This window comes from Carex rostrata, chromosome 22 (genome assembly GCF_964058835.1).
Source record: "Carex rostrata chromosome 22, lpCarRost1.2, whole genome shotgun sequence".
In the NCBI taxonomy this organism is placed as follows: domain Eukaryota; kingdom Viridiplantae; phylum Streptophyta; class Magnoliopsida; order Poales; family Cyperaceae; genus Carex; species Carex rostrata.
Window position 1 is genome coordinate 596530 of NC_135939.1, and position 72089 is coordinate 668618.

Below are 72089 nucleotides of genomic sequence, written 5' to 3' on the forward strand. Positions count from 1 at the left end.
AAAATCCAACTTATAAAAGCAACACCGAATCCCTTCTAAAGAAATTGACTCAACAAAAATGTGAATATCTGAATATATCTATTAATAAGTCACAATCTTTTCCAGTTTATATTAACTCAGATTGGTATAATTGTCGTTTGGGCATTTAGTCTGATTGCTTCGGGTTTGAACATCTTTTGAATAATGGATCATTTGGGTTTAGATTTTTTTTTATGTTCGAATATTCAATATTTGTAGATTTATTTAGGTTTGGATATTTTTTAATTTGATTAATAAAGAGTTTGGATCATTCGATTTTTTAAAAAAAATTGTAGGTCTGAATCAGATTGGAATGTTTATTTCATCAAGAGATCAGTTATTCTATTAGTTTAAATTTTATCAAGGATACATATGAAGTTCTATTCTCTTACTTCTTTTTCATAATCAATTAGGTGCATAAAAATGTGAAAACTTTAAAATACTACAACAATTGTAATCAATGCACAATCCACCATACAATACAAAAGTGTTCGCTTAATGCTCTTATTCCTTGCTTGCATTGAGACAAAAAATTGATTGTTTCTTGTTTTATCTTTTTTTCTTTATTTCACATCCTTCATTTAGAAAAGAATAAAAAGGGAAAAGAGGACATTCTAAAATGATTCCAAATGTAGTGTCTGACAAGACAAGCTGATTGATATTTTCAAAATTAAAAGACTTTCAATACAAACCAAATTTAACATCTAGTCTTCAAAAGTTGCATCCCTCAAAATGTGTTTTATACTTTTATTGTCATGGCACTAATTAAGTTGATTACTGTTCAGGTGAAAAGTTTAGTATATTTGAATTCAACAACTGCTTTAAAATTATTTACACCATATATATACTGATATGGAGAACTCTGTTATTGCAGGGATGGACTGTTACATTAAAATTTGAAGGAAAATGTTACTGTAGCGTCAAAATACTATCTCTGTGCAACTGTGCTCCCGGCTGTTTAACGGACATCATGCTCTCGGAGCTTTGCGGTTGCGGACCCGGTTATCCAACCCGGGCTCTAATTGGGATCTGCTAACCCAACCTATGGATCAGAAGTCCAGCATGATAGATTCAAATTACTGTCAATGCAAGTTCTTACGGTGGATATCAAACTTAAAATTGAATTTTCAGTGTAACGAGAACTCAAATTTAAGTTCTTTGAAATTGAATAAAAAAAAAATAGTAAAGGAACCAAAATGTACCTTGTATATTTTTTGTCCGGCATGTTTTCCATTCTTGCTAAGTACTCAGCAGTGTTGTAATCGTTTGGCAGTACCATATTTGTCCGACGAACACATAACGTTATTTACAACATTGATACTCAGTACTCTGACCCACCAATTATTATTATTTTTTTAAATATATATATATATATATATATATATATATATATATCTATAGCGGGCCCATATGGCCTTCCTTGTTCGAGACTGAAATGCAGACAAACTTTCAGGTGCAGATCTACAGCCAAGCCATGGTGCTTTATCTCCATACTTTTTGAAAAGTTAATCATATATATTAACATTTAATTGAATTTTCTTTTTTCAGTCCTCTTACAATATACTACATGCGTACTGATAACTTAGTAATTAGAGTTTCATTTTGTTATTGTAGTGACTTGAATTTAAATTTTAACTGTCGCGTATTATATATTTTATGTTTCAATCTGAATTTTCTAATTCCATCTCAGCAAATTAACTTGGAAGTGCAGATCTTCCACTTGCAGTGGAACCGAGACAGCTAGCACTGCGCTGGGTATGTAAATGTCTGAACCTACCCAAGAAAACTTGTTATAATTTTGGCAAAATACAAAGCGTGATTTGTATTATGTTGTGCAACTTTTTGTTTTCTTTATGACCATGAACACTAATTATTAATATAGTTTGCAAACTGCTCAAACATCGGCCATTTTTATTAATATCCCTAAAACAAATATAAATTTTAAATATGCCTCTGCCCCCAATTTTTTTTAAACATGCCCTGACCGCCTGGGCTTCGGGCGGCCCAAGATACCCTGTGAGGCGCCAGCCCCTGGGGCGGCCCATAAGGCTAGTGAGGCACCAACTCCTGGGGCGCCCCATTAGGCCTGTGAGGCGCCACCCCCCCAGGCACCCCATATGTAGTATGATTTAAACCCATTCGTTTTCTGCCTCTGCACTTTCCGATTTGAGAACTTCTCTCGAGGCGAGAAGCTGAGTGAATAGGTATTTTTTAAATAATAATAATTAGTCATTACTTTTTAATTATAATAATTAGTCATTACTGTTGCAAGTACTGTAGCGTACTGTAGAAATTTACTGTTGCAAGTATTGTAGCGTACCGTACATTTACTGTTGCACGCACTGTAACGTACCGTACATTTACTGTAGCAATTGCTGTACACCTATTGTAGAAAAATTGTAATTTTTTATAACTTTTTTTTAAATATTTTTCAATTAGTCATTTATTACTGTACCCATTATTATGTCATGTAATACTTGTAAAATTTTTTTTTAAATGTAGTTTGTTAAAGAAAAGATGTTAGTTGCACTGTATGTCGGCGGCAAGCTAGAAAGGGATGAAGATGGCGTGCATTACACGAAAGAAGTCGCATTTGGCTTCGAGATTAATGAAAATACCACATTTGAGGAACTGAAGCAGCTAATATATGAAAAGACATCTGTAAACCCCAATAGGTATGAAATAGAATTGGCTACACAGATTGACAACTCACGTGGGGGGGGGGGGGTAGACCTTACTTTGTTAAGTTTCCAATAACAGATGCCAATTTGTGGAGAGTTGTGTATACTCAATTTGTAGCTTGTGGGGTCCCGGTAATGGACATATATTCGAAGAGGGTTCCCCGAACGAGGGCTGGACCTTCAAGTTCGGCTGGGGCTGGACCTTCAGGTTATGACAATTCGGGTTATGACAACCAGGGGTACCACCAGCACTCCCCTTGTGACAACCAGGGGTACCATCAACACTCCCCTTATGACAACCAAGGGTACCACCAGCACTCCCCTTATGACCACCAGGAGTACCACCAGCAATCCCCTTATGACAACCAGGGATATCACCAGCACTCCCCTTATGACAGCCAGAGGTACCACAGCCCCTGTTATGACAACCAGGGGTACCACAACTCCCCAGAAAATAATGAAGAGTTACCACCACCACCCAGACAGACACCCATAATCCCTAGATTTCCAACTATGCCAGAGTCAGGACCGGTACCCGTTAATCGAAATGATATTGATATTGATGTTGATGCTATTGATGCCATACCAGAAAGGGAAATGGAAACGGGGGATGAATACCAAGGGGTTTGGGAAGCTGATGACTTATCAGATGGTGATGCAAATGTACCAGGTTTATCCAGGGCAGAAAAATTCCCGATTACAGGTCGGGGAAGTAAGCATCCAGTCGCCACATTCAACGACACCACAGCTTTCGAAGAGGCAGACATTAGTTTCTTCGGTCCTCGTGTTGAATACAATAAAGAACTTGCCGCAGGGCAAGTTTATACCAACATAGACGAACTTGTAAAGAAAATAAATGAGACTCATGTTCGCGGCAACTGAGAATGTATAATACACAAAAGGGACCGAACAAGGTTAGTTGTGCTGTGTAAAACTCACCCGCACTGCGAGTTCCGCCTTTTTACAACCTCTGCGGGTTCAGGGGAAGCATGGATGATTAAGAAGTGTGAATCACCTCATACATGCAAGTCTGCGTCCACAAGGAGAGACCATGCGCAGCTGACTACATCATTAATTGCCGATGCAATTGAGGAGGACATTAAGTTGGATCCAACGATGAGCATCAAGGCGGTGGCTATGACCGTCAGACACAAATACAAATATGTAATCCCAAAATACAACAGGCGATGGAGAGGTCGTGAACTTGCCATCTGCAGGATATTCGGTAGTTGGAAGGATTCATATGGCTATCTGGCACCATTGCTCCAGGCCATGGCAAGTACAAATGCCGGCACCGTATATGAGCGATGGCATGGCCCTTTTTTTGATAAAGACGGAGTACTAATAGAGGGAGCTAAACAATTCAAGGGCATAGCATGGGCTTTTGGTGCTTGTATCCAAGCTGTGCCATACATCAGACCCGTTATCAGCATTGATGCATGCTTCATGTCTGGCCGTTACGAGGGGAGGCTACTCATAACATGCGCATATGATGCTGATAACCAGCTGTTGCCTTTGGCGTTTGCAATTGTTCATAAAGAGGACAGCGAGAACTGGGGATTCTTTATGCAGTTTTTAAGAAGACGGGTGATTGGGGAAGGGAAGTTTTTCTGTGTGATATCAGACCAGCACAAAGGAATAAAATATATTTTTGATCGTGAAGATTACGGTTGGTCAACCCGTACTGGCCAGTGTGTGCACAGGTTGTGTATGCAACACATTGCGGAGAACCTTTCCAAGGCAACCGGGGGTGACAAGTGGGTTACTGATACATTTAGATGGAATTGCAGAAAGAAAAAGCCGAGAAGGGTGGTAGAGATGACTAGCAGTTTTGCAAAGGTACATGTATTTCAATTGTTTACATATATTATTGTACTTTAAGAAAACAAATTTTTTTAGTACAATTGTTTACTTACATTATTCTATTTCCTTATTCTTTATGTAGTACATGCCAAAGGCAAATCTCTACTTAATGAAGGTGGGTAAAAATAATCCCCGAGATGTCAACGAAGATCCAGCATACGAGAAAATATATCAATCCCGTGATGGAGGTTGGCGTTGGGGAATTATGACCACCAACGGATCCGAGTCGCTGAATGCAGTATTCAAGCAGAGTCGGATGTTGCCTGTGGCTGCAGTTGTAGAGGACACATTCTACAAGTTAAATGCCTGGTTTGAGGAACGGCGTGCTAAGGCCGCATAATTAATAAGGATGAACCAGTCATTTTCAACAAGGGTGGAGGAGAAACTAAGACGACACAGGGACAAAGGTGCAACTATGACCGTGATCCCGATGGGTAATGATGGAACAAAATTCGAAGTGCAAAATCCAAATGAGTACGTTCCTACCAGCCGTAAACCAGATGGCACTATGGCGTTTGTCAAGAGGGCTTGCAAGTACGTGGTTAAATTCGGAGATGCCAGGGCGGTAACCTATACATGCCAAGGACCCCAACTAAGTTACATACCCTGCAGTCACGTGATGGCAGTATGCCGAGTGAGTTCCGTGAGGATCACTATGTTGCTGACATGTACCGTACCGATTACCTTGCTTCCACTTGGGGTGGATCTTTCCATTCTTATCTCGATCAGCATGAGTGGCCTGCATATGTCGGTGATAGAATACTCCCTTCAGAATGATGGATAAGAAAGGGCAGGAGGAGACACAAACGTATTGTAATGACCATGGACGAGATGGGTGGTAGGCGACCGTCGGAAAATCGGGCTCGCTGTTCTGTTTCCGATAGGCGCAAGGCAGGTTCGTAGAATTGTACAAAATTTATTTATGCTTTAATTATATTAATTACTAACTGAATTGCATTGTTATATTCAGATGCAATAAACGAACACAACGAAAGAGAAAATGCCAGAGTTGTTGCTGAAGCAACCGGTAGAACACAACCCCCTCCTCCTGTAAGCCAATCATCTAGTAGCCAAGCCTCTACAAGTAATGCCGCACCTGCCACTGGTACCAGAAGAACTAGTCGTTTGTTAGGTTTATTCAGACGTGGTGGCAGATAAACTTGCTATTTTGCTTATGCAAATTGATTTATTTGGTATATGTATATGTGTATGTGTATGTGTGTATGTATATGTATATGTATATGTATGTGTATATGTGTATGTGAGTTTTTTGTATGTGTATGTGTATATATGTATGTGTATGTATATGTGTATATGTATATATTATACATATAGTTCACCAAAAAAATAAAAATATAAAAAATCAAAGTTATAAAAATTTACGACATCACTCTGTAAATATATCAAATATTTTATTTTTTGGCATACGCATATTATGTACACATAATATTTTATTTTTGCACATACACATATACATAAACCCTAAACCCTAAACTTTTTTTTCACAAAATTATTCAAATCAAATACTAAGATTTCTCTCAAAAAAAAAAAAAAAAAAAAAAAAAACACATGGGGCGCCCGGGGGGCTGGCGCCTCACTGGCCTTATGGGCCGCCCCAGGGGCTGGCGCCTCACAGGATATCTTGGGCCGCCCGAAGCCCAAGCGGTCAGGGCATGTTTAAAAAAAAATTGGGGGCAAGGGCATATTTAAAATTTATATTTGTTTTAGGGATATTAATAAAAATGGCCGCTCTTTATTGGGCGGATTTAAAAAACGATGTTTATGAGGATAAACTTGAAGCAATGTTTGGTTTGATCAAATTAGAGCATAATTATAACCTTCCTTTTTTTTATTTTTTGAGGGAATAATTATAACCTTCCTACCCTTCCATGAGTGTGGTCTTTTTCGTGTGGTATTATATATTGAATCTAATAATTAGTAAGTATCATTCACAATACGAAAAGTAACCAAGTTCGAGACACAGACATGTTCCGTAAGATTTTTGAAATGACAAAATGTGTTTGACATTTTTCGCCAAGGCTTTTTAACTTGTATAAATTACAAAGTGTTATAGCAATTTATTATTTCTGTATTTTAAACTATAACATTTCTGCGTATGTCAATTGGAGCTACGTTTTTTAGGATTCTCGTATCATTTTGCAACAAAATGAATCTGATATTGGATATATGCTGCGGCCATTTTGATATTGTCTTTCGTGTTTTCTTTTATTTTTTGCAAATTGGACTCCAAAAAGATATAGAATTGTATTTAATATTTGATCATATATTCATATGATGATGAGAATTTGAATAATTGATGTTGACTGTACATTGATATTGATCTGACCCAGAATAAATAATGTATATCATACAATGTTTTCACAAACTATAATTATATAGTAAAATAGGTCTGTGTTTGCTTGGTACAAAAGAAAATGTCCATGTATGTTTTTTTACTTCTATGATTTTGGTTTAATATACTTCCTCATGTTTTTAAAATGAGATAAAAATTTAATCAGATGTGACTTTTTATTTTATCAAAAGTGGGTATGTCTATCGATTTCATTAGAAATCAGAAGAGAACTGTACCTAACTTATTTAACACTAATCAAACAATCTAGAGAGAGCAAACAATTATAAGACTTCTTACTTATTATTTATGTAAATATTTTTATGAGATATTTGATATTAATCACATAATATAAAATGAATAAGTTGTCGTGTACGTTTTTTTTTTTTTTTACTAATTTTAAGTTTTTTAGAAGAAATTTTTTATATTTCTAGCTATTTAAATATTAGCAGATCAATTTAGAAAAAGTTAATATATTTTTATTATGCAAAAAAATGTGCTTCTATTTTTGTCAACTACGTATCAGAATATTGCTTGATATCATTTATTTTATTTCACAAATTTTTATCGTACTAATATTGATTAATAAATCTATAATAATGTCTTTATTAAATTAATTAAGATTCTTGTTTATTATGTATAAGACTACAAACATCTTAACTTTTTTAATTATATAATGATTGAGGCTATGGTAATATATACGTATATCGCAAAATAATACGATACACACGCATTAGGTGTTTGTTATTAAGCTTATCAAGTTCAAATTATTGGATTTAATTAATACTGTTAAAATCGATCTATTTTATTAGAGATGTGTTTCCATATAAAATTTATAAATTTCTAAATAAGTTGTATAAAGTGAATCAGTCACAAAATAATTAAAATAAATGCATTAAAATTATAAATGTTATTTTCAAATTGTCCTAAATCTTAGAATCAAGTGATTTTTTTTTTAATTTGAAAATTTTGTAAAATTATTGTCTACGGTCATACAAATACATTTTTATATAAATATTACATTGAGCAACTTGAATCGACTGTTTAAACTGTTTAAACTTGTCTACGATCATACCAATAATATGTATATTACCACAATCTTGCTCTTATATTAATATATTTAAATATAATTAATATAATGGAGATGGCATAATGTACATTGTAAATTAAAAGAGGTGGTTTTATTCACATCAATATTTTTTATTTCAAGAAAATTATCGACCCGAACTGTTCAACTTTATTTCTATATTAAAATGTAGTTAGATATCAAATTTTATATTTTTAAAAGAAATTTACTATTTATTTAAGTATGTACAAAATTACTATTTTTTAATATAAAATAGTACAGACCATTATATACGCGCTATGCATAGTAGCATAGCCTCGCTCTAAGAATAAAATTGTTATCACTTATCACCAACTTAATGCTTTTAAATGGCTGCTACCGGATTTTCAAGAAATGTGCCGATTAATCAAGATTTGGGCCCTTTGCCACTCCTGGACCCTAGCGGGCCTCTCAATTCCTTCCTTTCTGAGCTCCTCCGTTTAATTTCGACCTTATCCATCTCCATTCTACCATCCAACGGCCATCCTTCCTCTTCCCACACTCAATCTCCCGTCTTGTCAAACCTGCCAGCGCCGCTCACCATTCTACCTTTTGCTCAAGCCCCGATTCCCTCCCTGAACCCTTTACCTCCTCTCCCTAGATCATCTGTGGCATCCAGCAATGTTCCTCCCCCATCATTTACCGATATTGTTCGATCTTCAATCCTTTCCCAACCCGCTATCAAAAAACCCCCTTTCCGACAGCCTACCCGATCTGGTCCGCCTCCTTCAACATCAGCTCAAGCAGGGCTTGACTCGAGGCCCCCTGTCAATCCATTGTTTCAAAGATTGGCTAAGATGCGCGATCTTACCAAGAAAGGTGTTCTTGTATGCTATAAATGTGGAGACCAAGGCCACTCTACCTCGTCTTGCCGTAATGCCCTCATTTGTTTCCGTTGCAACAAAGCTGGTCATAAATCACCTAATTGCCCCTCTTCTAAACCTCCCATTTCTACCTCTCTTCCTCCTCCTCCAACTTCACCACCTCCAATTTCCAACCCGCTTCCAATGTTGCCTTCTCTCCCTCAAGAAGCTCATCTCCTGCCTGTTATCCGATACTTTGAGACGCCTGCCACTGCACAATTCCGTCATTCTTTATCTCAAGGTTTGGTTCTGACGGATATTCGTCGTAAGGGAGCTACCTACATCCAGGATCTTCTTACATACCTTTTTCCTGTTCCAAAATGGACCTGGATAGCCCGAGAATTAGGCGATGATCAATTTCTTGTAGCTCCTCCTGATTTGGAGTGGCGAGATCAAGTCCTGGCAGCTAAATCCTTGAACTTAGGGGGTATTCCTTTTCCAATGAAACCTTATGACTTTCATCATTTCAATGGAGGCCGTCGCCTTCAGGAATTCTGGATTCAGGTCTATAACTTCCCCCATGACCTTTGGCGTGATATTGAGCTTCGACAGCTAGCTCGAGAGCTCGGTGGTGTTCTACTTGACTCTGATCCTCGTTCTTTCACTCATCACACAATGCGTGTTCTTCGCCTTAAGATTGGAGTTCCTGACAAGGAAGTTATTCCTTCTTGTCGTCACCTCCTCTTCACTTATACAAATGGCAAACACGACAACTACTTTCTTCAGATACTAGTGGAAGATCCAATTCCCTCTACACCTTGGGGTCATTTACGGGGCCAGATCTTCCAAACCAGAAAGCGTGCTCGATCATCTTCTCCTCCTCAGCATCGCTCTGACATTGTTGGCCCTTCACAGCCACCTTTCCCAAATCTGCCAATACACACCCTCCCAGTGATGATCCCTCCATATACTTCTTTTATTCCGCCTCTAGCCCCCTTACCACCTCTACCTGCCCCCACTTCTTCGATTGCACAGGTGCTTCCACCTGTTCCAAGACCTATTTCTACATTTCCTACTCCAATTGCTTCATCTCCCACTTCCTCTCCTACAAACTTTTCCCAACCTATTTCTCAAGGCTCTCAACCGTCTACTGTTACTCCTATTGTCTCTGAAATCCCTATCATTACTTCTCTACCACTACCCATACCAGACCAGTCAGCTCCTTTCCTACCTACTCTTTCACCACCTCCAGCTTCTATTCCCCCTTCTCTTTCACCACCTCCAGTGGAGCCAACAGCATCAGTGCCAGTTTCAGCCGTGCCAGCTCCAACTGTGTCAGTCCCGGCAGTATCAGTGCCAGTTTCAACCATGCCAGTCCCAGTCTCAGCCGTGCCAGCTCCAATAATCTCAGTCCCGACCATGTCAGTGCCAGCAGCCGTGCCACTCCCAGCCATGTCAGTGCCAGCCGTATCAATAACACCCGTGCCAGTCTCAGCCGAACCAATTCATGCCATACCAGTTTCAACTGCACCAGCTTCATCTATTCCAATTTCTGACGTGCCTGCTTCTGCCGTGTTAGTGCCAGCTCCAGCTCCAGCCGTGTCGGGACAGGATTCAGCTTTGGCTAATGTCTCTAGGCCACCAGCTACCAAAGGCAAGGGAAAATCAAAGGTGCTTCCTACCACATCAGATGAGGCTCGCTATAGTCTTCGCCTAAAGATGAAAGAGGGGACGAGCAAGAACCATGATGGTAAAGGAGCCAATTCTGGTAATGCTATTCATTCTCAATTTCCTTATATTTACTTGACTGATTCAGAAATCATTGATTTGTTTGCTATTAGTGGCCTTAACCTAGGTTCTTCTGATGTGGAGAAATTATCTAATGTAAGTAAGCTTAGGTCTATGTCCAAATCTAGGTTTTTAAATACTTTCCCTGATTCTCTCTTTTCAAAATCTTCAGCTCCTGTTTCCTCTCCAATAGATATTAGTTCCTTTCTCTTAGACTCTACTCAGGATGACACACTAGTTCTTCATGATTAACATCTTTTGTTGGAATGCTAGAGGTTTGGGTTCTCCCAACAAAAGAAGATTTCTCAAAAACTCTCTTTCTGTTAAGCAAATAGACATTGTCTGTATTCAAGAGACCAAAAAAGAATCTTTCACTCCTCGACTGCTCAATTCTCTCAGTAATTCAATTAGTAATTGGACTATTAAAAGTTCCATTGGATCTTCCGGAGGTTTACTCTTAGGAATTAATGATTCAAAATTTGCATTAATCAATTTTTGGATTCATCAATTTTCCATTACATTACATCTCAAGAATAAGAGTAATAATTCTGAATGGTTATTCACAACTGTATACGGTCCAGTATTATCTCATCTTAGGAATGATTTTCTAAATGAAATTAGATCAATTCCTTCCTTAGGACCCTCTGCTTGGTTACTTTGTGGTGACTTTAATTTAATTAGAGCTAGAACAGAAAAACAAGGCCCATCATATAACTATATCTTAAGTAATAGATTCAATTCTCTTATCTCTTCACTAGAATTGATAGAACTACCTCTCCTTGATAGAAAATATACTTGGTCGAGATCTCTCTCATCTCCTTCTAAAGCTTTATTAGACAGATTTTTATGTACCTCTGATTGGTTAGCCCTTTATCCTGCTGCCATTGTTCACTCCTTACCTAGATGCTACTCTGATCATAATCCCTTAATTCTAAATACTACCTCAGTTCAGTTCTCTCTTAGGACTAGTATCAAGTTTGACAAATCATGGTTATCTAAAGATGGCTTTCCTGAATTGGTTGTCACATGGTGGACCTCTTTCCAGTTGGGTCCAGATATTGGTAATTCCTGGAAATATAAACTCCAATTTTTTAGGAAAAAATTACGTGGTTGGTATTCTAATATCCAAGGTGAAGTTAGAAGACAAAAACAATCTCTCTTAGCTGATATTGCTTCTTTTGAATCTCTTCATGAGACTAATTCTTTAACCCCAACTGCATTCACCCGTTGGAACAATTGCCAAACATCCTTATATAAAATATATCACGAGGAAGAACTTTATTGGCAACAGAGAGCCAAGCTTAAATGGTTTTTAGAAGGTGATCTAAATACAAAATTTTTTCATGTTACAGCCTCAGCCAAAAGAAAACGAAATACTATTTTATCTTTAGAAATTGATGGTTCCTTAGTATTTGACCCCATTTTACTTCAGCAGCATATCACCGCTTACTACAAGACTCTCTTAGGTTCTTCCTCACATAGATTTTTGACCCTACTCCCACACCTTTGGTCTGAATCTGAAATGCTTACTGTTTCCCAAGTTACTCTTTTAGAATTGCCTTTTACCTTAGATGAAATCAGATCTACCCTTTTTTCTTGCAACCCTTCAAAGGCTCCAGGACCTGACGGTCTCTCTTTTCAATTTTATCAATCATTTTGGGATTTAGTTCATATGGATCTCTTTAGTCTCTTTCAATCCTTTTATCATAGGACATTGGATATTTCTAAATTAAACTTAGCATCCATTTGCTTAATCCCAAAAAAAACAGATGCTTCCATTATTCAAAATTATAGACCTATAAGTTTGATTAACTGTAGCTTTAAGTTGATTACTAAAGTCCTTACCAATAGACTAGCTCTAGTTATGGATCCCCTTATTGATGACTCACAGGCAGCTTTTATTAAAGGTAGGCTTATAGGTGATAATATTATTTGTGCCACTGAAGTTCTTCACCAAGTTAGGTTATCCAAACAGCAAGGTATTCTACTTAAGTTAGATTTCGAGAAAGCCTTTGACAAGGTGAATTGGGATTTTCTTTTTGAAGTTCTTACTGCTAGGGGTTTTGGTCCTCTCTTTATTTCTTGGATTAGGGACATTTTGTATGGTGGCAGATCATGTGTCTCCTTTAATGGAGAATTAGGTCCTTATTTCCCTTGTAAACAAGGTCTTAGGCAGGGTGACCCCATGTCCCCTTTTCTTTTTGATCTTGTAGCAGATTCTTTAAATAAAATTCTTAGTCGGGCTCAAGCAGCCGGTTATATTTCTGGTTTAGGTACCTTTTCTCATGTACAGGGCGTGCTCAATCTGCATTTTGCAGATGATACCCTCCTATTTTTGAAAGCAGACCCTAAGATGCTAGAATATCTGAAGTTTTTACTTCTAGGTTTTGAACTATTGTCTGGCCTTAAAATTAACTTTGATAAAAGTGTCATGGTTCCTCTTAATATACCCAATGTTTTAGCTACTTCCTTGGCTAGTCAATTAAATTGTACTTTATCTAATCTCCCAATAACTTATCTTGGAGTCCCTTTACATTGGAAAAAACTAGGCCCATCAGATTGGTCTCCTTTGATTGCTAAGTTTGAAAAAAAATTGCAATCTTGGAAAGGTTCTCTACTCTCTCTAGGAGGTAGAGTCACATTACTTAATTCTGTCCTTACCTCTATACCTCTTTACTGGTTATCAATTTACAAACTTCCGGTGGGTATTAGACTCACTATAGATAGAATACGACGAAAATTTCTTTGGGCTGGTAATTCTTCAGAAAGGAGAAAATATCATCTCATTTCATGGGAAGTTATTTGTTCCCCTAAAGATCAAGGGGGTCTTGGTGTTCTCAATTTGAAATTCATGAATATTGCGTTACTTGCCAAATGGTGGTATAGGTTTAAAGATCCCACTGTTGTGGGAAAATGGAAATTAATTCTTTCCTCCAAATATAGCTCTTCCGGGTTATCCTGTTCTAGATGTTCTTCGTTTTGGTCCGGTGTTCTCTCTTTCAGATTTATTTTTGACTTAGGAATTAATAGAAGTATAGGTACTGGTAAGGATACTTATTTTTGGCTTGATAGATGGTTTGGTGATTGTGCACTGTATTGTTCTTTTCCTCAATTATTTAGTATAGTTTCTTATCCTTCTATCTCTGTTTTTGATGCATTTCATAACTCTACTCTAACCCTATCATTTAATAGGCAATTAACTGGTGTTTATCTTAATGAATGGCTGTCTTTATATTCTACCATTACTTATGATAAAGTTTTTTCTGATCTGTCCAAACCTGACTATATCTCTTGGAGATGGGGTCCTTGTGGAAAATTTACAGTCCACTCTCTATATTTGTGGATAGTGAATAGGGGTATCCCTAATAAAATCTATGATACACTTTGGAACTCCAATATTCCTCTCAAAATTAAGGTGTTTATGTGGTTGGTTATGCAAGATAAAATTTTAACTAAGGAAAATTTGCTTAATAAAGGTTGGCAGGGTGACATTTCTTGCCCTTTCTGTGGTGCATTTGAAACCATTGATCACCTTTTTGTAACCTGCCCTATAGCTAATTCTCTTTGGATATGGATTGCATCACATAATTCCTTTTCCTTTAATTGTTCTTCAGTTTCTGATTTATGGCAACTAGATGCATGTATTCCCTTGAAAGACAGATTACTCATTGAAATGATTAGAGCTGCAACTATTTGGGTAATTTGGTTAGCTAGAAATAAAGTTTGCTTCCAACACACTGTAGTTCCATCTAGTTCTTCATTAGGCCTTCAAATTATTGCCTTAACATCTTTTTGGTGTAAAGTTAAATTAGATGATACTTTTTTTAAATTAACTTTAATTTTACCTATGGATGTCTCATTCTTGAACCAGGCAGGTCTCATGATAATCAGCTCGGATTCAAGTATTCAGAACAGCCCATTGAATTCAGAAAACACAGATCCTGGTCGTGGTTTAGAAGGGTCTGATCTTTCTGATTACCTTAGGACCCGAGCTGAAATGGATGACATTGATACCGCTTTTGAATCCATCGGTAACCAAGGTGTTTTGGTACAGCTCTCTTCTACTTCTGAATCTGCAGCTACTACTAGTTCATCGTCTTCTATCGACAGCTCACTTGACCTTGCTTAGTTTTTATGCTTTTCGCTTAAATTTTTCTACTCTAGTTTCTGGCATTTGTTGTACTAGTTATGCCTATGCCATTTTGTTATGTTGCTTCTTTTTTTACTTTTCATGCTGAACTATGTCTAATTTGATGTAAGGACCTATATGTTTCTACTGAAACAGGTGGTAATCCACTTTTTTTTTTAAAAAAAAATATATAAAATAGTAAAAAATATAAAATTTGTTCTCCAAGCATCATATTGAAATATTCGGATTTACTGTTTGAATATAGAAATCATAAAATATGAAAACAAGTTAAAAGAAGGATTTTTTATTGGCCTATTGCAAATTTGCAATAGCCAAACTCGAAATGAATGCGTCATAAAGAAGGCTTCCCTCCGAAGTAATATCGTACCGTCGAAGTTGCTTCGTGCCTCTTCTGAAATCTTTACGATCTCCCACCGAGGCGTGCGTTCATATGTCAGATACTCGCCGCAGGAATGATAATAATCTCATAACCTCATATAATATTTGCGGTGACGGGGCTTCCACTCTTGACTTTTGAGTCTAGAGTCGGTCAATATATTGACAGAGTAGTTCTTACTTCATGCAGTGCATTAGTCATATGAATCGCTATTTTGACTATCGTCTGTGCACTGCAAGAAGCAAACACATGCTTTGTAAAAATCTTTACTCGTCTTGACTCTCGGTAAATAAAAATTTGGAAATTTCACGGTAAATATTTTAACAGAGTAATTTTTACTTTATGCAGCGCACAAATCATATATAGGACTGTTTGATTCTCAGTCCGTGCGTTGCATAAAGCCAAAACTACTCTGTTAGAATCTTTGCCCCAATTCCATACCCACTTTGTAATTTCCCCTTGCATCGATTCCTTTCCATCTCGCCCCGTCATTTCCCATCTCTGGTTTCTCTTTCTCTCGTCTCTCATGGCAAGTATGTTCAACTTCCAGCGAATGGAGAAGCAGACGGACATAGAGTCCGGACAGCCCGAGGCGTTGTACCCGGGCATGGTGGAGAGCCCCGAGTTGCGCTGGGCCTTCATTCGCAAGATCTACGCCATCTTGACCGTCCAACTGTTGCTCACCGCCGTCGTCGCGGCTGTTGTGGTCACGGTCAAGCCGATCTCTCACTTCTTCGTCTCCTCCAACAGTGGCCTGGCGCTCTATATCGTTCTCCTCATTCTTCCCTTCATCAGTTCTGTATTTCTCCTCTTCTTTTTTAATTGGATACAGAAAAATTGGGTTCAAATTGTCACCAACCATCAAAAATAAAAAAAAATTGGGTTCTTTTACTTAATGGGTCCAGTATAGAATATCTAGTTCGTCATTGCAAAGTACTTGTTTCGAATTTCAAGAATTGGAATTGGATATGTTTGCGCTGGAAATTAAGAAGGTGAAATTACTGATTCCTACTTATTCATGAGGAAATTGGCTGTTTTCTTCATTTTGATACTACCAAGGAGGGACTTAGGTTAACTCTGATCATTATCCCACATAATTTATTGGGTTTAACATCATTTAATGAAAAGGAATAGTTACAGTATGGGTTCAATTAGAAAGTGCCCGGTTATGAGAAATTAAGCAGAAACGGAAAAAAAAATGAAACCACCAATTTTTTATAGCCATTGATGCAGTGGTTAAATTTCTGAATGGGAATTCCAGGTCAATTCTGATCTCAGTCCTTCCTAATTTCTTGATTAAACATCCTTTTAGGAATAGGAGTTAGTTACTGGACATAGGGGGTTCATGAATCACTGGTGCTATACTAAAATTTTGATTTTAAGGGGAACAATTCCCAAAATCAATTAGAAATTGCCTAATAGAAAAAATTAAGCGAAAATGAGAAAATTAATCCACCAAATTTTAATAGCCATTCACATAAAGGCTATATTTTTCTGAATTGGAACCATGCCAATGAATTTAAATGGTGATGATTTTTTTCTGAGTTAATTCCTTTTCCAATTGATTTCTTGTTATAATATCTTAATTGTTTTTTGTGCAGTACTATGCCCATTGTATTACTACCACCAGAAGCATCCTATTAATTTTGTATTGCTAGGACTTTTTACCGCCTCCATCAGCTTTGCTGTGGGAATGTCTTGTGCATTCACTAGCGGTTAGTACACAATTCTTCATTTACTATTTATTGTATTTTCTTAGTTTAGTTATCAACTTATCATTACTTATGGGATATTACTATCTCTCAACTGATATATTAACTAACTAAACTTTAAGTAGCTGATCATAATAACTTGGTCGGTAATTATGATTTGGATTTAGCCAACCGAGAGATTGTTAGATGGTTGATTGTATAGATGATTGGAATATTAGTACGATTATATATTGCATAGAAATACAAGCCCCCCCCCCCCCCCCCCCCGTTGCCGCCCCCGCCCCAGGGGGGAAAAAAAAACCCTAAAGCTATGTCATTGACTTTGAAAAGGTCAAGATAGAAAATGACTTGGAACACCGTGTCAAGTTTTGGATTGTCATAATACATAATTTGATGAGCTGTGGTCAGCATAATAAATTAGCATGGTTTGACTTTTATAGAATACATGGTTCCATATTTCATTAATGAACCTAATTATACACAAAACCAGAAAAAGAAAAGAGATGAAAATTTCAAACCCAACTCTGAAATATGTTGAATTCTATTATTATAATTTAAAATGCTACAAAGTGTGCGTTCGTACAAATTGTTGAAAGTTATTTTAGTTATGCATCTGAACCACACAATTTATCCTCACCAGGATAACCAAGTTTCATCACCAAAAGTATTATTACTCCTTTTGTATAATGTTAAAAGAAAAGAGTGAGGCTATGGTACTATGCATAGCGCATAATGGTTTGTTTTATGGATCAATATATCTATTTCTAAGTCCAAACAATCGATCTGAACTGTTCAACATGTTCATCATATAAAAATGAACTTGTGGATCAAATTTTATATTTCTTAGATTTTTTTTACTATTCTTTTAGATAAGTAGAAAATCACTTGATCTAAAAATTCTAGACCATTCAAAAGTAGTTATTTTTTACCTTTCTAAAAAATTAGTAAAAAAATTCTCAAAAAAAGTAAAATTTAGTCTGCTAGTACAGTTTCATACGGATATCACATTGAACGGTTCAGATTGACTATTTGGACTTCAAAAACAAAAATATTAATCTGTAGTACGGACCAATTTGTGCTATGCATAGAGTACCTTAGAAAAGAAAATGTTCATACAGTGAATCCTTCATTTTGTGAATTTTTGGATTGATTAATGTAGGCAAGATAATTTTAGAAGCAGCAATCCTGACATCAGCAGTGGTGGTGGGCCTTACGCTTTACACATTCTGGGCTGCTAAACGAGGCTATGACTTCAACTTTCTCGGCCCCTTCCTTTTTTCTGCTGTCATAGTTCTATTGGTTTTCAGCTTCATCCAGGTAAACCAAAAATAATGCACTTATTTTGCCACTTGCCCCGGTAATTCTAATTCTAAAATTCATGATTTTGTGTATATGCTACATTTTTATTTTATTTTACTATATATAGGGTAAAATGGGTAATTTATAAATTTAAATTAAATTTTTATAGAAAAGACAATAAAATAAGTAAATTTGTAAGTTTTTGAAATATAGAAGGGTAAATATGATAGTATGAATTTTCTAGGGGAATATGTAATTTCAAAGTTTTTTGAGGGTTATACATGAAATTCCCCCAATGCTCAGGGGAATTTAAATGGATCACCTCAGTTCATGATTTCTTTACTCCGGTAGGTAGGATACCGGTCAATCCAATTATCAAGGTGGGTTGTATGACGCATGCTTGTTTTCAATTTGTATTCGTGATACCATCTTTCTTTTCTTTTTTGCTCATATAGATAATATTCCCCCTGGGCAAGATCTCTGTCATGATATATGGCGGTCTAGGCGCACTAGTTTTCTCTGGCTACATAATTTATGATACCGACAACATCATCAAGCGCCACACGTACGACGAATACATCTGGGCTGCAGTGTCACTCTATCTCGACATTATAAATCTATTCCTTCAGCTTCTCTCACTGCTCAGGGCGGCTGATAGTTGAAAACATGCATGAATTTAGAGACGAGTTTGAATTGAAAGCACGTTTAATTCTTTGGAATGATTACCTTTTTTTTTTTTTCCCAAAAGATGTGTAAATATGTTATTGTACTATATGGTAGTTGCTTGATTTGAGAATATCTAAGTTGTTATGAAGTATTATTGGAGATGAATAACTATCAACATCTGAACTTTGCTTAAAACTTGGGAAGGTATTCTCCAAATTGTTGAAAATGTCTAAATTGACCCCAGGATATGCAAGGAAGTATAGAGAGACTTTCCATCAATGCTGATCGTATGTATAGGTTTGAAAACTATTGTATTAAACTATGTACAAATGTATGATAATTCCCAGCAATTAAAATTATTAACTTCTATTATGCGAATTCATATCATCCATTGTATAACGGATATAAAAGTTTTACAAAACTGTCGACATTTTGATAGCTTATGGCAGCATCCAATCACATGTCATATATAGTTTTGGAATCCTTGTTAATAATTATTAAGATTTCTAGATTGTTTTTTTAATTTGATATTTGGATTTCTCTTTAAAAGGTGTGATTGAGAGAGTAAAAAAAATCCCAAATACTACCGGTAATTCATTGTTGCTATACTTGGCAAATCGTACATGTTGAAATGTATTTTAGTCAAAACACTTTCAGATTCAGATAGATGATTGGAGTTGTTTCCGATCAATTGATTTCGAAATAGGTATACTTTCAAGTTATAGAACTCGGATCATGCAAGTTTAGAGTTTTCTGAGTTTATAATTCTGTATCATTGGAACTATATGCAAATACTATATATATAGTGTATATTTTGAGCTCTATGTCAAATTTTCTTCGCAAATGCATTCTTATTTAATACAAAAAAAAAAAATCATTATCCAATTTTCAGTGAGATCAACATGACATCCCTATATAAAAAAAAATGGATATATTTAATTAATTACACAAATAAATTACTACGGAATGTTCTTACGTGATATTTATTTAGGTGTCAACCAACAAAAATATAAAAAAATTAAGCTTAACACCTATGCAAAGGCCTCCACCACCTAAACATGATTATGAAATGTATTTTATATTGGATTCAGTCGGTTCAGCATAATTCATATTCTGATCATTATCAGCTTGAGTCATGTAATTTGGAGTCGCTTCAAATTCGAATTTTTTTTCAGGTAATGGGTCACTTAGATTCTCCAAGTTCATATTTAGATGCTTATTAAAGATTTGGAAGTTTATTCAGGTTCATTTTTTTTTTAATTTCCGTTAACTAATGCTTCAGATTAATATTATTTTTTTTTTCAATTTTAGTACTGTCTGTCTGATTTATCGGGTCAAATTTCTGCACAAATTTTGGATTAAAGAATTGACTTCACACAGCACACGAGTCCTATATTTTATATGCGCTGCATGAAATAAAAACAGCACCGTCAATATAATTACTCGATTTTTCGGATGATTTACATGGCTAGAGTTACAACGCCCGTGGTTCTTACACTGCTTTGACATCAAAATTGACCAAAACCAAGCTATAAATAGCAATCCAACTCAAACATTAAAGAAAAAAGATCATTTTGGTCACCAATAGAAAACCCGCTATCTCCACCACCTCACCACCTTGCACACTTTCTCTCTCTAGAATTCCCTTACTGAATCACCCGGGTTCCCTTGATCCCTCAGGGAAAATGGGCAAGTCGTCAAACCATTATGGCAATGACATTGAATCAGGCGGAGGTAATTCGGGCGGCGGGTTGTACCCGAACATGGTAGAAGACCCGCAACTGCGGTGGGCCTTCATTCGCAAAGTGTATTCCATCCTGACATTTCAACTCCTTATCACTGTTATAGTTGCAGCTGTGTTTGTTTTCGTGCCCGCTATCCAGGCTTACTTTCGTGCAAATCGAATGGCCACTATGGGTTTTTTGATTGGAGCTTGTGTTGCGGAATTTATCGGTAAAGTTCTCCTTCTATCAACTAAAAGTTCTTGTGCGGTTGTACTTTAGGATGTATATGAATTAGATATTAAATTGACAAAATAGTTAATTGATGGAATTTCATGGATTGTATGATTATCCTTGAAATTTATAGTTACAAAAAGATGCATATAGCAGATGGATTGATTGAAAAGCCTGGTTAAATGGTGGAAAACGACTTCATGATGAACTTTTTTTTTTTTGTGCTATGAAAAAATATTGCACTGGATACAGAAAATATTTACAAATCTCCATAATTGTGGATACTAATTTGTTTGCTTCTTATGCTGATCATTTGTTAATTGTGCAGTTTTACTGGCAATGTATTTCCTCAAAGATCGACACCCGTTAAATATTTTTCTGCTGCTGCTGTTCACTATCTGCACCAGCATTATGATTGGTCTAGTATGCATGTTTGCTAGTGGTTAGTTTATTGAGTAGAAATTTAATTTGATAATCTTAACATATATCATGAAGGTGAGTGCAAACCTGTAAACCTACCATGTCGGAATATGGTATAGATGCATATTATTTAATGATATTTGGAAATATGTTGTTGATAAATAATAATTAACAAAATCAACAGTCATATTAAAATCTTTTAATGATCTATAAAATGGCAGTTCAGATTGAACCTAGTAGGATTTGATTTTATATATGTTGTTTATTTTTAGTTTTAAGAGACAAAATAAAGATATTTATATGACAGGGAGGCTGGTATTGCAAGCAGCTGGGGTGACAGTGGTGGTATTTCTGTCACTTACTATGTACACATTCTGGGCAGCTAAGAAAGGCAAAGATTTCAATTTCCTCGGTCCTTTCCTCTTTGCAGCAATCATTACTTTGTCGATATTTAGCATTATTCAGGTAAACACATGTTTTGCATTAGAGTTTTGTTTTCAGTTGCTAGTAATTTTCTTAACAAATTTTTGCATCCAAAACTTGGATATATGCCATCTTAAATAACAAGCTCAATTATAGAGAGATTTTGCACCTGATAAATTTAAACTAAAATGAAGGAATTTATGGTATTTTCCTGCTTTTGGTGCAGTTGTTCTTTCCATTGGGGAAAACAGTCACAACACTTATAGCTGGCATTGCGGTACTTATATTCTGTGCCTTCATCATTTATGACACTGATAACATTATAAAGAGGTTTGACTATGATGATTACGTCATTGCCTCTGTCGACTTATATCTAGACATCATTAATCTTTTCTTGTATCTCCTCCAAATATTTAGCAATCTTGAATGAAGAGGTAATTACCTCCATGTAGCACCTTTGTTCACGAGTAAAATTTGTTTTCAAGTACAACTCAATGCAAGCTCCTGCTAGATATTTTGGTTTGTCAGTGTTTATATGTACCTAATATGCAAGTTATTATATTATTTTGTTCGGACTATTTTGCTTTGATCTTATGCTATCAAATTTTAGACTTGTAAGTTTTATGTTTATTCTTCAATTTCCATGTTGAAATAAAAGGCCACAACAATAACCGAAGGAAAAGAAATTAATTATACTGCACTTCTCTATGAAAGAAGGAAAATGAATACGTAAACAAACAATAAACCATGCAACCTTGTAATCACAGTTCATATTCTGATACGTAGTGCTAGCAACTACTTTACCTTATAAAAATGACGATGATTACTGGTATATCAAACCAAAGGACAGGGAAAGTATCTCATAAGCATCCTCGAGTCTCATAAATTGGATTTCATGGCCAGGGCAAAATGCTTCTAAGTGCTAACTGTTAAAAGCAAAAGCTACATCCAGAACTGTAAATTCAAGGGGGAAAAAATAGCATTTTGACAATGACACATGAATTTGTTGACTAATTGCAAAATGCCATGAACCAAATTGCAGTTTCATCTGATAGAGATATGAAGCTGGGTTCTTTTGTAAATTCATTGATATGATATAGTTAATCAATGATCCTCTATCTTCTTCAAGTCTTTCATGTTTGTCGTATCCACTCTGCAAATATAGCGCACAATCCACCTCAGCATCGATAAAAACATGGAAAAGAAATGCCATAACACCCTAGAAAAACTACAAAATAATGACAACTTCCATTCCTCTTTGACCCTCACCAATGCATCACATGAAGTTTAGTATGGGCGTAATCTTTAAAAATAGGGAATATGTATAATATACAAAGACAAATTCTGTAGTTTTGCAGGGGTTCAGAAGAAACTTATGTTTACATCAACTCATCCATCATCTATTCAAGGAACTTTACCTTTTCTGTATGAAAGATGATGGATTCAATTTTGCAAGTAACCTTTGGTATAAAATTGACTACTGGTACTATCACAACCTGCGTATGTTATTAATTTGTCATTCAATGATTGGTGTTTTGTTGGTGTTACCCAAAAACTTGATTGCTAGAATGCAGCTTGCTTCTGTACCTTTCAGTACGAGATATATGCTTGGAACAAGTCAACAATAGTGCAGGCTGCCATCGCAATACTTGGAACAAAAAATGAAGTACCAGATACATGGAAATGTATAACAATACTTGATTTCTCATATTATTTTTTCAAGAGCAATGGAATACTTACGTGGTTCCAAATAAAGCGATCTTATGAACTATAGAGACATCACCACCACCTTGATTGTCTTCAACAAAGATTGTCAAACTGCAGCATAGTTCATCTTCAATTAAATAAAGAAGGTATAATATAATAAAATGGTCTATAAAATCACATGCATTTTAGGTAGTTGCTATTTCCAAATAACAAAAAGTTTTATTATATGATCTATTTTTTTTTTTTTTTGAAAATCTTCGCAGAAGCTGCGAAGTCGTAAGGGGGAATCGAACTCTCGACCTTTGGGTAAACAACAATCCTAGGAATTCTCTCCTAGCCAACTGTGCTACCTCCCCTTTTTTAATCATATGATCTAAAATTCTAACACCCAACATTCTTTGGGTTATTGGTAGATGACACGCATCTATTAAAGTATAGCAAAAAAAAAATATAGGATGCCTACCTGAACATTCCATGTAAATTCAAACAAAGTGGTTAACTTAAAATGTAAATATTTCACAATTTAGCTTAATTAGTGTAATCAGGGAAGTGGATGATAGCTCATTTAAGCTTAAGTAAATTTACAAGATGAAGAATATCTTTGCATCTTATCTCAAGTAGGTCCTATTCCATAAACAGTATGCATAGATTATTTCAGCACTGCACAAACTGAGTCCTAGACATTTCTTGCAAATAGCACCAAATATACAGTTTGTTTTATACGAACTTCAATAAAAAGGAAACAGGCCGAATAAAATTTACAATACCTTCGAACATTCTGAAACTTGACATACTTTAAGATAACAGGCTTCCCCTACAAAATGGCAATTAAATATGCACTGTTATTTCTAAATAAATCAGTAGACCGCAATAGTAACCATATCAATATAACACGTACTATCTACTATCTACTATCTACTATCTACAAGGTAAGAAAAAGGAAAACAGCAGACATCAATAGAGGTTTACCTTTAGTTCTTCATCAGACAAGACAACAGTGTCACTAGGCGGATAATCATTAACATTACTGAATTATACCATAAAACAAAAAACTTCGAATTATTCACTATAATTGCTGAATATATCATAAAAAAAATAAAAATTCAAGTTATATTCAAAACAAATAAAGAGAGGGCAACAAGAAACTGCAAATATATAAAAAGGATAATTCATTGATCAAAACAAGAAAAGGAAGGTACCTAAAGCCCATATGTTCTTTGTTTGAGAAGAGTTTTACTGTTTTTGGGCCTGATACATAATGTAATAATGTCACAAATAAGATAGCTGCTCCATTAAAAATTTAGTGAATAGTGACAATATATGAGTCAATCCATGGTCTATGCATCAACAATACAAAACAGACAACATAAACTTTCTCCTTTTTATAAGGTCACAAAACAAAATTGTCAATTTTTATTAATTCAAAACCCTAAAAATGTGCTAAGCAGATTGGCCATTACAAGTACATAGAATAAATAGCAGGTGCACAAAAGTATAATGTGCATTTGCGAGTAAAATTATATGGTAAATGTTATATCACATTGTCCTTTCCCCACCAATGCAATACTTTCAAATTGGCAAATGTCTACCATCTAGAATCCCTACAATAGCACGAATCTGGTCCTGAGTTTCAAATTACAGCAGATTCTACAGTTTGACTTGCAATGGAAGTCATAGAAAAGAAATCAGACTATTAACCTTCTTCTTCTGGTCCTGTAATTACGATGGAATGAAGCTTGATCATTTGCGTGAAGGGGATATAAATTAAAAGCTGCTCGTCAGCATCACTAGCCAGATGCAACCCATCGTCGTCTCTGTAACCCTAATTTTAAAGAAGAAATCAAATTAACTGATATTAAATAAAAGGGATGATTTATCAAACGATCGAGGAATTACCTGCTTCAATGCGTTGGCAATCGAGTGGCCACCACTCTGATTGAGGCACTCTACGCTACTCCACTCAACGAAGTCAACCAAATCAACCTAAATTGCAAAAGAACAACAAAAATTGTCGACTACAAATGGTAGAAGGGGGGGATTAGGGTTTGTGAGACATTAGTGCGAAAGCTTACCTGGCCACGTTGGCTTGTGGAAGAAGTCGCGGATGCCATGTAAGAGAAAAACGAGGAAAGGAAAGTTTGAGAGAGAGAGAGAGAGATGGCAGCGAAGAACGGGTTAGCTTGTCCAGAACGCAAATATTTTAACAAGTGTGTTTACCCTTTTCGTCTTTGAATCCTTTTCGTAGACCATTTACCAGTTTTGTCTGTTAAATTTGGTCTCACGAACAGGTACAAGGCGAGGATCCGAACCGTCCGATCAGAATCAGGTCAAAACTATTAAAAATAAAAATAGCGTTTGCTGAGTACTTTAATATCCGTGCAGATTATAATCGGACGGTCAATTGTACATTAGTGTCCAACTGTCGTTATTTCGTACCGAAACCATTTGGAATAGTGGTTTAATTTTGCCCCAGTCGGGTATACCCTACCCTGCCTGTCCGTACCCGATACCCGGGGTACCTGATACCCGAGCCCGGGTATAGGTCGGGTACGCAGGTAGGCGGGTACGGGAAAAGGACGGGCCAGACAGGTGTTTTTGGACAAATATCCGACCATACCCTACCTGACCATACCCGTATCCGACTGTACCCGTACCCAACTACCCGACTACCCTTACCTGACTACCATTACTCGCATACCCGCATACTTTAATTCAAAATTCAAAAACCCAAAATTCCCTCCCAACCGGTTCCATCCCATCCGGACCCAACCGGCCAGACCCACCCGGACCGGACCGGACCGACCGGATGGGATGTAAAGTTTTTTTTTTTAAATTTAATTTAAATTTAAATTTTATCCCTCCAATCAAAATTTCTTTAAATACCCCTCTTCCTCCCTTCATTTTCACATCTCCATCTCAATTCTCATTCTCTCAATCTAAATTTCTATTATTCTCAAATTTTAAATTTATTGTTTAAAAATAATATATAGTTGTAAATTTAATTCCTTCTACAAATACGCAAACGGAATTACGAAGGTATCGAAATTACGAAGTTCGGCACCTCCCGCAAGATTTTTCCGCGAGATTTAAAGGTTACATTTATTTGATGTTAGATTAATTTATTTTTGTAGAGTAAATTTAGTTTATGTAGATTTATTGGATGTTAAGTAATTAGATATTTAGATTTGTTAGATTTATTTTATATTTTTTATGTTAGATTTGTTAAATTTGTTAAGTAATTAGATTTGTTAGATTTATTGAATATGTTAAATTTATTTAGTTTATGTTAGATTTGTAAGATGTAAAGTAATTAGATTTGTTTTGATGTTAGATTTTATTTTTGAAATCGGATTTATTTTCATAGGTTTAAAAAATATGTTAGATTTATTTTTGTGAATATGTGAAGTAATTAGATTTGTTTTGAATATGTTAGATTTTATTTTTCAAATTCGGATTTATTTTTAATAGGTTAAAAAAATATGTTAGATTTATTTTTATGAATATGTGAAGTAATTAGATTTGTTTTGAATAGGTTAGATTTTATTTTTGAAATTGGATTTATTTTTCATAGGTTTAAAAAATATGTTAGATTTAATTTTGTGAATATGTGAAGTAATTAGATTTGTTTTGAATAGGTTAGATTTTATTTTTTTCAAATTCGGATTTATTTTTAATAGGTTAAAAAAAAAAGATGTTAGATTTCTTTTTGTGAATATGTGAAGTAATTAGATTTGTTTTGAATAGGTTAGATTTTTTTTTTGAAATCGGATTTATTTTTCATAGGTTTAAAAAATATGTTAGATTTATTTTTGTGAATATGTGAAGTAATTAGATTTGTTTTTAATTTCTGTTTTTTAATTTCTGTTTTTTAAATTTCTGTTTTTTAAATTCTGTTTTTAAATTTCTGTTTTTAAATTTCTCTTTTTTAAATTCTGTTTTTTAATTTCTGTTTTTAAATTTCTGTTTTTTACATTCTGTTTTTTAATTTCTATTTTTTAAATTCTGTTTTTAATTTCTGTTTTTTAATTTCTATTTTTTAAATTCTGTTTTTTAATTTCTGTTTTTTAATTTCTGTTTTTTAAATTCTGTTTTTTAATTTTTTTATTTCTGTTTTTTTAATTTCTGTTTTTTTATTTCTGTTTTTTAATTTCTGTTTTTTAATTTCTGTTTTTTAATTTCTGTTTTTTAAATTCTGTTTTTTAAATTCTGTTTTTTAAATTCTGTTTTTTAATTTCTGTTTTTTAATTTCTGTTTTTTAAATTCTGTTTTTTAATTTCTGTTTTTTAATTTCTGGTTTTTAATTTCTGTTTTTTAATTTCTGTTTTTAAAATTCTGTTTTTTTAATTCTGTTTTTTAATTTCTGTTTTTTAATTTCTGTTTTTTAAATTATGTTTTCTGGAATATGTGAAGTAATTTATGTTTATTTTTTTCAATATGTTTAAAAAAATGACAACTCCTCCTCATCGCGACTCGGGGGAAGATTTTGCTTTGAGATTGTCGGGCTCACTTTTTGGCCCCGCTATGCCACCGCCTAATTATTAAGAAAACTATCCACGTAATTATCTTGATAGTTTTTCCTCTCAAATACCACCACCTAATTATCCACTAAATTATCCACAAGATTATCAAAGAAGGGACCAAATGCTACAAACAAATTATCAACAACCTCCCCAAATGAGTGCACCATATTATACAAATAACGATCCAAATGTATACATTCCACAAGAAACACTTCAACCGACACCACCATATTCATATGGAGGCATGGGCTCATCTTCTGTAGCATCGAGTCAATTCACTGACACTATCCCTATAGGAGGTACTCCTTCGACAGCTGAACCTGAAATTCAAGAAGAAGTTGTCCCTCCTTCGACAAGTGCCCCCCCCCCCCCCCTACAAGAACCAACAGGAAAGAAGAATAAAAGACCTCCTCCCGAATACAATCAACCGTGGCGCGAGATTTTATGATATTACCAGAGATAAAAACAAGATTATGAAATTTCTAGATTATTAGGTAAAAGGTTGCAGTAAACATTTTGAGTATAAACAAGCTAATGATATGACTAGCTTTAAGAGACATGCCAAAATGCACGAAAGAAAGGGTGAAGAGCCATCTGAAAATGTTGAACCAAGAGAAATCCAAACCATTATTAATGCGGATGGTACTAGAACCAATCCAAAATTCGATGAAAAAAATGCTTAGTGAATTGGTCCGGTACATTATCCATAAGGAATAACCAATAAGTATGGGTGGTTGCATGAGTTTTTCCCGGTTATGCATTCGGGGGTTAGGTCAACCAATGTTTAAGAGGGTCCATCATAACAAGATGGTTGGTGAAATAAAAAATCAGTTTATCTCTAGAAAAAATGAGCTAAAAGCTATATTTGCACTACAAAACAATAAGATCTCAATTACATCTGATATATGGACTGCCGGTAAACATGGCCTTGGGTACTCTTGTGTTACCGGGCATTGGATCGATGACCAGTGGGTATTACAAAAAATGATATTAAGTTTTAGGGTGTTGGATTCCCCGCACACTGCAAATGTGATTTTTAAATCCATTACTGAGGTTTTAGAAGATTATAACCTTAAGAGGGGTATGGTTAACAAGGTTTTTTTTTATCTCATTCGATAATACTAGCAACAACATAGCTTCCATTGAGATTTTTAAACGGTCACTAAACCCGATCATGAATGGTGCAATGTTTCACCAAAAGTGTGCTTGCCACATACTTAACCTCGTCGTGAAGGCGGGTCTTAAAACACAAGCCGTAAGCCTATTGATAGTTAAATTTAAAAATGCTCTCAACCACATTGTTTCAAACCAAGAAAGAAAACAACGGTTTGCGATCATGTGCGCCAACTCTCGACTGAGCAAGTTGAAAGTACCCTGGGATATAGATACCTGTTGGAACTCTACCTATAGGCTGTTGAAACGATGCATTCCTTACCAAGTTGTCATAGGTGAGTTTTTGAGAAGCTCCACCCCCGAGGGAATGCAATTGGAACTCACCAACGAAGAATGGGAGCAACTACAAAGGCTTGGCAATTTCCTACAAATCTTTTTTACAGCAACCGTCGAACTATCATGCTCGTACTCACCGACGTCATTTCAGTTGCTCAATCATCTCTATGAGATCTCCAAGGTGTATATTAGATTGGAACAAGCTGAAATCCACGATAAATCTCTTACACCGATCATAGAAGCCATGAAACAAAAATTTCTCAAATATTGGGAAGATATACCTCTCCTGACCATTATCGCAAACTGTCTCAACCCGGCATACAAGAAGCATATCACGATTTTAGCAGTTCAAAGGTACAAACAGAATCTACATTTAGACTCAACCAGGGTGGAGGCATACGTGAATTCAAATTTCGATGAGATGTTTAACATATACAACTCAAGAATGAGTAGCAACCAAGACCGCCCGTCTTCGTCCCGTGCCGGCCCTAGGTATGAATATAAATATACATGTATTTTTAATATTTATTATTTATAATATCTACATTATTTGTCCACTAATTTTTTTAATTTTTTAATAGTTCTACTCCCAGAAGCACTAGCAGTGGTGGATTGTTAGCAGATTTTCAGTCGGAGAGCCAACCGCAAACATCCGCAAATGAGCTAATGTGCTATTTTGCGATGCGCAACGAAAATGAAGATCGACATGACATCATGAGATGGTGGAGGCAGCATGAAAGGGCCTATCCAACGCTGGCGATGATGGCCCGCGACGTATTTGCCGTGCCCGTGTCAACCGTCCCTTTCGAAAGTTGTTTTAGTTCGGCGAACAGGATCCTCTCCGATAAACGCAGTAAGTTGGGTCCACATGTTTTTGAGAGACTTGTGTGCTTGAAAGATTGGATTCGGGCTGAAGAGCGCAAGCAACATACGCATCAACAAGCATCATCATCCGAAGTCGACACTGAAGAAAGCGGTACCGAGGCACGACACGAGGCTAATTCGGATTCAGACGGTGCAGAAGAGAGCGAAGAATGGTATAGGAATGCGAACTTCTAGATAGGTAGTGTCGGTATAAATTTCTAACCTCTTTTAATCTTTATGGTTATTTCTTAAATTATAAATTTGTAAACATTTTAATTAGTTTTTAAATTATTCATTTTAAAGAAAAATTACTAACAAAAAAAAAGTTAGAACTCCGCCTATGTTATTTTACATAGCCCGGAATAAAGGAGAAGGGTAACTTTTATTTTTAAATCTATTGTTTTAAAATAATTCATAATTATTTTTAAAGTAATTGATTTAAGAAATTTTTTATTTATATTTTATTGTTTTAAAGTAATTGATTTAAGATATTTTTATTTATATTTTATTTAACCTATTGAAAATAAATGAACGTTTCCAAAATATATTATTAATTTAAAATGAACATTTAAAAAATATATTAACAATTTAAAATGTAAAATAAAAATTTCGGGATATAAATAAATTATGAAACTATATAATTAGAATGAGAATTTGAAAATAAAAGAAAATGACTCGTGTAAATAAATAAATAAATACATTTGTACTTAGCCGAATAAATATACAAATTTTCGCACGAATAATGTTTATATGTAAGTTACAAATTTTATTTATTTAGAAATTATATAAATGTGACTTGATAATTTTATATATATATATATATATATATATATATATATAGAGGTGGGCTACGGTGAGTTGCGAAGTAAAGCGACTATTTTACTTCACGCTCATATTTTGTGATTTTGAAGTTCAAAACGTCGATCCGAACCATTCATCTTGTTCTCCATATTGAAATGTGCTTGGAGACCAAATTTTACATTTTTTGGAATTGTTTTACTATTTATTAAGCAATTTTGAAAGTCGCTGATCTGATGGTTCAGAAAATTTTACTGTTTTTTACTGTTCACAGCAAAACAGCAATTTTAAAAAATGCTTAATAAATAGTAAAAAAATTCCAAAAAATATAAAATTTGGTCTCCAATCACATTTCAATATGGATTAAATATCTAACGGTTCGGATTGGTCGTTTGGACTTTCAAAATAAAAATACGGCGTGAAGTAGAAACGCGTTTTACTTCGCAACTCACCGTAGCCCACCTCTATATATATATATATATATATATATATATATATATTTACACTATTTGAATTTGATATTGAACTATGAGTGGAACTAGGGTGCTCTTAAGCTCACCAAAGTTTTGGTGAGCTTAGCTCTAAAACTTATCAAATCGATTTCAAATGACGAATCCGAACCGTTGAAACCCGCCTACCTTACGTGTGATGCATCTACATGTGAAATTTTTAAACAGTCAAATTAATTTAGTATAAAGTCAAGCGGTCAAAAAATGTTCAAAAATGAATGCACTAAAATTAATTTATTAACCTTCTAATTTTGACCGCTTGACTTTATACTAAATTAATTCGAATGTTTAAAAATTTCATATGTAAATGCATCACATAAGGTAGACAGATTTTAACGGTTCGGATTCGTCATTTAAAATCGATTTTATGAGTTTTAGAGTTTTGGTGAGCTTAAGAGCACTCTAGTTCTACTCTTGAACTATTATGTCTATTCAGATTTTAAAAGTCAAATTATAAACACGTAATAATATTCGTACGATACCGTAAAAAAAACAGAAAAAAAAACCGGACCGGACCAGCCCCTACCCGGACCGCCCTGCCCCCGCGGGTACTGCGGGCAAGGGTATAGGACGAGCAGGGCACGGTTTTTGGGAAAAAAACCCGAGGATGCCCAGTCCGTGGTACCCGTCTACCCGACATACCCGTGCCCGAGACTTGCCTGTCCCCGGATATGCCCGGTCCGCCCGGCCCGGTCCGAGTATTAAACCACTAATATGGAATCATATTTGTTACATCCGCTGGTCAATATTTATTCTTGCGGTAATACCAAGGTTCCAACCCCAATTATTTATAAATAGTCTCGGTTATACCTCTCAAAGTTAACCTTAATCTTGCACTAAACATGGTTTAGAGTTTAGGTAGGATTCGAATTTAATATCAAAATACTAATATCAAAACTTTATTTATAATATAATCGAGACTATTTTGAAGCTGTATAAGTCCTTTGAGAAGTTATCCATATGTTCAATCAAACAATTCTTTATCAAATATTACCATTTCAAATCGGGCAGTATTCCATTATGAATGGGTTTCGGTCTGGTAAAAGATTAGGATTCACATCCTGATACAACACCAGTACCACCGCTGTCACGACATTCGTTTGCTTCTTGTATTTTGTGATCTCAAAACCTTTTTTTCCCCTCTCCTTTAAAGGCTCAATTAGGTTGAGCCGTATTAATCTTTTTGGTTGTTGCAAAACCCTTTTAACTATTATAATTAAATGAAATTAAATGAGGGCGAGAACCCATTTTTACTCAAAAAATATACCGGGTAGTATATCGAAAAAATGAATAAAGATATAATAGAGTTATTTAGCTTTACGCAACACATTAGTATAATTTTTTATTTTATCTCAATTATCGTATGTTACGTAAACAAAATAGCTTTGTCAATATTTGTCACCGAAAATACAGTCTGTGGATCGATATCACTTGTCCTACGATAATAATTCAATGGGTGACAGGGGGAGTATTCCTTCTGGTACTGACGATGGAGAATAATATTTAGCTGAGTCAGAATCATTCAAGTGCTTATCTCCATTCTAATATTAAGTATGTAATTCTCTTGATTTGTTAATAATTGTGATTAAAATATAAAATTTCAGATTGAATATCAGCCTTCCGATCAAATAGTATGTCTTCTTTTGATTCTGTGAATTTTTTTTATGTTTTTCTACGTGTTGAAGTCAAAATTTATTTAGACACGTACTTGTCAAAAAAAAATTTAAAAACAATAAATAAAAACAATATTTTACCAAACCAACTTGATTGCTTTGTTTTTACAAAAAATCATAAGAAATGAAATGCTATTTCGGTCTGAATTTTTTTTTTCAAGACCGAAATGCCATTTCGGTCCAACTCATTTTCACATATTTCGATAAAAAAAATGATGGTAAAACTTGTGAAACTATCTCGGACCGAAATGACATTTCGGTTCTTATGATTTCTGTAAAAACTAAAGCAATCAAGTTGGTTTCGTAAAATATTATTTTTTTATTTATGATTTTTTAAAAAAAATCCCTTACTTGTCACATGTAAATTATATCATATTTCTGATTGGTCCTCATTTATTTTCATTTCTTAAATGTCATTTAAAGAACTTTCAGATTGACTATTTATTGATTGGTCATGCCATTATTTATTTTCATTTTTTAAATCACTTATATTAAATTATTTGTCATTAATATATCATTTGACTTTTGTATGAAAATATGTCAAAAAAAAGATTAAAAGAAATACATATATGCACATCATTTGATGAAATATGTCATTTAAAAAATGGTATTTATGTGTAGATATCATTTAATATGTCATTCAATAATATTATTTGTTATTTAGTCTATTTTTCTAAGAAAATATATTATTTTGCACAAGAATATTTTTTATTGTTATAATATATTATGGTCGCAAACGCATAGACAAGATACTAATTTGAGTTAAAAACGGTTCACTATGAGATTCATATGAGATTAAAACGGATGATACCGATCTGATCAGTATACCGCACTGGATCAGAATCCCATCCGATGACCTATTTCCTAAAAAAAAAAAAATTGTGCACCATCATATTCATTGAGATTCGCATAAAGAGTCTCAATAAAGTCCGGACGGGACCCATATCGTATTTATTAAAGTATATCTAGTTAGATTTTCGTTTGGTTGTTAGAGTAAAGATATAGATAAGGAAATATCAAAATTAGCTGCTATGATAAGAGATGAGTTAGAACTATTTGATATTTATTTAATTATTTAATTGTATGATGTTTATAACTACGTAAAAATTGATTTATATAATATTATTTAATTTGTAACTTCTATCTTATGAAAATAGCTAGACTATAGAATTTATATTTCTTAATATATAAATTATATTATGTTGAATGTTTAATTAATATTTTTACTTATCCACTATTTATATAAATTATATAATATAAATTATCAGAGTGACGCTATTATAATATGCATATTACATATTGTCTTGTGCTATGAATTCATATATCTATTTTCAAATTGTTGTTACAAACCGGGTTTTTTTTATATAATCTCAGTGATAACTTTGTTTCTCTCTCTCATTTCTATCTGGAAAAATTGAAATTCCGGCCTCCTATTTCAGAATAAATTTAGATATAATTTAAAAACGCATCTCAGATAAAGAAATTCGGTAATTTTAACTCAATTGCAATAATCGTATGAAAAAGTTGCGATTAAAAAACAGAGGATCCGAATTCCATTCTACGTTTATCTCCCTCCTCTCAATTCTCAACAAACCGAATTAATATCACCGAAGGTAACAGAATATTTATATTTAAATTATAGCCGTCCGATTAGATTCCGCACGAATATTAAGGGACCATGCATTTCACCTCGGACCGGATTGGTTCGGATTCTGATCAAACGGTCCGTGTCTAACAGAAATATTTTGTTACCTCGGATGAAATGGACTTCGTTTGTCTCCCTCTTCTCAACAAACCTACCCCGTAAGCTCTCTTTCTCACATCTCTGATCTCTCACCCAAACCCACACCACCCATCTCCAATCCACCTCTCTAATGGCTTCCGTCTCTCTCCACCTCTCATCCCGCCTCCACGTGTCTCCTCCCCGATTCTCCTCCCTGCGGCGCCCCCGCTTGGTGCCGATCAAAGCCCTCTCCGTCCCCTCCACCGCTCTAACCCAAGACGACCTGAAGAAACTCGCGGCGATCAAGGCGGTGGAGTATGTATCGAGCGGCATGGTTCTCGGCCTTGGCACTGGCTCTACGGCGGCTTTCGTTGTGGCCGAAATTGGGTCTCTTTTGTCGTCTGGTAAGCTCACTGGGATCGTCGGAGTGCCTACTTCGAAGAGAACTTTTGAACAGGCGCAGTCTCTAGGGATCCCGCTTTCTACATTGGATGACCATCCGAGACTCGATCTTGCTATCGATGGAGCTGATGAGGTGTGTTTTATTTTTTGTTTTGTTTTGTTTGATTTTCGCAAAGCTGTCATGCTAAGAAGCTTAGAGAATGATGTCTCAGCTTTTCCATAAATAGAATGCATATAAATTTGGTACCTTGGTCTTCCTTTTTAAGCAAATGCTTCTGATCAATTACCACAGGAACTTATTCTGGGTTTCCGTTTTGAAGGGGGATCCCTAAATTTTTTGTGGCAACAAAAGAGAGAGAAAGGAAATAACTTGAGTTGGCATGTGAAAATTGTGGGCTTTTTGCATAATCCCTACTAGTTATTTCTGAAATTATTTTTTGGAAAAAAAGGCTTGACGCCCATTTCATTAAACTGAAACGGTTAGATTACAAAATGTATTACTGAAATTATCACAACATAGATGGAGAAAACAACTAAAAATGTCTAGGAAAGGAGGCTCGTCATCAATTACTAAATGCAGCCTCCCAAATAATTTCCGTTTTTTTATACTTTTAGCAATTTTCATTTGTTCTATTGGAACTTCTTTCTATAACACATGTAGTGGCAAACAAAATACCAAAAATGGTATTGATTTCATTAAATTAATTCATGGTTTGGACAGGTTGATCCGAACCTTGACTTGGTAAAGGGACGAGGTGGAGCCCTCCTGCGTGAGAAAATAGTGGAGGCCGCCTCTGACAAATTCGTAGTTGTAGTTGATGATACCAAGCTAGTAACAGGCCTCGGCGGCAGTGGCCTTGCCATGCCGGTTGAAGTCGTGCAATTCTGCTGGAAGTACAACCTAACTAGACTCCAAGAACTCTTCAAGGATGAGGGGGTTGACGCAAAGCTCAGACTAGAGGCTGATGGAACACCATATGTGACTGATAATTCAAATTACATCGTGGATTTGTATTTCAAGACACCGATAAAAGATGCAGGGGCCGCTGGTAAGGAGATATCAGATCTCGAAGGTGTTGTCGAGCACGGGTTGTTCTTGGACATGACAAGTGCCGTGATTATTGCAGGAAAAGAGGGAGTCTCTGTGAAGAGTAAGTAAATCGCACGTTTGTTTTCAGTATCAAAGATGTCTGTTGGGGATTTTTCTCTTAAGGTGTATATTTGTGTTGTAATTCATGTGTTGACGAGAAGCACAATAAGAGGTTCTTCTTCCGTCATTCTTTAATAATTAATAAAATTATGTTCTACTCTCTCAAATATGGATTTAGGACTTTGTCAGAATTTTATAATAAAGCTATAAGCTGACAAGACCATTGATGCTACAACTGATTAGATCCAATTTTGCAATCAAATCTGAATGTATAATAATTGATTATGCAACTAATAGGATTTTTTTTTGTCTGTCTTCCATTGTACAATTTGCTCACTTTAACCTTGGTGTATCATCTACTATTGAGCGATTTAACATGAACCGAACCTATAAGAACAAAATAGGTGACGCAGTAAAAAGTAGTTCAATCATTGGGTACTTGGAAGCGCTTAACCTAAGCGCTGTTGTTTAAATATATAGTTTTGGATACTGACCAGTCGATTTCTTCAATGAGCTACCTTTCATTTATTGTTGATTTGTTAGATTGTTTATATCTTGCATTTTGGCTTTTTTTGGGTACTGATAAGTGGTAATAGATAAGTTTTTGCTTTTTTTACTGGCAAATGTCATATAATATGTTTTTTTTTTTTTTGAGAAAAAATGTCATATAATATGTTCTTTCTCAATCTCTACATATTAATTGGAATCTAAAAACTCCTGCAACATCATACATACAAAAATTTGGTTCTGAACAGGAAGGCACTTTTCTCATCCAAATTTGTGTTTCTTTTTTAATATTTGGATAAACTTTGTACAAAAAGGTTGAACTTCTATGAATACATGATTTGCTGTTGCAATACCACAAGAAGTATAATCCATGTATAGATCCATTGCAGGCTTAACTTGGTTGTAATAACTGATGAAAAATGAAACTCTACAGATTAGAATTTGACCTTTACATAAAAGCGACAAAAATTGAAAGACAAATGACTTTTCCTATGCAAATCTGGACCATTCTTGGATTTCAGGACCATACTGGTAAATCAAGATATATTTTGTAGCCCCATTTATCAATTCATAACTAAATAATGTAATATTCATAATGTTTTAATTGTTGAAAAAAGATTCCACAATTGCTTCTACCGATTCAAGAGGTGCTTGTTTGGAGTTTTTGCTACTAGAAAGGACAATTCTGTATCAGAGAACTAAAAATAACAGAGGGACAAGGAATGACACTCACCACTACCACTTTGCTCAAGATGACTGGGAGGCGAAGACGTGGTAGTATTTGAAATGGTAAAACCCAGAAGCGGGCAATCGGCTTTCACTTTACCTGAAATTAGCATCACACATGAATCCTTTTAAATATTCTGGTACACTCTTCATATACATAGTTTCAGCAGTAAGTCAGTAACTGCCCTTGATGTGTTATCAACCTTAGATAAGCCCCGTTTGAGTGATGAGACAAAAGGGTAATCACAAAAGAGGTGGGTTAAAAAAAGGGGAAAGAAACAGCAAGTAAAAAGAAATGTGGCAAGATTGTAACAAAGTGCGCTCTTACAATCTTTGAAGCATGGTAGGTTAGGCATGTTCAAGAAGTTTGTGTATCCCTCTTTGCACTCACAGTGGTGTTCAAAATCTGACATTTTGATGCATGTCCCTTCGCCGCAAAATGACCACAAGCATGCTAATAACACCACAAAAAAGTGTAAATGACATGGGGGCATTACTATGACAATGATTAATGAATAGGACATTTGTTGCAAAGATAATTCAAACCAAGAAAGTAAATACCAGTGCTGGACTTAACTAGAATGGCGCCATAGGTATGTAACTAGATTAACTGATTAAGCTTTAACGGGTAAAGATATTGACAGAGCAGTGTTTGCTTCATGCAGCGCACAAGGTAGCGTTGTTTTGACTGTATTGTCTGTGCACGAAGCAAAAACTAGTCTGTTAATATTTTACACGCTTAAAACTGGCAGTTCAAAGTAGAGTTTTTCAATAGAACAATATATATAAGCCAACGGAGGAAAGGTATTAATTAAAGAATAAGAAAGAAATTTTGTCTAATATCCTACTTTCTTTTTGGTTTTGTTGGCCCGAAAAAAAAGAAGTAAAAACCATGCAATTGTTCAGGAAGTTAACAAAAAGGCCAAAGTGTAATTACGTACGGTCAAAAAGAGAAGTATGAGGAATAGCTGGAAAAGGAGCACTTGTCTGGGCAATTGAATCATTATAACAAACTGAATCATAGACACCTGAGAAAATCAAATAGAAGTTGAGTTAATTGAGTTTTTGTTTCATATAATTTGCTTGAGAAGCAAAACAAGTCATATACAGATGGTGTGTTCTAGACTTCTAGCAAAACAAATACTGGGTTATACAAGCTTTTCTTGTTGATTTTAGAACTATGTTACTACTACTTAACTGGGCTTTATATATCCAATTAAAGCAGGATTTTATGGATGAAATACTGCATTAATTTTAAAGCCATGTAAGCCTTTTTTTTGGGCTACTAACAAATTAACCTTCTAGGCTTTTGTTTAGTATGTTGACTATGAACAGCACCTTGCATGCTTCATAACATATTAGAAAAATAACACTGGAGAAAAAAAGTCCTTTTTGGATTTGATGTTGTTGGTTCCATGTAATTTCTCTTTATTAGGGATGATTAAATGAAAGAGGCATGATATTGGCTACATAAATTAAAAGGCCTAAATTTCTCCGTAAGCATTAAGTTTTTTTCTTCTTCATTTCTTGATTCTTTTATTTATTTATTTTATTGCTGATCTTTGAGTTAATTAAAAGAGTGTTTTTTTTTTTTAGAATGTGATGAGAGTTAAGCCTTCAAATCAAGTTCCTGGTTAAAATCGTCTATCAGGTTTCTAATTTATGTCCTAATTTCACGCGGAGAACATTACGTAGCTAAAAGCTGCTAGAGATGATTTTCAACATAATGATTTTAGGTTAAAAAAAGTACAATCTTGTATTGTATATACAAATGGTTATACATACCAAAGAGAAATACTAATTCCAATTAGCATTAATGGCAGATTTGTATTTTAACTTTTAAGGCTATGAAAAAGTTCCTTCAAAAGAAAAAAAGGAAAAAAGGAAAAGAAGAAAGTAAAAAAGAAAACTGTAGTGATCCACATCCATCCATCTCAAGTGCAAGTCAATTTTGTGTAGGCCACAGAGAATGGGTTAGTATAGTTCAACAACCATATCAAATATTTTTAAGCTTTTTACAAGGAAGATTTTAAATCAAATTTGCCATCATTTTCTTTTTTTAGTTGTAGCCCCTGAAAATGTCGCATTCTTTGCTAGCTACAGGGTACATATCAACCTACTCAACCTCCCATTGCACGGAATCGGAAGCGGTTCAATGAGTATCGGAACAAATTCGGTTTGATGTTTGATCGGAACTGTTCGATCGTATTAATATTTGTGCATATAAATTTTAAATTTGTGTAAATCATGTACGCGCAAATCTTAATACGGATCAAACAATTTGGACCATGCATCGGAACATTGGTCTGACAAGAAAACGTATATGCATTAAGATTTGTGCGTATAAATTTTAGATTTGTGTGGATCATATCCACAGAAATCTTGACGCGTATCGAACAGCTCCAATCGGACATCAGACCACCATATTATATGATCTGATGCCCATTGGATCGCCCCTTTCCAACCCATTGCACTAGTTTTCTAGAGCAAAAAAGCTACTAAATGCTAATTTCAATTGCAAGTGTTGAAAACATTCATAATTATTTCATGCAGGTTAATATTTTTTTCAATTAAAAAAAGGTGTTCTAATTTACTTATATATCACTTGATGAGAGATGATATATAGTGCACAGTTCTGAAATCATAAACTTATATTTAAAACAGATTGTGCACTCAAGGGAATTAACCAAGTACATGAAAACAAAAGGATCAAGTGTATAACTTACATTGTGGAATTAAACAAGGAAGAAAAGCAAATTGATCGCCGGGCCAAAACCGATTCCAACCGGGATCGCACTCACACTCGAACCCGAATCTTGAACTTTGATCAACCTTACATGTGCCTTTCCCGCATACCATGCTGTCACATACGCCACCTCAAAACAAAACATATCATCATAATTAGTTTTCATGTGTGCATGTGATTATATATGCATGAGAAACAGGGAAAGAAAGGGGGTTACCAAGAACAGGAGATAATAGGTCTCCTTTTACACCTTGCATTTTCCATGAAAAACTTGCTCCTTGGAGTAGTATCACAAGATAAACTACTAACAAGCGCATCTGTTGGTCCAGTCAGAGAGAGAGAGAGATATAGAGATGGAGTGTGATTTCTGAAAATAACAGAGAGAGGAGGGAAAAGGTGGATTGTTAGTTTGCTACTATATTAGCGTGGGAAGAGATAATTAGTTGGATTGTTTTGTAGAAGTAGCCTAATTTTGCTTTATCATTTTTAAGTTAAATTATTTTATTCTTGACCAGCCAGAGCACCCAACAATCTGTGGGCTGTGGGCTGTGGCCAACCTACCTACTGTTTTTTTTTTTATAAGAGATTTTATGAAATTCAAGTGGGTGAATTGATTTCACTGGACTTCTGCTATTGCAACACATTTATTATACTTTACCCAAGATAACTTCTATTGTATAGATAAAATTTATTGAAGATAAGTTATCTCATGAACTTGACGATAAATATTTATAAATATATAAGTAATAAAAACACAGATGTTTTTTTCTATGATTTAAATACCATAATAAAATTTGGTACAATTTTGAAAATCGATTCATTATCCATTAAGGTTTTAGAAAATTATTTTATTAATTTTATTGACACATAATTGTTGATCAAATAATTTTGAATTATATTAAATTAATACACAACATATTTGAACTATAAATTTCATATCTATAGTTTATAAGTTCGTCATCTATTCATCTGGCACTGTACAAAAGTCGTGAGATTAATAAATCATTAGACAAATATCATGATTTCATAACCAATGATAACTACAAGCTAAAGATGCAACAAACCGCAACAAATTTGAACTACGTGTAGTCTCCTAAAATGAAATTGTTGCGAGGTCGGTATGGCAGTTGACCGGTTACTGGTTTAGTTTGAATGAAAACAGAGCTCCACTGTATGTAACACTGATAGAGGCTTAAAATATGAAATTTCCTTTCTCTACGTTGTATTTGAATATTGTCAGAATTTATGATATTACATAATTTTGCGTATGAAATTTATGCCATTACATGTTTTTTTGGGTACCACAAGTAATCACAATTTTCGTACATTGATATTCTAAAATACAAGATCCAAAAAAAAAAAATCTGAATTATTTGTCTAATTTTATTAGAAGAGATTTATGCACATTAATATTTTAAATAAAAAATTGAACGTATAAACTTGGTTATATATATGGACAGATCTCAATGTCGTCATCAAAATGTTTTTACAAAATTTACAGCATTTTTACATGCACGCTTTGCTAGATATGTAAACGAAAATCCGTGGTTCTTATTAGTTACATGGATTTTAGTATCAATTTTGAAATAGTAATGCAAAAATAATTTAAATAACTCGTGAGATCTGTGAAGCCCCTTGGCCATATTAATTAATACTTACTTTATACTAAATAAATCCATAAATTTGTAATTCTTGTATATAAACAGATCACTGGTGAATTAGATTTGTTTTACGGGTTTGAATTTATCATTTGAAACCTATATAATAAATTATATTGACAGTACAGAATGTCTTATACTATAAACAACACACTAGCTAATCACTCTAATAATTATGTTGTGCAAGACATGTTGGATTAAATCTAGAGATAAGGTGAGACTTTAAAGTCAATTTTTTGTGTACATTAGACGGTCAATGTACATTGAAACAAGTCAGAAGTGGTGTTTGATTTGACCTTTATTTTCATATTATTCTTCATTAAATTGCTGCTATGAGCCTATGACTAGTTAGCAAATTAGTTGACAACATAAGCAACTAACATTCCTCTCGGTGGATTCAAGAAATGCAGGCTGTGAATAAAAATATTGTTATTTGTGTTCAATCCATTTTCATTTAAATTCAACCGATATGGCCCAACAAACAGACAGGTTAGGCCTTGAAGCTTAGTTGGGGGGGATGCTCTAATTTAGACCCATTTTTTTTTTCCTTTTTGAACATGAGATAAGGATTAAATTCCTTTCAACTCATCTCCAAGACTCCAATACAGAAATTGAATTTTAAAAATGTCCTCTTAGTCACTAGAATAGAAGTAATTATCGGAAACAAGATTTAAATGATGCTGCGACCTAAACATACTATATTATACAAAAATAATTGCTAAACTAACTTATCAAGCTATCAAAGTAAAACCAAATGACAGGGGAAAAAAAAAACTACTGTTAATATTGAATTAGTTTTCCTACTGTTGACAATTTCATCGCAATGAACAAATTGTGGATGATTTGCTGGAAATAGCTGGTCTAAAGTTGGATTTCTCTTGCTTGACCCAAAATCCAATGCAATACATCTATCATTTGTTTTTCTAATATGTTTGGATACCCACTAAAAGTAGAAAAAACTTATATTTTGGCATCCATTCTTTATTATTTTTTTTAGTTTTTTCTGTTGACCTTTCTTTTTTGTTTTGGCTTTGAAATTATGCAGACTAATCACCACAAAGTTGTCAGGTTCAACAAAAGCCTAGTTAGTCGTTAACAAGTTAATTAAAATTATTTTTTGTTTCAAGCTTTCATTAAAGCAAATAAAATTCTAATGTTGTAGTACAACTGTAGCAAAGCATATAAAAATTGATTAAATTGACATATTGAACAGTCAAAGGCAATTTAAACACCTTGTGCTCTGCAATTAATACTAAAATATATACAGACAGGTGTCTCTAATACTTTTCTGTGGAACATTCCTAAGTAAATGTGATAAACATAGGTGCTAATGTGCTATTTTCAGAGAAACAGGATATTGGGAAAAGAAAAAGAAAAGAAGAAGGCAACCCACATAATTAATATTAGAGTTTTAATTACAAGACACGACTTTGCAAAACCAATCCATCAATTGCTGAAAAAAAGTAGGTCAAAGCAGTTTAGCAAATTATAAATTAAGAATCTTGTTAATTTAAACCATTTACATAACCAAGACAACTAAACCAAACTCTCACAGGTCAAACTTCAAGAGGACAGTACTATCATTAGAACTCAAATTGCTGCACCAAATTACTGTTTCTTTCCTTGAAGCTCTTTGCTAGCCAAATTGCGGTTTCTCTCGGAGAGACCTTCCGGGGCCCGAAAGGCCTCAACAAAACACCCAATTCCTCATACTTCTCCTGATCCAAGAGCTGAGCACTGAATTCAAGCAGGCCCTCCAAGGCCTCAGCTCTCTGCTGATACGATGATGGATCAAATCTCCTTACATGTGTGAAATCTGATAAGCTTGGGTTTGGGTCTGAAAACACACTAAAATCCTCTCTTTCTTCTGAACAGAATACCTGGAGATGGAACTCGATACCATTAGTCTGATGACTCACTGAATTTGAATTGTGTTCCTTCAAATGTAATAGGGACTAGACATTGTCATTATTCTAAACCGAATATGTATATAATAAGATGAGTAAGGATACGGTACTATGCATAGCACGGAATAGTACTACTAATCGACATTTTCGTTTTCAAAGTCAAAATAAGTTTACATTTTTTAGAATTTTTTTTACTATTTTTCTAGATAGGTTGAAAATCACTTGATCTACAGATTCTAGACCATTCAAAAGTAGTGATTTCTACTTATCTATAAAAATAGTTCCAAAAAAATCTAAAAAACATAAAATTTGATCTACAAGTGTATTATCATATGGAGATCATGTTGAACGGTTGATTGTTTGGACTTTGAAAATGAAGATATTAATCCATAGTACAGACCAATATGCTCTATGCATAGTACAGTACAAGAAAGACATTATGATCCTTAAAATCAGGTTTAAGTATGCTACCATTACTGGAATGTTGGGTAAATTTGTTGTACCCGTAGGTCCATTATGTTTCCAATTAAGGCAGAAACGTGAATAATCTAATGTAATTTAATATAAAAGCAAGAAAAATAAAAACTAAATGATAAGCATGCCATGACAAGTACAAAATAAAATATCAGTATTAAGTTCCTTGGAATACCTGCACAGTGCACCTGTCCTTTGTAATGGAGCAGTCATTAAGGCCGGAATCAGAACCTGAACCTGATACGGACAACTTAGTGCGGCCTTTGAAGGAAAGAACTGGATCTACTTCGTAGGAAGGAAGATCAAACTCAGCCATGCGATCCATGATAGGTGAATTAACTGACACATCAGGGGATTTAATGCGGTGCAGGATTGCAGCCGTTCGCGTTGTTAGTGGTTGGCGAGGAATAGATGTTTCAACAGGGAGAGAAGCTCTTCGAACAGGATTGGCATTTTGTCGAACAGGAGTCGTGCTCCTTTGAGTGGGTGTACTTGGATTACGTACAGGTGTTGTGCTCCTTTGAATGGGCATACTAGCTCTACGTACAGGTGTTGTGTTCCTTCGAGTTGTACTAGGATTATGTACAGGTGTTGTGCTCCTTTGAGTGGGTGTACTAGCTCTAGGTACAGGTGTTGTGCTCCTTTTAATGGGTGTACTAGCTCTATGTACTGGAGTGGGGGTTCTTGCTGCTGGCGGTGGCAGTGGTTCAACCTATAATTATAGGAAAAATATGAATTTATCTCATATATACTTGACCTGGTAAGTTTGCACCAAAGAAGGTTTATAGCTTCATGTAAATTACACCTAGCTTTTACATAAATATGCTGGGTTGTTTAATATTAAATCCTTATCTTGGAACAAAAGGTGAGGTCAAGTAACTTCCACACCAGTTTTTGTGCAAGTGCCACCTGCAATTATTTTGTTTATTTTCAATTTTTCATTTATTCTATAGTTCAATTTGTGTTGTGACTGAAAAAATTACAAAAAAACAATCATTTTAAAGCAGACTGCATTGAATATTTGGTAACAAATTTTAGTTAAATATACAGTTACCATCACCTAATTTAACCTAACCCTTGGCTATTGTTGGCAAATTCCAAATTCATGAACTATGGCAAGTTTCAGATACTGCAAATGTTTTATATCTTCCTGCAAGTACTACTAACATTGGGTGCTATCTGCAAAGAGTAAATAAATAAAGGACCTGGTAAAGAAAATAACCTCTTTAGAAGCAGTCCTTCCATGGAAGGTTCTAGAAGGCTGAAGGCGCCTTTTCGGGGAAGTGAAGCTCTTCGCACGAGTGTACATAGGGGTTACCATATTTGTGCTACTTAGAGGCATCTCATTGACCGATTTTCCCCCTTCGGCTCGGTTGCTTCCTACTGATGATACTTCTTTTACCTCAACCTCAGAAAAATCAACACAATTATCCTTATCAATTTCTGCATAGGGTTCTATAATTCTTTCACTGCCATCAATCTTTCTTCTTGGTTTGTCTTCATAAACTAAATGCTCTTCATCGTACAGATCGGTATCGTCTGTTCTGATACTGATCGGGGAAGTTTTGAGGCACACTTGGAGCAGGTACGGCTGGAGCTGAGGATGCCTGAGTAATTGACCAGCCTGAAAACAAAGGACAGGAACTTTATATTAGTTACTTCCAGTCTTCTTCCTACTAAAGTATCTTAACCCTTGTCAATGCAGAAGTTTCTTATAGCTCCTCTAGAGCATGAAAAGATATCATAGATACCCCTCTATCAATTTCTTTGTTTGAGTACACAAAATACCCCCTACAAAATCAGTTGCATAGATCTGGATAGGGGAGGATTGATCTGCACAACTTTGAAATAATTGAACCAGAATGGGTCATTGGAAAACAATTAATGCTTTATAGGGGTCTGAAAGGTACATTTCAATGTAATCAAAGGTTAGGCATTACCCTTGTGATCCTCATATTTGGAAGGATTTAATGTAAATCACCCCTATAATATTTTTTTTAGGACTGATTAGAAAGCAAGAAAAAATTAATATTAGTATGATGAGAGAAAAAGAAGGGGCATACACTTGGTCTTTGATCAGGGTTCTTACGGAGCATGCTTTTAATGAGCCCCCGGCTACCATGAAAAATATATATATAGGTAGTTAAAATATTAATAAAAAAAATAAATTGAGTATAACTGATATGGCAGTGAAATTTAAAGGAACTAGTGGAAAGGGCATTTACAATGCACCGGAGTATGTGGATGGCAGAGGTGCAATTATCGATCTGTTAATTTTGTTTATCAGTGCCCCCATATCCTGCTCACAAAAATTCAAGAAGCAGATAGACCAAAATTTTCATGTCAAGCACATGTAAATCTATGATTTTAAATGATTGCAACTTGCGAGAGCATTCGTATAACCACCCAATTTGGGAGCTTTAGGTTTGTTCTAAAGTGCCATCGGTTGGATAAGTTTGATGGAATAGATTACATTACAACTCTGATCAATTTCTCCTTCTAGGAACCAGCAATTTTACTTGTTTATATGATTCAGGTAATTCAACTAATATGAAAGCTCGGTTATTTGAAATACATGCAAATTGAAACTATCAAAAATTGTCATTTTTTATTTCTAACTAATTTAAACAATTAACTGATTTGCAGGATGAGACAGAAATTTTAGAATACTAATTTTTCCAACTTACGAATGCTTTGAATGCATGCCTCTGAGCAGTCATTTCATATATACAGCAACCTAAATTAAATAAAAAACAAATACAATATTGCGATTCATAACAACTATAATAATAAAAAAGATCAGTCAACTAATTAACACTCATCAAAAAATATATTAACTTACCTAGAGACCATATGTCAGATTTGCTTCCATAAGGAATATCAGCTAGAAGTTCAGGGCACATATAACTTGGGGTGCCCACAACCTAAATAGGGAAAAAGAGTGACTATATTAGCAAAAATGAAATATTTAGATAACATTATTTCAACCAGTGTTTAAAAGGCAGTTTGAATGGCATGCGGAAGGACACTGCATATTGCATATGCAGATTTGTATACGGATTATTCTTTTAATATTACTATCATACAAGTAAAAATATTATAGAAATACAAATTGTCTACTAAGAGACTAAACAATATTATCGGAGTTTTGAATACTGATATTAATTAATTAGAACTAAACCACACTGTAAAACAAAGTTATGCAACTTAGTATTACTAATAGTAGTATTACTAATAGTAATAGATGATTAATCCGCAGGAGAATTTCATGTATAGTTGTATACCCCTCAACATCTTGGAAATTACGTATTTCCCCCCTCTAAAATTCATAAAAATAATTTTTACCCTTCTAAACTTCAAAAACTCACAAATTTACCCATTTAAATATCTTTTCTACTAAAACTCTTAAATTTAAAGTACCCATTTTACCCTTCATTAAAAATAAAAACTAGTAGCAAATTTTAGAAAAATGTTAGTCTTCAAATTGGTCGGTTTTCGAGGGCAACTGGGTCATTTGGGTCATTTCTCTTCTTCTGATGTATACACAAGCATATACCTAAGCGTCGAAGTAGAAAAATGACGCATTTGCCCTCAGAAACCGTCCAATTAGAAGACTTGACATTTTTCTAAAACATGTTACATATTTTTTAATGAAGGGTAAAATGGGTACTTCACAAATTTAAACTGAGTTTTAATAGAAAAGACATTTAATTTGTGATTTTTGAAGTTTAGAAGGGAAAATGTGATATTATGAATTTTAGAGGGGGGAATATGTAACTTCCATGTTTTTGAGGGGTATACATGAAATTCCCCCATTATCCACATACTGCATAGACGGCGGTGTAACTAATATGCATTCTGCATATTCAAATTAGCATACTGTCAACCACATATTATTTTTCAGTACATGTTATTGACTGCATACATATATGTGGCCGCATATGCGGTCCATGTGATTGCATTTTAAAACAATGGTTGGTATAATTTTCAATATGTTATGATTGTAGAAAGAACTTTTGCAATTTACACCCAATATGTTGTAAGATTTGAGTTGTGGCCAGTACATTTAAAAGTATTATGAAAAACTAGATGTCATCTAAGCATTAATTATTAACTACATTGCACAATGATTTATTTAAAATTGACTGTTTACATTTGGTTCATTAGACAAATTCATCACTACATGATGGATTGATGGAATATAGCTGTCCTATCCTCTTCAAGATGAATTTAAATAATAATATGTATACAGAACTTTCTAAACAATTTAGGGCACCTTTGCAACAAATCATATATTTAGTTGATTTTTATTTCCACAAGACAAATTATAAGTATTGAATAGGAAAATTATATGATCTTGATAAACTCACCGAACAAGCCAAATCATCTGATGTGAGCACCTTAGCAAGACCAAAATCACCTGAAGGTTATTCCAAATTAAAAATAAAATAAAATAATTAACATCTAAGTCTCTGATTGCAGCATTCAAGGAACATAATAAGCTGATTTGAAAAGAAAAATTGACATACCGAGCCTAATATTTTGGTCCTTCGTAAGAAATATATTTGAGCACTGAAAGATTATTGCAAGGATCACGATAAATACTGTGAAATATTTTTTGTACAATTATAAAGAGAAAAGCAGGGACTTAATTCCAAACCTTCACATCTCGATGGAGAATATGGTTGGAATGCAAATAGTCAAGCGCCATTAGGAGTTGTACTAGCCATTTGCACAGCTTCTGCATAAACCAAAATAAAAACAAGCATGATGAAATTATAAAGGTACATTAAAATGTTGTAAGGAACAAAAAGGAAATCTTATACAGAAATAAAAAAGAAATTGCTGTACAAAATTTCAGTACAATTTCGATAATTTAGTTGATTTTAAATCTGTGTTCTTTCTACTAATTACTCAATTAAGCAATTGCAAAAAATCAATACGCCAAATAAGGCAATTTTTTAAGAAGAAAAAAACTGAGATAATAAATAAAAGCAATTAAAATTAAAACCTCTTCAGGAAACAAGATTCCATTTGCCTTTTTAATAGCCTCTGACCTGTTCAAAGAAGAAAAAAAATGAATTAGGGATTTCCTATTTTTCATTTGTTCATTATCAAATAAAGAATCTAAACTTAGAAATATTTTAAAAATAATACATGTCTCCCCCCTCGCAATAGCCTATTACAATGCACACATAGCAACCCTGAAAAAAATAACCATATATTGGTATGAAATGATATACATCTGACAATTTCAAACAAGTTAGGGACTTAAGTGCTACATTTACCTTTTCTACCCATGCTTCTTTATACTCCACAATAAATGGGCATCTGACTTTGGCAATAAGCTCCATCTATAAAGCAAACAACATGTCACGGAATGAAGGTCAAATTAGGTACACATTAAATCATGTAATCTCGTCATTAAATGATGCAAAATTTACAAAACAAAACAGATTAAAGCACAGAAAAATTGAAAAGCAACTTCATTTAAGCACGGCCATTAATGAGAGTAATATCACTGCTCACTTCTAAGCCCTCTAAACCCTTTCACATTTTGACTTTTTCTCTTGTTTTTAGTTGCCCTCGTTTAAAACAAAAAAAGGGAGGAATTTCATTTATACCTCTCAAAAACCTTGAAATTAGGTATTTACCCTCTAAAGTTCATAATATCATATCATATTTACCCTTCTAAATTTCAAAGACTCGCAAATTTACTCAGTCTATTTACTTTTCTATTAAAAGTCATTTTAAATTTATAAAATATAAAATACATATTTTTACTTTTTAGTTTCCATTGTTGAAAACAAAAAAGAAACTCATTAGGCACAAAATAAGTAGCAAAATTAAAGAGAAAAAAATGTACCTCCTGGTGAGCCGAACGCCTACATCGATCAGTTTGCCGAGCAAGACGAATCTTTTTCAAGACATACCTGCCAGATATTACAAAAATGTCATCGATAATTATTTTCTAAACAAAACCAATTTTCAAATAATGGCACCAAAACTTTAATATTTAGGCTATTTCCGATCTCTTAACCTCTTCCTTTCAAGTCTGTGCCTCACAAGAAGAGCTGAGCCAAATGCTCCTTTTCCTATCTGCTCCAAAACCTCATATCGTTCCATGATTTCTTAACTATACTGTAATACAAAGTGACTAGTCAATCGAAAAGGCTTTCTTATCATATAAACATAATTATATCAGTTTACTGCAGCGCACATGAAACAGTAAAAATGCAATTAGAAAACCTCATGCAAAGAAGGAAACTCATTTACAATTGGGACCTAACATTTTGCTAATCATAACAGAAAGAATTTTGCCCACAATCAATCGCACTTACGTGATTAACGATTTATTTTTAAGTTTAGATTGTGCATGTGTCAGTATCTGAAATTTTCTGTCAAAAAAGAAGAAGAAAGCAAACACATGTTTGAAAAGGAAATTTGTTAATTGCAATGATACCCGAGAACAAAGAATAAAATCCATAATGAAAGGCAGGCTTACAGCTTACTGGAGTTTCTTTCTAAAACTTGTTAGAATTTATTTTGGAGATGCCATGGCTCGTGAAGGATATCAAATATGATCGCTTCTCTTTCTCACATTTCTGTATGGAGAGAGAAGGAGAAGGCGCCAAAACAGACAAATAAAGCGGCGACAGAGTCTGTATTTCAAAATTGAGAAAAAGAATACAAATAAAATGGTGGAGTCGGAATCGTGGGGGGGGGGGGGATGCGCAGTAAAGAAGTGGGAAGGGGATATGAAACGAAACAGATGGTGGGGTAGAGAGTTGGGGATTGTTTGTGGTAAAACATGTACATCAAATTATGTGGTTGGGTCATCTTGGATAACTCTTTACTCTTTAGGTGGTAAATAGTTTGAGAGGATGTCGTTGTCAATCAATGAATTAGCAGATAAACTGTATCATCATTGTTAATAAATAACATTTATTTATTCAATTTTGCGAAAGGTGTGAAAAATGTTAAGATATCAAATGTCAATAGTTTATCAAATAAGATATAATTTGTTGGAATGCTCCAGTTCATATACATAAAAGGAAAAGTAATCGTTTATATAAATAAAATAAGTAACTCTATAAAAAAGTAAATGATATAAGTCGTCAAAATATAAATAATTTTGTGACACAACGGTGTGCTTCTTTTCAGAAAAAAAAATGTACACGCACTTTCTTCCTTTTGATATTTTTTATAACTTTGATAAAAAAAAATTGACTGCAAAATACTATAATTTCCTGTTCTTTTGGAAATTAATAATAAAACATAAATATTACAAATAATTTATAAATGATAAAAAACATCAATGTTTATATATATAGTAATTTTGTTACTCAAAGAAAATAAAAAACTAGTATTTTCGTATTACTATATCATAGGCATTAAATTGTTACATTTTTTATAACTTTTATATGTATTCGGTATTTATGTAAAAGAAATTAATCAATATCACTATATGTAAAAGTAGATTTGATCATAATTTTAAAAAACTATCTACATTCACCTCAGGAAGCAAAAGATCATAATGTTATTATTATTTATTTATTTTCAAAAATTAATATGTAACAAATTTGTCGATGATTTTTTTTAAAAAAACATGAAGATCTATAACAGAGAAATTATTCATGAAATAGAATTCTGATGTCTCAATTCTTAGTATCTCCATTATTCCTCTATGTTTTTAAATCGTTAATAACAAAAAATTTAGATTGATAATAATTAAATATTATCTGTATCTTTTTGCCGCGTGATAAATCAAAGTAGGACATTTGAATTTTGTTTATATAAAAACCAAGATGAAAAATTAGCGTTCAAAAGTCACGATTCAAAAACTAAAAATAGAAACATCAGAATCATCCTCCTCGTGATGAATAAGAAATATATATTTATACAAATATTAGGATCCGTTACATCCTATACGTAATTAGATTGCCACAGAAGATCCTCAAAAAGAAATCAAATTTAAGGTGAGCTGAAGACAACTGCATTTCTTTTGCTTTTGTTCTAAGAGAAAAGCAGATAACACCAAATGACAATCTTTGCTTACCTTGTTATTATATTTTTTTTATTATTATTATTTGCTTACCTTGTTAGCTTTTAGTTAATTTTATAACCATGTACTTCTTAAGATATTATTACATAGTCAAACAAATGTTTCTGCTCCAACTAAAAGTGCTGAGCTTGAGCTTGATATATAATAAAGTTTGATTGGATGTCAAATAAATAAATTAATGTGTGGATGGCATGTTATGTTATTTACAATAGCGATTTTGTAATGACTTTATTTCTTATTTATTTGATTTTTCATATCGTTAGGTTACACCCGTTTATATATTAAATTATGAATTTTAATTCGAAGGTGTCTTCTGCCTATATTTTGTGATTGGTTATGTTTTGGATAATTTTTTTAAGAACAGGTTGGGGTCAAATATTCATAAATGATTTTCATTTGAATTTTAAATCTGCGATCACTCACAAAAAATATTATTATTATTCACTACTGAATCAAAGACTGATTTTTGCCATACTTAAATAATGCAACTGAAAATATTAATGAAGAACAATTTTTAGCAGATACTGCTCAGATGAGCATCAGAGGAGAATGCTTAGATTGGGAAGACGGTAAGTGAATGAAAGATCAAATTTATTTTGATTTATAGTTGTATTTTTTGTTCATCAAGCGCTAAAACAAATTAAACCTTTTTATCACAGATTTTTACCAAGTTGCACCTGTAATGGAATCAGGTTTTTAACCAAGAAAAATGAGGTAATTTCACCCTTTTCCTATTATATTTTTTATAAAACCTTTTTTCGATTATATATATATTGCAAGTAAATATATAGTTGTTTTAGATTGGTACTTAGGCTACCCAACAACCACGGTAAATTGCCTAAGGCCTAAGGCAACTAATCACTAGTGAAAACATAAATTATAAATAAATAAATAAATAAGAATAAAATAAGAGAGAAATAAATGTTTCTTGAATTATATGGTAGTGTGTGTTTAAAAGGAGCCATCAAATTTTATAACGGACATGAGTTCAGTAACCAATTCAAAAGATTAGTTGAGATTTCTATTGTCAACAAGTCTATATGTATAGTTGTATACCAAAGAAATCTTATTTCTTAAATGCAATGTATCTTCTGTCCAAAAAAAGAAAAATATTTTGACGATTAATATTAGTTTTTTTGTTGTTCCTCATAATTGGGTAGATGGTCTCATCAAAAGCTCAATATAAACCACTGGAGGAGAAATACATGTTTGATTGACCATAGAAATTAAGGATCATTAAATTTTCTAACCAATTAACACATAAGCGAGCATATATTTATATAAAATGAAATATATAATAATGTTGCTTATGAAGCAGGAAACTAATCAGGAACTCATTCTTTAATGTTCTCCCTACATCAGTGTCTAACATGTGATACAGTAGCCTAATATTTAGAAGCAATTATGAAGATTTTCTCTATCATTTGTTCTCCGATAATCAAATTATGAAGATATTCCCTATGATTTAAGTAAATTATGTATCAAATTCTATGATTCGTTTAGTTAGATACCAGAGTTACCAAAAAAATATATATATATTTATAACCTTTCTCTTTTTTTCTGAAATATTGTTTTTACGTCCATCCATTTTACCCTTCCTTCCAAATTCCAATCACCCAAACAATAAAAAAACAAATCACACGCCAAAAAAAGTAAAAATGTTTGGACGGGGGAGGATTTTTCAAAATTGAAAAGTTAAGTGGCTTCAGTGGGCTTTATTGGGCCCTGAAAAATAGAAGTGCTGCTACTTGAAATGGGCTGATAATAATGGCGTATTCTAGTATTTACCCACAAATACTTTGAAAAAAGAAAGCTATAATATATCATGCAGCTAGCTCGTGTTTAGTAGAATCTATCAGATTAAAACATCTAATGACTATTATAATATCTGTTGGTTGTTTCTCCACTTGAGATTCTTTGTCAGTATTAATAATTTTAGGATCTTAATAAGGCTCAAATTCAATAGAAACTTGACCACACACTCAAAACGCGTTAGTAAATTCAATTTAACATAATTTCAAGTATTTTGTTTGATTTTATACAAGTGATTTATGCACTTGTAAACGACAAATGTTATAATCTATTGAGAGGATTAAAAATTTAAAATGCGCTCATGTTTTCAGGCCCAAATCTACCTCAATATCCAAACCATTTAATTAATATATTTTTCAGGTTCGCGCTGCATGTCTCTATTAGCGAGATCGATCAAGAAAGAACTCTAAGAAAGGTGCTAAATGAGACCAACTTTTACACTCAATATTTGTGATTAAGAATTTTAAATTTTAACAAAATTAATTAAACTTATGAACCAACCTTTAATTAAGAACGAACTGGATTTACATTCTAACATAATTTTGTACATATTTTTGACTGATTCCAAATAAGTAACGATATCACGTGGATCTTGACAAGAAGACCCGAATTTTTATTTGCGCCACTTGATCGAAGACTATTTTTTGTTCCTTTATAATTTACATTTTTTTTATTATTGTTTTATGCCACCTTACCATTAAGCAAGAGAGAACTCATAATGTTGGTCTAATTTTATTTTAAAATATTGTGCATACGCGTAAAGAAAAGAGAATAAAATAAACAAATTAATTTCAAACTCTCAACCAAGCATTCGTTGCTTAGGATTCTCTCAACACAATTGTTCCCCAAATAATGCATTTCAATTTTTATTATTTTGAAACCGTTGTTCTGGCTCAATCATGCAACTATAATCCTAACCACATGCATGATTTGCTTTTCCCTAAAACCGCGCAACTAATCAGATAAATCAAATATATGTATCTTGATGGCCATGCCCATGCATAATGATTGGCGCATTTATGTTCAAAATGGTTCAACGACACACGGCATTGCTTGACCAAATTTAGAATAAAAATTTGATCAATTTTCATATATACCCCCTGAGAACTCAAGTAATTTTTAAATAACACCTACAAAATTTCAAATCAAAACTTTTTTCATTAATTGAACGTTTTCATTGGTAACTCACTTTTACATCATTAGAATCAGTGTTCTAAATAGTGATGCTATAGCGTTTTCGGACCTTAAACGCTACGCTATGGAATAAAAGTGCGTTATTTCAGCTACGACCGCTATAGCGGTCCGCTATCTGCCCTACACGCTATGCGCTATAGCGCATGCTATACTACATAGGCTTTTATATAAATGCCCAAACTGAAAATTTATTTTAAAGATCAATTTTTTCAAGATCCAAATCAATTTTGTTTTTAAATAGAAAATGATAGATAGTTTATTCCATGAAGCCTATTTTTTTTAATAAAAAATATATAATTTATGCCATAATGCTTACGTTATTTGAATGAAAAAATAAATAAATAAATAGTTTATGATATTATTAGTGATATTTTGAATAGTAATTTGGACTTTATACTAGTTCAATATGAATATTCTGATTCCTTAATAAATATTGTGTTACTTATTGCTCTATAAGACTTTAGATAATGTTGATAATTAGTAAAAATATAAAATATTTTTTTAAACAAAAAACGCTATATATAATAGCTTTCGTTATAGCTACGCTATTCGCAATAACTTTTTTTTAGCCTTTCCGCTATGACGAGATAATCTCTATTTAAAACCTTGGTTAGAATTTAATTTAGCTATAAGATTCTCACACTTCATCATTTACAAAGCAAACTTTCCTTATTTCAGTGCAGCAAAAATGAAAACAAATAAAACAAATTATCATTATGAGTCCACGTGTAAACAAACTTTCCTTGTGAACTTGCTGCATTTGATAACATAAATTTGTCAAGTAATGAAAATTTGAGAAATTGTAGGCTACTTAAATAAAGTAGACAAGGTTGTATGTGCATTATTTATAAAAAGTAGACGACTCTAAATATAGTCATGATTTTAATACTTCTTATTTTATTATTAACACAATATTATCTAAATATTCAAATATATATAGACAAATTGACCCTTCATTTTTTTTCCATTTAAAATTTATTATTTGTATTTTGTCACATCTTTAAAAAATTTAAAGATATATACGAGTGAAAGAGTTTATTATATTATGAAAATCTATCAACATTGTCTATATCGAAAAAAAAAAGTTGATTGTTTTCATTTGAATCATTCGAAACAATATTTTTCATCCATCTATTCAATTAGGAAATATAAATTAACTACAAAAAAATTTGTCCTAACAACTTTAATTAAAATGGACATATAGACTATAAATATTAAAATTAAGAGAAAAAATATAAAAATTAAACAATTTGGTTCATATTACATATTAAAGCATGTGTATCATATAATCGAATATCTTCTTTAACTACATCACTTTTTAATTTATATAAGAAAATAAGACAAATACATATTTTGACATAGACTGCTTTAAACTTCAACTGAATTAATGTCTTCTCTTTTGTAAATTATTTAGTTATATTTTTATGAGTTTTAAACTTTTAATACATAGTTTAAAATGAATGGGAATCCGGTAAGTAAAATCAACCTGTTTTTTGTTATCGTTTCTTGTGATGCTCATACTGAGTTGGTTTTTAAAAAAAAATTATACATAGTCAATGCCAAATCAGAAGAAAAAAAATGAATATCTAGCAATTATGAAAATTAAATGATCAATAAATGATCGCTACATTAATTACATTTCGAAAATAAATTATTTTTGAAAACATATTTCAAGATGATTAAAATGTTCCATACATTTAAATATTTTTTAAATAATGTGTTAATAAAAATAAACGAGTAGCGCTAATACGAAGCCGGTTAGTTTCTTGTTTTGTTTTTAAAATCGTGAATCTTACACTGTTACACATTAATTATTTGTCGGTTAGCTTTCTACTTTTTGAGGAATTAATACACGATTTCAGCTGTTGGCTAATATCTCGAAACGGAAGAATCTTAAAGTTGGTCTGTTATCCAGTGATTGAAAAAAATATGGATGGGGATATTAATTGCAAGTGTTCAAAAGTTGCTTGATGTTTCCTTTTTCTCAAAAAGTAAACTGTCTGATTGATTTTAAAATTTACACAAACAGTTTGAATTTACGGAACTTTTAAAATTTATTAAACTATAAATTGTTCGTACAAATCTTAACGCATTCAGATCGGACGGTTTGGACATAATTTTGGATATATTATGTCCAAAACCCAAAGGAGAGTAATGAGAATTACAGCTGAAGTTTTTCAAGGGGCAAAATGAAATTTTCCAAAGAGGCAAAAATAGAGAGAAGAGATTAGTTGAAAGGACTCGATCAAAGGGATGTACATGGAGTAGGCAAGGGGTTTCTTTCTTTCCTGTTTACCTTTTGACTTTGTCATGTACTTCGAATAGATATTCACATATCTTAGGCCACGTTTGGTTCTGGAGTAAACCCCTTACTCCACGCTTAAGGAGTCAAATGAGGAGTAATATAGGCGGTTTAAGATGGAGTAAGATTTGAGCTAAACTGGAGTAACTTACACCACCTAGAGAGGTGGTTTAGCTTACTCCACCAAAGATGATTAACTTACTTCGATTTAGCTTGGAGTAAGAAATTTAATCCGGTTTAACTTTACTCCACAACCAAACATGACCTAAAGCATGACAATATAATCATAAAAAATAAGTGAATGACGAATCATCAATACAGTACTTTAAAAACGGTCATTTACATCAATACAGTACTTGTTTGGCAGTATCTTTGTTCGTCTAACGAACGAATACCGTTATTTACAACACTAATCAATACATGTAACACCCGGTAATATATATTTTTAAATTTATTTTGGACTTATTTGTAATATTAGAAAACTAAAATGTTCATATATGAAAGTTCAAACTTAAATGAAAAAAATAAAAATAAAATTGCCAACGTGACATGAAGTTCACGCGGCTCACTCTGCTTGTTCTCAATTTTTGCGTGGCTCAAGGCCTATGATCACTTAAACTCATTTGGAACCTCATTTTTACTTTGAATCATCATGAAAATAAAAACAGAGAGATCAACACAATGAAAGAGAAAAACAGAAAAATAAATAAATAAATAAGAGAAATATTATGGTAAAATTTTGATATCGGATATTATTTTATATCAATTTCGATTGAAATTCTGAACAAGTGTTGTATCTCGAATTGGATTTTTGAATTGATCGTTTATCAGGTAATTAGACTTCTCTATAATCTGAGTTTTCGATTGTATGGTTGATTGGGTACCGTATTGGATAATCAAATTATGATAGTATATTTAACTGGAATATAGGGTCTAGATACTGAAATTGTTTTTAATGGAGTTGAATACTGGAAATCGCCTGTTTCAGATATTCCAACTGAAATGGAGCTGTTGCTATTGGAAACCTAGACCCAATTGATATTATCGATTAAATATACACACGTAATTTGATATTTAATTGTGTGGATCAATCCAATCCTATTGAAATTATTGTTTACTGTTATTAGGTCAATTATAAAGAAGTTGTGTCGTTAAATAACTAGTTAATCGGTTTTGTAGCTGACTCCGCATTATTTATGTTTCTTCCTGTTGCGATGTAAGTTGACAGAACGGCGGATGAATGTGAGAATGCCATTATGTCGCGTCGCATATCTAGCCTGGCCGCCGGGGCATGACAATAGTATAACAAAACGTGAACTTTGAAAGTTTCAAAAATAAGTAGATACATTTGATTTTTAAATTTTCAAATTTGCGATTAGTTTGTAGTAGTTGCAAATCTGTGCCATTAATCATTTGATCCGTATCATCGATAATTTGCAATGATTTTTTTTCTCTTTGGCATATTTTAGTTATACCCTATACCCAACATAAATTCTCTATTTCATAATTATCATCTAGGTATTAATTTCCTATAAAGAAAAACATTGATTTCTAGAAAGTTTAACAATTTCTGGTAATAATTGGAAAAGGGTACAAATAGTTTTAAGCTTCTCATTAATCATTTAGATTTTCAGTTTTGACTTTTGACCAAAGACTTCTTCTTTTTCTATCATTTTTTAACTCTCTATTGAGAAAAATAGAAAATGCGACCAATTTTGACTTTCGACCAAATTTGAATTACACATTATGCATCTAATTTTCTGTCAACTAAGATATGTGCACCTCAAAATAAAGAAATTTTGATGTGTGTATCAAAATTAAGATTTTTTTCTTTTATTGTAAGGCATCTTCGGTCACTTTTGATGCAAGTCAGAAAATTACATTACAAAAATAGAACAATATCTATGAAGGTAAAAAAAATACTATTGTCGAGAGTACACTGACAAAAACTTAATATTTTTGAACGTATCAGTATTACTTATAGAAGTATCCGCGACGATACCGTCGACAAAAAACACTTTTATCCTCACAAGTAATGTTCTATTGTTAAAATTGAATATTGAATAATTTAATATAATATAATTTAACTAACAAAATTTTAAAAATTCACCTTAATTTTCCTCATTTTCTTCTGTCACTTTAAGGACACAAGTATTCAACACAATATTTTATAAATTAAAAATTGAACAACTAATTGAAGATACATATTTTTGTTTCTAGCGTTCATCAAGCAAAGCTTGCTCCAGCTATTTGTTTATGTCATTTGTTATCCAAGTAATGTTACTGATTCCAGTTATGCATTCTATCGATTTTTTATAGGTGACCTTATATTAAGTGCAATTTTTACAATATCAAGGACTTGCTAGATATTTTTGTCTAAATACCCATTCTGCCCTTTAAATTTATCTTTAATAAAAATAATTAACAAAAATGGTTTTCACAGCTATGACATAATTAATAGTTAATAAACATGGCGAGAATGGAATCATCAGAATTCATTTAAGGAAAATAATTTAATTATGAGATTTTACTTTACTCTCTTCTCGATGCAAAGCCGCGCGCCTAAATTTTCAAACTCTTTTGTTCCTCGTATGGATGCTCAAAGAATAGAGCTATTCTCAGAATAGCGGAGCTATTCTTAGAAGAGGGTCATCCAAACGTGAAACGAAGATTAAGAATAGCTCCGGATTAGCTCTATTCCGCTATTCCGTGAAAACGTTGGGTTAGCGATTTAGCACCCGCAAGAATAGCGATTTAGCACCCGCTGGCCTTTGCTATTCCTAACATACAATCCAAACAACATTTCTACAAATCCGGAATAGCCAAAGTTAGTGCTATTCTTGAATCTCTTGGGTTAGCACTATTCTCAATCACTAATCCAAAAATCGCTATTCTTGAGCTATTCCTTGCACGATCCAAACGTACCAATCTCTCCTCCAAAGCTCAAACGGTAAACATAAATTTGTACAAGTTTTTGTAGAGGATAAAGTCGGTTTTGTTTAGTTTGTAGTTATTTTTTTATTTTAATGTTCAAAAAAATTATTATCAAAAGTAGTATTATGTATAATAATTTGGTTTTTATGTATTCGGGTGGTCGATGCTAATATAAAATTGTAAACATAAATTTATTAATTTTAAACTATTAAATGAGTGCATAGTTGGTGGTTGGTGCCAAATTTTTACACCTATATTAGTAATTTTCAAAGGCAAATAAGAAGGACAACAAGATAAATCATTTATTTTGAATCTATTTTTATAGTTACCTTGTTTAAAGACGTAACTATTTCAAACAATATGTACAATAGCATTAAATAGAGGTAAATTGAGCATTAAAAGATTAAAGAAGTTTCCGGCTCTCAATAATTACATTATAGCTCTCAATATAGTACTGCTGCCTTTTCTTTATGCACCCACATTCTTTTTTTCTTTTTTTCTTTTTTTCTTTTCTCTTTTTCTTTTTTTCTTTTTGAAAAATTTGACAGCGATTGTTAAGAGGGATTGACACAGATCAGTATATATATATCACAAATTGACAAGGAACCTAATTACCTAAATAACAAGGTTAATTACCCCTAGGGGCAGACCTAGGATTTTCGTCAGAGCAGTAAAAAAATATCGAATCGAATTTAAATAACTTATCGGATTTAAACTCATTAACTAATTGGGTACTCAATAAAAAAATAATGTTTTCACTTATATTTTTGAATATCCTAACTTATAATTTATGACCCTATAAGTTATAATTAATATTACCAATCATAATTAAAAAAAAAAAATTTATTTTAACACTAAATTTACCGAATTTTTTATTAATATCCAAATTTAATATTAAATTTCAAAAAATAACCGGATCAGTAACGTTTTTCAAACTCTACCCTTTCTGGAAAAATTTTTTCCGGAAATAGGCTAAATCCGGAAAAAATTTATCCGGAAATAGGAATTTTTTTTTTTTTTTTCCGGAAAAATTTTATCCGGAAATAGGATTTTTTTTTTTTCCGAAATTTTTTTTTTTCAGTTTTTATTTATAATTTATTTATTTTTTGTATTTAAGTATTACAAAAATTTAATATAGTTTTTAAAAAAATAGATGGAATACTATATAATTTGATTTATTCGAAGGACTGCTACAAATAATCCGGATCAACATTTTTCATGCCGGATTTTTTACGACCGTAAAAAAAAAAATATAATATAATATATGCATATATATATATAATATAATATATATATAGAGTACGGCTAACGCGCTTCCTCTAGCATATGGGCCGAAATGCTTCCGGTGGAAAGTTGAAATTTCAAAATTCAAAAAGTCGATCTGAACCGTTCATCTTCTTCTCCATATTAATATCTGCTTGGAGACCAAATTTTACATTTTTCTGAATTTTTTTACTATTTATTAAGCCACTTTGAAAATTGCTGATCCAACGGTGGCTTACCAAACAGTAAAAATCAGAAGCTACCGTTGGATCAGCGATTTTCAAAATGGCTTAATAAATAGTAAAAAATTTCAGAAAAATGTAAAATTTGGTCTCCAAGCAGATATTAATATGGAGAAGAAGATGAACGGTTCAGATCGACTTTTTGAATTTTGAAATTTCAACTTTCCACCGGAAGCATTTCGGTCCATATGCTAGAGGAAGCGCGTTAGCCGTACTCTATATATATATATATATATATATGTATATATGTATATATAATATAATATATATATATATATATATATATGTATATATAATATAATATATGTATATATATGTATATATAATATGAGTTAGGCTGGGGTGCTATGGATAGCATAGTGGCCTCTATGGATAGCATAAATAAAATTACGGCTCAATATTCGAGTTTTCAAAATCCAAACGGTCGATCCGAACCGTTCATCTTATTCTCCATATTAATATCTGCTTGGAGACCAAATTTTATAATTTTCTGAATTTTTTTACTATTTATTAAGCCACTTTGAAAATCGCTAATCCAACGGTTTTACTGTTTTGTGCAGCCACCGTTGGATCAACAATTTTGTAAAATACTTAATAAATAGTAAAAAACTTCAGAAAAATGTAAAATTTGGTCTCCAAGCAGATATTAATATGGAGAATAAGATGAACGGTTCGGATCGACCGTTTGGATTTTGAAAAGTCAAATATTGAGCCGTAGCACAGAGGCCACTATGCTATCCATAGCACCCCAGCCTAACTCATATTATATATACATATATATACATATATTATATTATATATACAGAGTACGGCTAACGCGCTTCCTCTAGCATATGAGCCGAAATACTTCCGGTGGAAATTTGAAATTTCAAAATCCAAAAAGTCGATCTGAACCGTTCATCTCCTTCTCCATATTAATATCTGCTTGGAGACCAAATTTTACATTTTTCTGAAATTTTTTACTATTTATTAAGCCACTTTGAAAATCGCTGATCCAACGGTGGCTTAACAAAACAGTAAAACCATTGGATCAACGATTTTCAAAGTGGCTTAATAAATAGTAAAAAATTTCAGAAAAATGTAAAATTTGGTCTCCAAGCAGATATTAATATGGAGAAGGAGATGAACGGTTCAGATCGACTTTTTGGATTTTGAAATTTCAAATTTCCACCGGAAGCATTTCGGCCCATATGCTAGAGGAAGCGCGTTAGCCGTACTCTATATATTATATATTATATATACATATGCATATATTATATTATATTATTTTTTTTACGGCCGTAAAAAATCCGGCATGAAAAATGTTGATCCGGATTATTTGTAGCAGTCCTTCGAATAAATCAAATTATATAGTATTCCATCTATTTTTTAAAAAACTATATTAAATTTTTGTAATACTTAAATACAAAAAATAAATAAATTATAAATAAAAACTGAAAAAAAATACTATTTCCGGATAAAATTTTTCCGGAAAAAAAAAAATTTCCTATTTCCGGATAAAATTTTTCCGGATTTAGCCTATTTCCGGAAAAAAAATTTCCGGAAGTAGCTACCGTTTCCGGAAAAAAAATTTCCTGAAAGGGTAGATTTCGAAAAACGTTACTGATCCGGTTATTTTTTGAAATTTAATATTAAATTTGGATATTAATAAAAAATTCGGCTAAATTTAACTCCGAATTATAAATAAAAAATTTAAAGAGGGACAAAAAAATTTTCAGAAAGAGACAAAGTCAATCGATACCAATAGATCACTGCTAAAACTCAAAATTCAGGAGAACGGCTGCCCTTATACTACAGTAGATCCGTCCCTGATTACCCCGTCAAAGAACGATTTGCTATGTAAAGAAATTAATGTCACCAACTCCACTCAGGCCTCGTGGCAGGCATGCAAACCTTAATTCTACACAACAATTTACCATGGTGAAATGTTTGCAATTATTTAGTTAGTATTTCTTCGTATTCACCCGAATGTTTCGAAAAACTACTTTTTTGTTTTGTTTTTTATTGAGAGACAAATTTCGAATAAATATCAGTAACAACACAGGTAGTAGAAATGTAAAAAGTCATGTTGAGATAGGAAAACATTATGATCCGGCACAATTTCATTTTAATACAGCATAACACGGTACGATTACATGGCGTGACTTGTGTCTCGTGTATTATTTATGTACCGTGATCATTTTAAGAAAAATTAACACGATACAACATGAGACATAACAAAAAATTAGATGGATCACAGCACGTTAAGTGACCAAATTAACATAACTATATGTGACTAAAAACAAGATAAAATATATGTCATTTATTTATTTTAACAACAATATAATTTCAAACAATGAATATATTTTTTACACATAAATATTTTTTTATAATTATTTCTTCATTTATAATTGTTAACACAAGGCGTGACCATTTGCATGCCATGATCACTCCGCAATTTTGATCAGAGCACAACACAACATGTAAAAACTTAACTTGATCACGACACAAAATGTGACCCAAGAATACATAGTTACAACTCTAACTGGCAATTTAAATTCCTGGGATAATTTCATGTATGCCCCCTCAAAAATCTTAAAATTATGTATTTCTCATTCTAAATTCATAATGTCATATTTACCCTTCTAAATTTTAAATACTCACAAATTTACTCAATCTATGACTTTTCTAATTAAACTCATTTTATCCAAATAAAAGAAATATTTAGTTTTCTTATTTATCGGTTTTAAAAGTAAATTGTTCATTTTCTTACTTATAATGCACACAAAAATATATGTTTAAATACATGTCACTGTATGTGCATGACAACTAAATAAATAAACTATTTGTTTTCAGAAACTGATCAGTTAAAAGATGAAATATTTTACTTAAACTACATATATATCTTTTTAATAAAGAACAAAATAAGTAGTTTATAAATTTAAAAATGAGTATTGCTTGTACCAAATAATTTGATATTAACATGTACCGCATTGATTATTTTAGAACCCAGTACTATATGTTTTCTGCCTCCTCTTTATTATTGTTTCTTTGAAAATTCAAGATTTAAAGTTAAATTTGCAAAATAACAAGAAGTCTGAAAATTATTAGATGGACATAACATTCTATAACGCACGATCCTTTAATATTGATCCGACAGCCTTCTATATAATATAATATAATAAAATATCGTCAATAATTCGATTAAGCTTTGGCTTTTGTTTAAAGGTCAGTCAATAAATGATTAGTTAAAAGCTACCGCCTACCAATAACAAATGAGATTAAAAACTCAATGATTGGCGAGAATGTCATCCGAGCGCATAGCTTCTTTTTTTTTGAATTGAATTGAATTGAAAAGTTGGACAAGTTGGAGGCAACAAGGGATTGGTCGCAATTGGCAAGTGGCAACTGCTCTTGAGTCTTGAGTCTTGAGTCTTGAGTGAACAAATTAATATACAAACAAATGAAAAGAACTGTTCAAACAAATATTTGGGACAACCAATCCAATCATATACGCAAATCCACACGGGGTAAATAAATTAATATAAATAAATACTATAAAGCAGCCGACAGAGAACAAAGGAACAGAGGCATGGGGTCCACTAGCACCAACTGTTTTTTTCTTATAGAAATTACAAAATCAAATTGGTAAAAACAAGATGATTTTTTTATTTTTTTTTCATAATGTTATAGATGGGACCGAATCTATAATTTACTCTCGTCAGGATATTTTCTTGCTGACTGAATTAATGGTGAATTCATATTTTTTGCATCAACGCACCATTTGAGTATAGTTTTGATTTGTTCATTACATATAAACACCAATTTTAAATGGGCCTCTGCATTAAAGGTGTTATTCGAATTGGTCCATATTCTGATAATCTGATCTGACAATCCGAAACTAAACTCAAACAGTGTGTAGCGGATGCAGTCTTCATAATTTTCGTAAATTATAACGTGTCTTTGTCACATAAAATTTAAAAACTACTGAGATCGAACTATTGTTTTATTTCCAATAATAACGTAAAATTCAAAACATAACATCTTCCACTCAAACTCCATTGCTGAGAGGCTAATAGGACCGAATTAATTAGGTCCCCACTGAAAGATGCTATTTAAACTGAATCATTCCATTGATTTTCCTTACTATGTGACTGTGAGTGTAATAAATTATAAAAATTAGTGAGACTGAAAATATTTATTTGCTCTTATTAATTCTTCGCATTGTATGGCCGTTACTATGGTAAATTGTTGAAATCAATAGGTCCGAATTATTAGTTTAGATTCATCCATTTATTAAAAAAATTATCAATCTTCCATTCGACAATTTAATTTTTTTTAGTTTCTGAAAAGAAAAAAAAACTATGACTAGTACATAGTAAGGCCATGTTCGGCTCCGTATTGAGAATGGGTATAGGAATGAGATTGAAAAATTTTTAAGCTGATTTTGTAATGTTCATGTGAGAAAAAAATGAACAGTAAAATTTGAAGAGGAGGGCCTAAAATAATAGAGAAGTGTTGATGGATGGTGATTGATTGGTCAGACCAACAAAAACGCGCACGCAGTCAACTCCTACTAAAATCTCGTCTGATTGCAACCCTGATTTACAAAGTTCAAACTATACCTTCCAATCATGTTTGGTTGGGCCGTTCAGGGATAAAGTCGAACAATAAAAAGAGAATAAATAATTTAATAGGCCTCGCCATTCTATTTTTAAAGAAAAAATTATTTAATTTTATTTGATTAGGTACGAACTGAATTTTAATTGACACGCCAAGTACATATTTGTTTTGAATTTTAGAAAATATATAGGTTGAAACTAGACCCGACCGCATAATATAATTAAATTTATCTCTCCTAAGTTTTTAAAGAGCTCAAAATTATATTTTGGATAAATATAATTTTGAAAATGAATAAGCATGTTGAATTTGTTTATCATTTACTTTGCTGAAAATAATTGTTTATTCATTATAATATTAATTAATAGTGTTGTTTGATGAATAATAATTTTATTTTTAGCAAAAATATGCCGTGTCTTGGATTATATAGAATACTACGATTGTTATTTTTCGATTCTTATTAAGAAGTTCATTCATGTTGTTATTTGTTGGATTCATATTTTATTTGTATTATTAATTAATAATTACAATTAACTAGTTATTATACATATGATACGTTCTGAAACCCACAAAATGTGTAAACTAAGATAGAGATTCAATTGATTTTGAAGTAATGACGGTTGATTCCAAATTGAAAGTATCATAATTAGACTATTACCAATCGGATTGAAAACATAGACATACACCTAAGAACTAGTCTTCTGTTTATGGTAAAAGACAATACCGGTATAGAAAATCGTGGGTTCAAAATCCGGAAAAAGAGTTCTTTACAGACAATTTAAAAAAAAATGAAAAGTTAGACCTCCACTTTTCAAATTCAAAAAAAAAAAAAAACAAACAAACAAAGACATATACCCCTAATTGACTCTATTTTTAACATGAAATTTTTTATATAATTAAACTCCATAATTTGATATTCTAGCTCCGGTCATACTCTAATGATTATAGTATCATATATCCTCATTTACTTATTTTCTATTAGGAGTCCACAATATAATCATGATTGAAATGAACAATTTTAGAATTCAATTCATTTCTGTGGAAAAGATTTCAATGGAGATAATTAAAAAATATTTTTGTTTTGATAGGAATGAAGAATGAGGTAAAATGATTTCATTCTAACAGAAATTCCAAAAAACAATATTATATACTGCTAGGTAATTATTATTTCACTGCTGCATATTTATGCTTATTATGTAAGTGTAATGCTAAATATTTATATCTACATAATCAGGTATTTACACTTTAATTGTTGAATCAAATGTGTTGCTTTTCTTCAAGAAAAATCGATTTATGCTTTTCTTCATCTCAACAGTTTAAATGCATTTAACAATTCAGATTTGTTTGTTCTCTTACAATATGAATAGAAAGAGAAAAAGAAATCAGAAATCAGAACTACTGAAAAAATTTGATTAGTTGAATGAACAGATTCCTATTTTCTTTTTAAAGAAGAGCAACAGATTCTGATACTTTAATTGGACGGTGTTAAATATATATAAATTTAGATGAAATTTTGTACCATTTAAGGATCTTTTTTAAAATATGTATATATATTTGTGAAATGAATGTGTTTTAATATATATATTATTTACTAAATAATAAAAAATATTATAATAACATTATCAATTATTTATCCGCTACCGTTTCGTTATCCGACAACTATAACGGATAAGAGTAGGATATGAATGAAGTAATTTATAGCGGATAAAGATAGAATACGGATAAGGACAATTTGTAAGGATATAAAAATATTTCTATCAAATACTTATCTTATCCGTTGACACCCCCTAAATTCTAATTGAGTAGAACGATTAAAAAAAAAACAAAAAATCTCTAACTAATTTCGTGGCACAACTTTTGTTTCCGTTGGAGTGCACCATTAATGCACAATTAATGTAGAATTATAAATGTCAGATAGTACGTCTCAATTAATGTAGTATTTTTTTTTTATTATTCCGACATATTTTTTGGATGCATCCTTTTTACCTACGATATCTTATTCTTTATTACCAAAAATAGGCATTATACATCTAAAATATTGTGTGCAGTAATCACTAATCAGTGATTCTCTTACATAAGCATTTTAGACTAGTCAGGGGAGCAAAACTTAATTATGAATATTGGATTAGTTGGTCTATTTTTCTCTAAAAAAAACAGTGCATTCTTTTGAAATCATTATTATTGTTCGCAATCTATAAATTTACACTCACTAATTTAAAATTACTCTTCCATCTCCCTTAACTAGTTTGTTATTTGTTTCACCACGTATTGAGGGATTTTTCTTAAATAGAACAAATTTTATATATTTTAACAGAACAAGCACCATTAATTTAGTTTTTACAAAAAAAACAACAGGATCATAGGAGGCATAAACATGTTTGCTCCATCGATCTGCAAGATCAATGGAGATATTTACTATTAATTATGTGGTCAATTATATAAATGTGTCATAAAATGGCTCCATCGCACCTATCCAGCGGATCAGTAGAGCAAACGTCTTTGTGCCTCCAGTTGTTTTCTGTTGAATCCAAATCAATAGTGGATCAGTTTTTTTGTAGAATTCAAATTAATAGTGCTTGTTTCATTAAGAATATTAAATTTAGTTCTATTTTTAAAAAAATATCCATATTGAGCGATGCTATAATATATATTTAGTCCATGTTTGATTGCAACTTTAGTTGAGGAATAACAAATTTATTTCTCACTTAAGTTGAACTTATATTAGCTTAACTTAAATAAATAATTTAATTATTCTTAACTTTAACTTTAAATAACAATCAAATATCATTTGCTCGCTATAAATTTAGTTTTTAAGTCACAGTGCAATAGCCAACAACCTTCTGCTCCTATTGTTTGCAACATCCAATCAAGTATAAAATAAAATATGTAAAAAGAAAATTGAGGACACCAAATCTTATCTTATACTTTTTGTAAACCTCATGCCTCGTGACATCTAGAAGATTCTAAATGTTGGAGCTATGTTGAATAATTGCTAAGCTACTCCAAAAGCAGATTTTTTTTTATTATGAAAATTATTTAAAAATAATATAAAAAATTAAACAGAGTGTAGGAAATTAAGATTCATGGAAGAAACTAAATTAATAATTTTATAACAATGATTCATAGATTTATAGATTTATATGAAATTAAGGGTATGTTTTAATTTGAGGATATGCTAAGGGAGGAGAAGGAAGAAACACTGTGTGAAAGAAAATCTCGTTTTAAACTGCATCTAACTAACGACTTCACTTGCTTCAAAGAGAAGAAACAAAGAGGAAGTGGAGGTACACGAACACTATGTGAAGGGGAGGCAAGGTTAGCGTTGTGCTAATTTCTGATGAAAACATTCACTCTCAAATCGGAATGTAAGATCACTGTGCAGAAGTGAACGAAATTCTCGTCGCCTTTCCTTCGTCTTCCATTAATATTGTTCACCTCTTAGTTGTGAAGCACGGCTTAAAAGATTTAAGAGTCGAATTTTTTGTATAATTTTTTTTATAGTCGTGTAGCGTGATATAACAACTAAAGAAATTGAATCAATGACTTCTATAAATGAAAATATCCATACAATTCATCTATTTCTCTATATTATTTTTAAATAATATCTATAAATAAAAAAAATTCTCCAATTGCAATCCATGTCAAAGAAAGTAGAGAAGGAAAGTTCCGACGAAACAACGAACTTGCTTTTTGAGCAACCACATACTTTTATCCCAAAAAGTGAGAATGGTTTTATTTATTTTTTTACGTGAACGGGTGCTAAACCTGGATTAACAAATTAATCAATGGGATTATATTATATCATAAATAGGTTAACAGTTGAATTAAATTGTGGTGAGACAACTTTGCGAAAGAAAGAGCTACTAACCATCAAAAAAAAAAACTTTGTGAAAGAAAGAAAGAATCTCACCAGCCAATGTATGACATCATTATTCTTTTTGGTAAAACATATTTTGAATTTTTAATCGAGTTGACAAAATAAATGTAAACATCCTAACTCTCAAGTTAGAAAATTAAATTGTCAAAGTTATCTAAGACTTATTTATTAGTTTAGATGTTTCTGCCACGTACTTTATTTTATTTTCTTTTTTAGCTTTTTGAAGTTGTAATTACATCTATTTTTGTACACCTGGTAGTCACTACCTGAATATATATATATAAAAAAAAAGATATTTCTACCACGTACGCTTATCTTCTAAATCATTTTTCAATTATAATTCATCCTTATAAGAGTACCTAACATAAGGCAAAATTGAATTTTTTTTTTTTTAATAATTTTGCTATTATTTTGAACTATGTGTATATTTTATAATTTATTTCAAATATTATAGTAAATGAGGTCTATTTAAAAAATAAATAGATTGGAAGATACGTAATGCCCTCCAGTAGGCAGTAAGCCAGTAACATTAAAAATTATGGAAAGAGGGGGCACAAAAAAGAGAATTAGGCTTTTTTTTCAATTTTGTTTAGATGGTATAGTAAGTCCTTAGGTCCTACGTTTTACAAAAATTTACTAAACCAGTAAAAAGTAAAAGAGTGAGTCTATGGTACTATGCATATCACGGGTTGTTACCGTGCTACGGCTCTATATTCGAGTTTTCAAATCCTAACGGTCGATCCAAACCGTTCATCTTGTTCTCCATATTAATATGTGTTTGGATACCAAATTTTACATTTTTTGAAATTTTTTTAGTATTTTTTTAGATATTTAGAAAATCACTTGATCTGAAATTTCTGGACCATCCAAAAACAGTGATTTTCAATAAATCTAAAAAAATAGTAAAAAAATTTCAAAAAATGTAAAATTTGGTCTCCAAACACATATTAATATGGAGAACAAGATGAACGGTTCGGATCGACCATTAGGATTTGAAAACTCGAATATAGAGCCGTAGCACGGTGCCAAATCGTAATATGCATAGTACCATAGACTCACTCAAAGTAAAATATACAAGAGTTTGCCTCGCCTTAAAAAAGGTCAATCCCTCAATTACTTATGATTTATGTCATGATCCTGTAAAAGCTCATGTATACTGATACTTTCTTTGCTGACAATATTTTCTGTTCACAATCTCACATGCATCAACAATTTTTGGGCCAACATGTACAGCCTTCTTTTACTGAGAAAGGATAACTATTTTGTTCAACAAAAATTTAATCTGAAAATGCACATATATATCAAATTTTACATTTTTCAATTTTTTTTACTATTTTTTTAGATAGATAAAAAAAATTACTTAATCAAAAGATTTTAAA

At 32.7% G+C, this 72089-nt stretch overlaps 7 protein-coding genes across 9 annotated transcripts; 4 read left to right on the plus strand and 3 right to left on the minus strand.

The window, feature by feature from the left end:
• The first annotated feature begins 8346 nt into the window (after positions 1-8346).
• Positions 8347-14952, plus strand: LOC144573724 (uncharacterized). The gene is made up of 2 exons (XM_078323477.1): positions 8347-10588; positions 14484-14952. Exons 1-2 carry the CDS (start codon positions 8347-8349, stop codon positions 14735-14737), a joined length of 2496 nt encoding a protein of 831 aa, XP_078179603.1. The 3' UTR covers positions 14738-14952.
• A 629-nt stretch (positions 14953-15581) lies between these two features.
• On the plus strand, positions 15582-18976 carry LOC144574046 (protein LIFEGUARD 2-like). The gene is made up of 4 exons (XM_078323874.1): positions 15582-15928; positions 16736-16849; positions 18006-18163; positions 18601-18976. The coding sequence occupies exons 1-4, from the start codon at positions 15661-15663 to the stop codon at positions 18805-18807; spliced, it is 747 nt and encodes a 248-aa protein (XP_078180000.1). The 5' UTR covers positions 15582-15660; the 3' UTR covers positions 18808-18976.
• Positions 18977-20419: 1443 nt separating this feature from the next.
• On the plus strand, positions 20420-22074 carry LOC144574272 (protein LIFEGUARD 4-like). The gene is made up of 4 exons (XM_078324197.1): positions 20420-20764; positions 21095-21208; positions 21494-21651; positions 21836-22074. Exons 1-4 carry the CDS (start codon positions 20497-20499, stop codon positions 22037-22039), a joined length of 744 nt encoding a protein of 247 aa, XP_078180323.1. The 5' UTR covers positions 20420-20496; the 3' UTR covers positions 22040-22074.
• A 242-nt stretch (positions 22075-22316) lies between these two features.
• Positions 22317-25576, minus strand: LOC144574045 (PITH domain protein (DUF1000)). Of its 2 annotated transcripts, XM_078323873.1 has the most exons (9): positions 25389-25572; positions 25213-25299; positions 25015-25138; positions 24516-24564; positions 24286-24343; positions 24084-24130; positions 23350-23427; positions 22692-22762; positions 22420-22652 (listed from the first exon to the last, which is right to left on the minus strand). In XM_078323873.1, exons 1-8 carry the CDS (start codon positions 25425-25427, stop codon positions 22714-22716), a joined length of 531 nt encoding a protein of 176 aa, XP_078179999.1. In that variant the 5' UTR covers positions 25428-25572; the 3' UTR covers positions 22420-22652; positions 22692-22713. The 2 variants fall into 2 exon arrangements, with proteins under 2 accessions (XP_078179998.1, XP_078179999.1); XM_078323872.1 differs by having other exon boundaries at positions 22317-22762; positions 25389-25576.
• A 9320-nt stretch (positions 25577-34896) lies between these two features.
• EMB3119 (Ribose 5-phosphate isomerase, type A protein) lies at positions 34897-36571 on the plus strand. Its single transcript, XM_078323583.1, has 2 exons — positions 34897-35387; positions 35976-36571. The coding sequence occupies exons 1-2, from the start codon at positions 35004-35006 to the stop codon at positions 36411-36413; spliced, it is 822 nt and encodes a 273-aa protein (XP_078179709.1). The 5' UTR covers positions 34897-35003; the 3' UTR covers positions 36414-36571.
• A 533-nt stretch (positions 36572-37104) lies between these two features.
• On the minus strand, positions 37105-40822 carry LOC144573829 (uncharacterized). The gene is made up of 6 exons (XM_078323584.1): positions 40601-40822; positions 40364-40513; positions 38579-38665; positions 37966-38091; positions 37645-37737; positions 37105-37320 (listed from the first exon to the last, which is right to left on the minus strand). The coding sequence occupies exons 1-6, from the start codon at positions 40698-40700 to the stop codon at positions 37235-37237; spliced, it is 642 nt and encodes a 213-aa protein (XP_078179710.1). The 5' UTR covers positions 40701-40822; the 3' UTR covers positions 37105-37234.
• Positions 40823-43420: 2598 nt separating this feature from the next.
• On the minus strand, positions 43421-51051 carry LOC144573826 (serine/threonine-protein kinase Nek3-like). 2 transcript variants are annotated; one of them, XM_078323581.1, is made up of 16 exons: positions 50935-51051; positions 50463-50563; positions 50289-50355; positions 49711-49776; positions 49580-49626; positions 49434-49479; positions 49083-49163; positions 48952-48994; positions 48793-48842; positions 47265-47346; positions 47110-47159; positions 46648-46721; positions 46486-46537; positions 45645-46046; positions 44598-45134; positions 43421-43921 (listed from the first exon to the last, which is right to left on the minus strand). In XM_078323581.1, exons 2-16 carry the CDS (start codon positions 50546-50548, stop codon positions 43625-43627), a joined length of 1980 nt encoding a protein of 659 aa, XP_078179707.1. In that variant the 5' UTR covers positions 50549-50563; positions 50935-51051; the 3' UTR covers positions 43421-43624. The 2 variants fall into 2 exon arrangements, with proteins under 2 accessions (XP_078179707.1, XP_078179708.1); XM_078323582.1 differs by lacking the exons at positions 49580-49626; positions 50289-50355; positions 50463-50563; positions 50935-51051 and having other exon boundaries at positions 49711-49727.
• Between the last annotated feature and the right edge of the window lie 21038 nt (positions 51052-72089).

Coding starts and splice junctions, on each gene's coding strand:
- LOC144573724 (XM_078323477.1), top strand. CDS start 8,347: ATGGCTGCTACCGGATTTTCAAGAAATGTGCCGATTAATCAAGATTTG. Junction 10,589..14,483: donor TGGTAAAGGAGCCAATTCTG/GTAATGCTATTC, acceptor TGAACCAGGCAG/GTCTCATGATAATCAGCTCG.
- LOC144574046 (XM_078323874.1), top strand. CDS start 15,661: ATGGCAAGTATGTTCAACTTCCAGCGAATGGAGAAGCAGACGGACATA. Junction 16,850..18,005: donor GTCTTGTGCATTCACTAGCG/GTTAGTACACAA, acceptor TGATTAATGTAG/GCAAGATAATTTTAGAAGCA. Junction 18,164..18,600: donor TGGTTTTCAGCTTCATCCAG/GTAAACCAAAAA, acceptor TTGCTCATATAG/ATAATATTCCCCCTGGGCAA.
- LOC144574272 (XM_078324197.1), top strand. CDS start 20,497: ATGGGCAAGTCGTCAAACCATTATGGCAATGACATTGAATCAGGCGGA. Junction 20,765..21,094: donor TTGTGTTGCGGAATTTATCG/GTAAAGTTCTCC, acceptor TTAATTGTGCAG/TTTTACTGGCAATGTATTTC. Junction 21,209..21,493: donor AGTATGCATGTTTGCTAGTG/GTTAGTTTATTG, acceptor TTTATATGACAG/GGAGGCTGGTATTGCAAGCA.
- LOC144574045 (XM_078323872.1), bottom strand. CDS start 25,427: ATGGCATCCGCGACTTCTTCCACAAGCCAACGTGGCCAG. Junction 25,300..25,388: donor CCACAAGCCAACGTGGCCAG/GTAAGCTTTCGC, acceptor TTTGCAATTTAG/GTTGATTTGGTTGACTTCGT. Junction 24,131..24,285: donor TGTCTGATGAAGAACTAAAG/GTAAACCTCTAT, acceptor GCCATTTTGTAG/GGGAAGCCTGTTATCTTAAA.
- EMB3119 (XM_078323583.1), top strand. CDS start 35,004: ATGGCTTCCGTCTCTCTCCACCTCTCATCCCGCCTCCACGTGTCTCCT. Junction 35,388..35,975: donor CTATCGATGGAGCTGATGAG/GTGTGTTTTATT, acceptor TGGTTTGGACAG/GTTGATCCGAACCTTGACTT.
- LOC144573829 (XM_078323584.1), bottom strand. CDS start 40,700: ATGCGCTTGTTAGTAGTTTATCTTGTGATACTACTCCAAGGAGCAAGT. Junction 37,738..37,965: donor CCTACCATGCTTCAAAGATT/GTAAGAGCGCAC, acceptor TGCTAATTTCAG/GTAAAGTGAAAGCCGATTGC. Junction 37,321..37,644: donor TCTTGAGCAAAGTGGTAGTG/GTGAGTGTCATT, acceptor ATTTTTCATCAG/TTATTACAACCAAGTTAAGC.
- LOC144573826 (XM_078323581.1), bottom strand. CDS start 50,548: ATGGAACGATATGAGGTTTTGGAGCAGATAGGAAAAGGAGCATTTGGC. Junction 48,995..49,082: donor TTCTCCATCGAGATGTGAAG/GTTTGGAATTAA, acceptor ATAATCTTTCAG/TGCTCAAATATATTTCTTAC. Junction 48,843..48,951: donor GGACCAAAATATTAGGCTCG/GTATGTCAATTT, acceptor AATAACCTTCAG/GTGATTTTGGTCTTGCTAAG.